The sequence below is a fragment of the Coffea arabica genome, chromosome 5e (genome assembly GCF_036785885.1).
Source record: "Coffea arabica cultivar ET-39 chromosome 5e, Coffea Arabica ET-39 HiFi, whole genome shotgun sequence".
Classification (NCBI taxonomy): Eukaryota; Viridiplantae; Streptophyta; class Magnoliopsida; order Gentianales; family Rubiaceae; genus Coffea; species Coffea arabica.
Window position 1 is genome coordinate 5,892,845 of NC_092318.1, and position 67,096 is coordinate 5,959,940.

General features: G+C 35.0%; 2 protein-coding genes, 1 long non-coding RNA gene and 1 other non-coding gene across 4 annotated transcripts; 1 reads left to right on the forward strand and 3 right to left on the reverse strand.

Moving 5' to 3' along the window:
• Window positions 1-17,741: 17,741 nt before the first annotated feature.
• On the reverse strand, window positions 17,742-20,125 carry LOC113722704 (uncharacterized). The gene is made up of 3 exons (XR_003456795.2): window positions 19,941-20,125; window positions 18,654-18,716; window positions 17,742-17,972 (listed from the first exon to the last, which is right to left on the reverse strand). It is a non-coding gene; the product is annotated as an uncharacterized lncRNA (long non-coding RNA).
• A 21,135-nt stretch (window positions 20,126-41,260) lies between these two features.
• On the reverse strand, window positions 41,261-41,824 carry LOC113722769 (dirigent protein 11-like). Its single transcript, XM_027246007.1, has one exon. It carries the CDS (start codon window positions 41,822-41,824, stop codon window positions 41,261-41,263), a length of 564 nt encoding a protein of 187 aa, XP_027101808.1.
• A 10,056-nt stretch (window positions 41,825-51,880) lies between these two features.
• Window positions 51,881-57,223, forward strand: LOC140006860 (uncharacterized). Its single transcript, XM_072049527.1, has 5 exons — window positions 51,881-52,120; window positions 52,874-53,428; window positions 53,543-55,960; window positions 56,145-56,179; window positions 56,578-57,223. Exons 1-5 carry the CDS (start codon window positions 51,881-51,883, stop codon window positions 57,221-57,223), a joined length of 3,894 nt encoding a protein of 1,297 aa, XP_071905628.1.
• LOC140007130 (small nucleolar RNA R71) lies at window positions 52,418-52,524 on the reverse strand. The gene has a single exon (XR_011814687.1). It is a non-coding gene; the product is annotated as a small nucleolar RNA R71 (small nucleolar RNA).
• Window positions 57,224-67,096: the final 9,873 nt, after the last annotated feature.

A 67,096-nucleotide genomic window follows, 5' to 3' on the forward strand; every position in this document is an offset into this window, starting at 1 on the left:
ACGGCTTCTTTTACATCTTGATTCAAGCCAGTTCTATTAGCATATTGTTTTTCTTAAATCTTTAGAACTTTATCTTTCTGAATAGGATCGGAATAATGGTTTGAAAGTAGGACTTTGAATGAGGAGAGTCAACCCCCTTGCTATCTGGTATATGAGATCGTTCAGTCGCAATTTGGAAACATTTTTGTATCTATTGCATTTACAATATGGTGTGGGACTACGAAGAAAGAAACTTTTACTATTTCAAAGTAGATTTATATAAAGAAAATATTATTGGAGAATAATCAGCACTTTTTTTTTCCTTTTTTTGGAGAAAATCCAAATCAGCAGTTATTGGAGAGATAGTCATATAGTCTGTATCAGCACTTATATTTGTTCACACATTGAAATTGCATGAGAACAAAAGGACAAAACATAATCCTTTTTAACTTTCTCATATTATTTTGTTTTGGTACTCTTTCAAGCAAGATTACAGCTAGAGTTTAATTGCAAAGTGATACAAGTATTGAGGAAGAAAAGACAAAATGAGAGGAGCAAAGAACTAAACTTGATGCTATTCTATTTATAGAGCCAAACCAATGGAGAAATACTTGAAACTAGGAAGTGTAGCCACTAACTACTGGTAAAGTGCTTACACACGCAACTGACTCCACTATGGTCAACTAAAATTAAGTAAATATTTCTAACAATCTCTCCCTTAAATTGAAAGTTTTCAAACATTTAGTTTAACGAGACTTATCAAGTGCATAGACTCCAAGCAGCTTTCTTAGTTTTTGAAACGTAGGCAACTTCAATGGCTTGGTCATTATATTAGCAATCTAATTTTCATTGCAGTGGAGAAAATCAATTCTTTCATCCTTAATCTTTGTAAAAAAGTGTATGCTTATATGGAGATTTTTTAAATCCTTCAAAAAATAAGCATCTATAAGACTATACCAAGGGGCTTGTTTTAGCCCATGCTATTTGAGTTTGTAAATCTTATTTTCACTTTCAAGCTTCATATAACCAGGAGATTGATTGACAAATACATGTTCCTGTAAATCACTATGCAAAAATGCTGATTTTATGTCCAAATGGAAAATAAGCCATTAATGTTGTGCTGCCAATGCAATCGCTAGTCTGATCGTAACATGTCGTTCAACAGGAGCAAAGACTTCTTTATAATCCACCTCAAACTCTTGTTTATAGCCTTTAGCTACTAATCGTGCTTTGTACTTGTCAACTTCTCCATTCTCCTTCAATTTCATTTTATACACCCACTTGACACCAATTGTCTTGTGCCCCTTTGGAAGATTAGTCAACACCCATATGTTGTTTCGTTCAATGGCTAAAATTTCTTCATCCATCACCTTTTGCCATTCTGATTTTTTGATGGCTTCTTCAAAAGCTATAGGATTACAATCAAAAAATAGAGGACAATGTGTAAGTAGGTCCTCAAATTGGTCAATTCTAGTTACTTCATAATCAGTCAACCATGTAGGTCTTCTTCTAACACATTGAGGCCGTCCTTCATTTTCTTTTGGAGTTGGTAAGCTTGGAACAATTGTTGGACCATCTAATGGATTTTGTTCTATCACCTGCTGCCTCTCCTCTTTGTTAACTCCATCAAAGTCAACAAGTATTTGTTGTTCAGTAACATTGTTGTTCCATGGCCAAAAGCTTTCTTCATCAAAACTTACATCATGACTGGTAACAATTTTCTTAGTGAGAGGATTATAAAGCTTATAAGGCTTTGATAGATCATTAACACCAAGAAAAATGCATTTCTCTCCCCTGTTATCTAACTTTGTCCTCTTCTAGTCTGGAATATGAGCATAGGTGACACATCCAAAAATTCTGAAATGATCTACTATCTGTTTTCGTCCGCTCCATACTTCCTCAAGCATCATTTTTTTAACAGCAAGCATGGGACTTCTGTTCAGTAAATGAAATGCTCCAGCTGACAACTTTAGGCAAAAAGCTTTTTGCAATATCACTTCTTGTCAAAATAGTCCTTACCATGTTCAAGATTGTATAGTTCTTCCTTTCCAAAACAATATTTTGCTATGGTGTATAGGCTACTATAAGTTGCTTTCGAATTCCACACTTCTTCCAAAAATTTGTAAATCATTGCGAGTTGTATTCTCCACCACAATCACTGTGAAGAATCTTTGTAGACTTGTATGTTTCTTTTCAACAAGAGCCTTGAAGTTTTTGAAAGTTGAAAAACCTTCAGACGTCTCTTGCAAAAATAAATCCAAGTTTTCTAACTATAATCTCAATGAATGTTATAAAATAATGTTTGCCACCATTAGATGTCAGTTTAATGGGTTTGCATAAATTAGAGTGCTCTTCATATTTTTTCTTTCAAGAAATGGTCTCGATGTTGTTCTCTAACAATACATTCTTCACAAACTTCTGAAGGAATTGAAATTTGGCGAAGATCGATCATCGTTTTTTTCTACTGCTGAGTTTTCAATCCACCAAAGTTTAGATGACTATAATGAAAATGCCATAGCCATGCCACATCTTTCAATTTTGTTGACAAGCATGAATGAATAGTGTTATGCAAATAAAGTGGGAACATACGATTCACTGTCATGTTAACTTGAGCAATTAAACCCATCTTTGCCTCAAAAACTTGACCTACTCCATCTATGATAGAAATCTCATACCCCCTTTCTAGCAACTAACCCATACTTAGGGGTGGCAATTCGGGTCCAAATCAGGTTGGCGGGTCGGGTCAGAATCCGACCCGTCAAAAAATCTGTTGACCCGAACCCGACCCGCCAACCCATGATGGGTCAGGTATGCTGATCCGAACTCGAAAATTTCAGGTTGATGGGTTGGCGGGTCGACCCTAAATGACCCGAAACTTAATTTTAATTTATTAATTTATCACTGTAATTTCTAATAAAATCAATTTCTCACAAAACTAATTACATAATCAAGTAATAAAAATTTAAATAAATAATTCCAAATCAAATCTAAAATAAATTAAACACCGTAAAAGTGTTTTATCCCAAACAAAATATAAAATAAATTAAAACAGTATAAAAGTAAAAAATAATATAATATATTATTTGTCCAAATATAATAATTTCAACTTCACACAAATTAAATAAATTCATTTAGGATTAAGTAATTAATGCCTTTGAAAAAAAGAATAACTTAGTTTAGTTAGATAAAATTATTTTTATGTTTATTAAATTATTTTTAATTCGTAAACGGGTCATATCGGGTCATATCAGGTCACCACGGATTGACCCGAAATCGACTTGTTTTCTTTTCGAGTTCATCGGGTCCAACCCGATTCTGACCCGAATTCCCGAAACCTCAACCCAAACCCATTAATTTCGTGTTAGGTTCGTGTCGTGTTTTCAAGTCGTATCGAAAATTGCCACCCCTACCCATACTTAGCAAGTTGGTCTTTAAATCTAGGACAAAAAATAAACATTAGAGATAGTGTGGTAGAATTTTCTTTAGTCTAGATAGTTATCTTTCTTTTACACATTAGAAAAACTATGGAGTTATTACCAAACTTGACAGTGTTATGGAATGATTTGTCCAACTTAGAAAATGCCTTTTTCTTTCCACACGTGTGGTTATCAAACTAGTATCTAAATACCACATGTTCTATTGTATTTCTTCGTTCGTGAGACACATAATCAAAAGAGACTCATCTTCTTCTTTTTCTGCAAAGTTAGTTCTTTCTCTGTTTTGCCTATTCAAATTAGTTTGACATTCTGACTGATAATGGCCAACCTATGACATTGATAGCATTTAACATTAGACTTGTTTGTTGTCTTTAGCCTATGAGTTGAGTGATGACCTACTCATCCTCTTTCTTTTCCTCGAAATTGATTTTCTTGATGCTAGTGGTGTTGTTGCTGGTCAACACAGTCATTACTTTCTCTACGTCTATTGCATTCTCTATCCTCATTCGATGTCAACTAATTTTCCATTGAGGCCTTCAATGCATGCTCTTTTTTCTCTTACTGGTTAATTTTTTGCTCATGAACTAGCAAAGAGCTCTACAACTCATCAATTGAAAGTGCATCAATATTTTTTCGATTCTTCTATAAAACATACAACAAAATTAAATTTTGGTCTCATCAATCGAAAAATCTTCTTGATAATGGTGACACCCTCCAACTTCTGTCTATGGTTTCTCATCTTGTTGGCAATTGTCATCATTTTTGTGAAGAAATCTATAACTGACTTGCCCGACTTCATGCTTAAAGTCTCAAATTTAGTTTGAAGTCCTTGAAGCTACACTCAGTTTGCCTTTGCATTTCCTTGATGCTTCTTCTTCATGGAGTCCCAAATTTGCTTGAAGATATATTTGTTAAGAATTGTCTCCAAGGTTGCTTGATCAACAGCTTGACAAAGATATTTCTTGGCCTTAAGGTTCTTTAACTTCAATGCTTCCAACTTCTTTTTCTGCATCTCCGACAACACTACCGATAAATATTTTGCTTATATATATTTTTAAGGGTGTTTATTTACTTAGTTTTGGTGTGTTTTAGAGTTTTTAAGGACGGAATTCGCTTCTATTAGCTACTATCTCCATAAGTCCTATTTTTATATTAAAAACTTGCATTTGAGTCATTTAATGTGTAAATTTGTTGCATTTGTAGGTTTTTGGTCAATTCAGATCAAATAAAATTCAAGCAAGACATATGACAGAATTTGAAGATGGTTTGGAAATGACAAATGATGAACAAGAGTAATTTATTTTTGGGGAAAAAACGTGACCTGATATATGAGTATCACCGCATTTTCATCCCTATTTTGGATTGAAGCAGAAAAAGACAAACAAAATGCAGGGGAGCCAAAATGCGGGTTAATATGAGGCTACCACTATTATTGCAATTATGGCTGTGCAACTCGCACAACTACTTGCTTCACTTTCTCATAGGTTTCTAACTCATTTTCATATCGAAGTTTGGCTGCAACTACTCAAGGAAGCTTTGGAGATTGTGAAGAAGTTTATGTCATTTCATTGATGACTTTTGTTCATTCTAACTTCTATATATGCACATTGTATTTCAAGATCAAAAGGGAGGTTAGAAGGAGAAAAAAAAGTTGTGAGAAACGTAGTATAGATAGGAGAAACTTGTGACCTTGGTAGATTGAAGCAAAAATTGTAAGAGGAAGCTTGTTAAGCTTATTTCAATATTTTGAATAAGAATTTCTCATCCTTTGCTCTTTAAATTTTGTTATCAATCATGTCTTGTTTCATGAGTTTATTATGCTTAAACATGCTTAACATTATATCTAGCTAAACTATTTTCTCTTAGGGTGAAAATGAACTTGTTTGCATCGTGATATGAAGTGATTTTCAGTTAATTTGTGATATCTTGTGAACTTGTTAGTTCATGTATCTATGCTTCATATTTGTTGTTACTTGATCAACAACTATGAATCATCTTATCATTTGTTGTGCCTTAAACCTTGCCATGCAAGTGTAGACCAAGATTCATGAAGCCTAAAGATCATGTTCACCAAAGTAGGAGATCTATTTAGGTGGCTTTGATTTTCCTACTTCATAGATCTTAATGAGGTTGTATCAAGTTAACTCATCATGTAAATAGGTGAAAGCTTGTTATGAATATGTTTGGGTAATGGAAAAATAGTATTTAAATAAAATTGGAAGTATATCCTTGGAAAGTAACATGTTTAAGGCATAAATCATTTGGATAATTTCTTAATCTTGAGTAATAAGAGATTCGTAAACCATATGAAGTTCTTCTCCTAAATTCTCCATTGTCAATTTACTTTCTTAAATTAGTATAATTGGTAGTGTATTGCTTTTACTTAATTTCTTGAGTGTTTAGATAATAAAGCAAGTTTTAAAAGCTGGAGTAATTAACCAATTCCCTGTAGGATCGATCCTAATTATTATTATACTCATTTGACCCATTTAATTGAGAAAAATCTTGGCAATTGGACTTAAGTAAAATGGTAATTGGAAATTTATAACTTGAAAGCCTGAGCCATGTCAAGTTTTTTGTGTCGTTGTCGAGGAAGATATGGTTCAATATTAGTGCTAAGAATATTTTTATTAGTTTAGACATTTTTACTTATTTTTTGTTTGTTTATTGTGTCAAGTGTCTTGTTTAATCTCTTATTTTGTGTTTAGTGTCTTGTTTTGTTTGTGTCTTTTAATCTATTTATCTTGATTAATCTTGCTTTTGAGATTTTTGAAAGTATTTTTAGGTTTCAAGAACATTAGATAAAGGGCAGAAAGGCTTGAGAAAAGGAAAATTGGCAATGGACTCTGACTATTATGAATGCTTCTACAATGGAGGTAACCACGAATAACTTGCAGGCATGAAAGGCTTTGGTGTATTAAGAGCTAGAATGGGCATGTTGACATCTATGTATGAATAAAATAAGAATGTTAATGTTTTTAATTCTAATAATGTGATTTGTAACTTGTGTAGAGGATATCATGGTACTTATGAATATATGCAAGCACATAATATGGATTACTAAGGTGAATTAGGACAATGCAATTCTTGCTTTGATCAATGCAACCCTAGTTAAAGTAATTCTTATGACTATAATTGGAATAATCATTATGCATATACTAATTCTTCAAATTTTTATTATTACCAACCCAAATATGTCCAACATGAACCTAAATTATCTTGGAAGTTAGCTATTGAAAAGCTAGCCAATGAGATTTTAAAGCATTTTGAGCAGTATGATGATTAAATTTATAGGGTTGATGCTATAATGGATGAATTCACCTTGTGCCATGGTAGAATACAAAAGCATTTGAGCATTATATGTGAAGTTATTTCATCCAAGAATAGTGAATTCAATCTTAACACAAACGTAGGAATGTGACATGTGAAAATAGAATGTATTTTGATGATAATAAAGCATCTAATGTGAGTTTTAATGAGAAAATGTCTACTTCACATGATAATACCTTTGGAATGGATCTTGAACCTCTAGAGGCAAGCATGAATAATGTATATATAACCTCTCTTGAGGAACGTGCTGAAAGTGTAGGTTTCAAAATCATAATCACCAAAGAAAGTCATGCGGATGTTTCTTTAATGAGTTCTCGATGGTGAAAATATAAAATAATATCTATAAAGCATTTGGAATAGGCAAGTCGATTGCATCTCTCAAATCATATGAAGATAAAGCTCTTAAGATAGAGCCATCATTTGTTGTTCTGTCAAATTCAAAACTGGTGGATTATTTATTGACAAAACTGCCTTACAAGAACACAAGAATAGTCAAGCTAATGACTATAAAGAAACATTTATTACGAGGCAACATAATTCTTTGTTTTAGTTTATTGCATTTTAGTGTGTTTTCATGCTTGTTATATATTTTGAAGTATATTTGTTATGTTTGTTTTATAGGGTTCAAGAAAGAAGGCAAAAATCACCTTTTGAGGTCAATGAGGTAAAGGAAGAACGAAGAACTAAACCCCTCATTTTGCATTGTAGTTATTTTTTATTCGTTATGAAGGGTTGAATTTTATGTTTAGATCATTTTAAACTTGTGGGAAGTGTTAATTAGGTAAAAAAGTGATCTAATGCATGTTGTAGAAAATGAGGAAGTTGCGAGTAAAAAGCACAAAAGTGTAGAATTTCGGCATTTTTGTTGTAGAAACAATAAATACGTGGGCTAAAATACGACCTATGCCTCGCGTATTATGCCTGTAACAAAAATGGTTCATGCTTTCACTTTGAAAAGAACAAAAACAATAGATCAACGTGATGTACCTTGCGAATTCGTCTAATTTACCTTTAAAAAGGCTTTTTGAACTTCTTCTCCTTATTTTTTTCTTTCTCTTCCTCTCACACTCAAACACACTCACACACTTTACTTCTAAAACTCAATTTTCAAACTTTTTTTTTTGTTTTATATCACCATACAAACAACTTAAACACACTTTAGAGCCATTTTTACCTATTAAAATCACCCCAAAACACTTCAACTTTTGGATTAAAACTCTTGAGTCTAGATATTTCAATTTGAATTTCAATTATTTGGGACTAATCTGGGTGAAAGTTTTGAGGAATTTTGCATCATTTGCATCACAAAAGCATTACTCTACCAATTGGAGGTAATATGCTTTAAGTTACTTCATTTTTTTTTAATTTTGCCATTCATGCGTTTCTTGAGTTTCTTTATATATTTCGAATGATGAAAGTTTGATGTGTTGTGTTGATGTTTATGAGTTTATTTATGCTTATTTAACATATCTAGGCATATTTTTATGATCAAATGTGCGAATGTAATGATGTATGCAATGTTTTAATCTTGTTTTTTTCTTTCTCTTCCTCTCACACTCAAACACACTCACACACTTTACTTCTAAAACTCAATTTTCAAACTTTTTTTTTTTTGTTTTATATCACCATACAAACAACTTAAACACACTTTAGAGCCATTTTTACCTATTAAAATCACCCCAAAACACTTCAACTTTTGGATTAAAACTCTTGAGTCTAGATGTTTCAATTTGAATTTCAATTATTTGGGACTAATCTGGGTGAAAGTTTTGAGGAATTTTGCATCATTTGCATCACAAAAGCATTACTCTACCAATTGGAGGTAATATGCTTTAAGTTACTTCATTTTTTTTTAATTTTGCCATTCATGCGTTTCTTGAGTTTCTTGATATATTTCGAATGATGAAAGTTTGATGTGTTGTGTTGATGTTTATGAGTTTATTTATGCTTATTTAACATATCTAGGCATATTTTTATGATCAAATGTGCGAATGTGATGATGTATGCAATGTTTTAATCTTGTGCATATTCCTATATTATGATCAATGTGAAATTGGTTTTGAAATGTTGTTAAGCATAATTAGATAATTCAAATAGCCAAAATATAGCTTGTTTATCATGCCTAGGTGGGTACATTTATTATATGGTGACATTTTAAAAAATTTGAATTTGTAAGCTTGGAAAAGGGATAGTTTTGACTAAAATAAAAATGATACGAACCCGCCCGAGAGTGTGAATTCGTATTCCACTAAACCCTAGATCTAGATGAAGAAAACAAGTTGGAGCGTGGAATTGACAAGTGATTAATTTACGTAATAATTGTCTAATACTTTATATTATTTTTAGTCACTTTGGTTATAATATTGGAAGAAAATGAATCATTTTGGCTATAATTGGTGAATAAATGTTTTTAAGTGATTAAATGGGGTTTTTATCACTTTTTACTTGGATTTTGTGTATTTTGACAGTTTTGACACATTTTCGTATTTCGGCTATAACTTGAGCTACAATGATCGGATTGGGATGATTTTTGAACCCATGTGAAGATAAGAGATAGATCTACAACTTTGGTGAAGACATCTGAATCCAGTTTGAAGGATTTCCAGGTCAAAAGGCTGAAGTACAGAGTCAATTGCTATTGGTCGAAACTGGAACAAGGCATGGAGCAGGCAAGGGTATTTCAGTCATATCTCAGCCTACACAGATCCAAATGAGGTGATTCTTGATGCATTAGAAAGATAACTCAAAAGGCTACAACTTTCGTGTTTTAGACATGAGCTGGTTCAGCTTCTAACATCAAGAAAAGATCAGTTGAAGTTGGGCAAAAAACAGAGCAAGTGATCCACACTCGGATCCACTATTCATCCGAACCCTCGGTTGTTTCTGGGTTAGTGGAACCGAGCTCGGATCCATACGGATCCGAGGTACTGTAGCAGCTCGGATCACTGTAGCAGCTCAGATTTACTGTAGCAATCCGGCCTGAATTTGGCCGGATTTGTGGCCGGATTCCTGGCCGGATTGTGGTCAGAAAAGGCTGCTCTGTACGCGTAAAACTCAATTTCACTCCCACCAACTCACATGTGATGCTATACATGTGAGAAACATTCCCAACTGTAAAAGGGAGATGTAATCCTCATTTCTTGACCACCTTTCATCATTAAAGAGCCAAATTCATTACAAGAAGAAGGAGAGGGGAGTCCATAGCAGAAAAATAGAGAGAGATACGGGAGAAGCTTGAAGTTGCAGAAATGTAGCTCTTTCATCTCCCTAGTGTTAGTTTAGCTTAGTATATAGTAGTGTAGCTTTTCCATTCTTGTTTATTATCTAGATTAGGATGAAGATGGAGGATGAAGAAGGCAAGGAAGAAAGCTCATGTGACAAGGGTTGTATTCCTTCCAAACTCTTTATCTTTTGTATTTGATTCCAAGTTTAGTTAATATACAAGTTCTGGATTTTGTGTTCATTATGTGTTTCTAAAGTTTATACCTTGGGTTTGGTTGAACTTTCTATGATTGTTAGTGTTTATTGTTTGGTTATTTGATTGCTATGATTTGAGCAAGTTATTTAGCACTTTGGCTCTTTAAATCATGATTAATCTGGTACCATTGATTGTGATTATCTAAGGTGTTGTTTCTGCAATGGAAATTGAGATTTAACACTAGTTCAAGAAGTGCTAAACATAGGGAGTACACTCACGAAAGTAGAGGTGCATCTATGTGGTTTTTAGTGATTCATTTCATGTAATTTCATTGAAGAAATGAACTTGTAGCTAATTTCATAACCATGAGAATAGGTATGGATTAGTTATAAGTATAATTGATTCACTACGAAAGTAGGATTCAAATGCATAAGGAAATTACACCATAATTAGCCTAGATGTAGTACTCAATGATCCAAATATAACACTTGCATGAGTAGTTAGGGATACCACAACCTAAGGAGCTTTTATTTGTTATTTTGTATAATTTCAGTAGGTTAAATTTGTTATAATTCATTGATAGTCTAAATAATAGAGAAGCTTTAGTAATACCGGTAATTGTTCACTCTTCCCTGTGGGATCGACCCGATATATACCCTAAACTACTAGTTGATCTGTATACTTGCAGTGAACGGGTGTAATTCGGTTTTTTTAACTTGTATGTATGTAAAATACCCGTCAAGTTTTTGGAGCCGTTGCCGGGGAAGATTTGGCAATATCGGTGTGAAGAGTAACTTTATTAGTTTAGACATATTATTAGTTATACTGTGAATGTTATTTTCTGTGTTTTATATGTGTATGTGTTTTATCACCTATTCTTCTTACTAATTTTGCTCTTAAGTTGTTTAAAAGCAATTTTAGGTGATGAGAAGGGTAGGTCAATTTGGAGGACAATGCTTGAGAAGTGGAAGATTGGCAATGGATGGTTATCAAGTGCAAAGCTCCTTCAACAGAGGTAACCAAGAATTTATTGAATGTATGTCTTTTGAAAATGGTTTAAGGTGCTTAAAGGCAAAATTTGATGTAATTAAGTTACAAGTTCAAATGGACACCATGATGCATGAAATTGAGCAGAGGAGGAATGTTAATGTTTTTAATTCTTATCATGTGATTTGTGACTTGTGTGGAGGTTATCATGCTACTAATACATGTATGCAAGCACAAAATGTGGATTATTATTATGAATTAGAGCATTACAATCCTTGTTTTGATCAATACAGTGCTAATTGGATCAATTCTCCTGTTTATGGTTGGAATAATCAATGTGCATATAGTGATTTTCAAAATTTTTATGATTACCAACTTGAAAGTGTCCAATTCGAATCAAAACCATCTTGGGAGTTGGCAATAGAGAAGTTAGCTAATGCACCTCTACCTTGGGAGTTAGAAAGTGAACCATTAGCTAATGATTCTAATGCATCTTGGGAGCTAGCTGTAGAAAATTTTTCTAATCAATTTGATTTAGCAGTAGAAAAGCTAGCAAATGCAACTTCCGATCGTTTTGATAGGATTGAGGAAAGAATAGATGAATTAGCTTCTCACTTTGGTCGAATACATGAGCAATTGAGTGCATTGTGTGAAGTTATTTCTTCTAATAATTTGCAAAATGATCCTAGCATAAATGGTGGGAATGTTGTATGTGAAAATGGGTTGCATTTTGATGAAAATGATGAATCTCAATTATATTTCAATGAGCAAATATCCATTTCACATAATAATATCTTTGGAACTAACTTTGAACCTCAAGAGGTGAGTTTCAATGACTCATTTTTCACCCCTCTTGAGGAGTGCAGTGAAAGTATAGGTTCTAAAGGTATTCCTGCCCAAGATACTCTTATGACATGTCCTTTGGTAAGTTCTCAAGTGGTGTATATTCAAGGTAATATCTATGGAACACTTGGGATAGGTAAGTCACTTTCATTTCTCACATCATTAGATCATGTGGCTTTGGCTATAAAGTCACCATTTAATGATCCACCACGACCAAAAATGGTGGATTATTCGCTAACAAAGCCTCCTTGAAAAAATGAGGAGAAATAGTCAAGCTATTGACTTTAAAGAAGCGCTTATTGGGAGGCAACCCAATGTTTGTTTAAGTTCATGTTACTTTGGAGTGATTTTATGTTTAAAGTATGAGTTTGAGTTATTTTGTTATTTTTCATTTGTAGGTTTTGGAAAAAGATGCAAAAGTGACCAAATGAGGTGAAAAAGGCGAAGTTTGATCAAAGATCTCAACACCTCAAATTCAGTAATTGTGGTTTTTGTTGCATTAAAGAGGTTTAGAATGCATGTTTAGATCATTTTACATGTGCGTGAACGATTTATTTTGACATAGAAATGATCTAGGGTGTATTTTGGAGAATTGGGGTCAAACTGAAAATTGCAAAAATTCTGCAATAAGTGCAGATTCAATGGATCCGAGCTCGGATCCATATGGATCCAAGGCCTCAGATCCACTTTTGCAAGCAGATTTTTTTTTCCAGCTTACTGGCCAGAATCCGGCCGACAACCCGGCCGTATATCCGGCCGGAAACTGGCCGGTTTCTGGCCAGTTTTGCGCAAAAAGAGGAATCCGCGCACGGATTCTCCATTTTCTTCTTCCTCTCTTCTTCAACTTATACACACACTCACACTTAAAACACACACTACTCACTAAACTCACTCTTTTCACCATCCAATCTTCAAACCAACTATACCAAAACACTCCCTTTTCACTTGAGAGATGATTTCATAGCTAAAAATTCTTCAAAAACAAGTCTAAATTCGGATTTGAGCTTGAGAAGAACAAGGGTTTCAAATTTTTGAACTCTTCATTTGAGGCCGAATTGGAATGAAATTTTTGGGGGTTTCTTCACCATTGGCATCCATAATCATCAACCAACAAGTTTGAGGTAACAAATTTTCACTAAATGTTGTCATTTGAATTTTGCCAAATTTTTTTTTTCTATTTTTGGGCAATTTCAAATTTTTTTTTTCATTTTGTGAAGTTTGGTGCTTTACATTATGCTTATTGAGCTTATTGATGATTATTGGTGATATTTAACTCATGAGTTTGTGATTATTTGGTGAATTTTTGCTAATTTTATGCTTAATTTGGCTTGGTGACCAAGTTGCATATTAAGTGGCCAATGTAGCATTTTAATTAGCTTTGTGGGAGTTTATGATATTCATGTGAGTAATTTAGATTACCTAATGAATGAAAAGGTGCTTGGTTGAATAATTTCTTGAATTCTTAGGTAATTCTAAAAGAAGAGAAAATGGCCTTAATTGATGAAATTCATAAATGCACTTATAATCCTTGTGGTTCAATGGTTTTTAGTATTTCATGAATTCTCAAGAAGGTCATTTATATTTTGGCTTGGTGTGTTTGCCTCCATTTTGAGATTACTTTTGTACTTGAGGGGACTTGATCACTGATGACAAAATGTATAAATGGAACTTACTTTGTTCATAATGGTGGGCTTATTTTGTGAAATTAGCATCCCTTTGCTTTGGATACTAATGCATATATTTGATTAGCAAGGATTAGCTCATTTCATGTTTTTATCCCTTGAACATTGTATGGTTCCACATGCTTGATCATCTTTCCTTTTTCCTTGACTTGCATGTTTTCTTTTTGTTGATTGCAACCTTTTATTTTTAAGAAATTTATTTGTTTTGATTTTGTCTTTTTCAGGGTGCAATAAGTGAACTCTCCATTCTTTCTCAAATACGGTTGGAAATTCATCACTTGGACATGGATTCGGATTGCGCAAGTTCAATTGAGCAGTATTTTCTTTTACTCCTTATTTATTTTCCTTTTCTCACATTGAGGACAATGTGAAGTTTAAGTGTGGGGGAGGAAAGTATTGAACTTGCATTTATTTGCTAGGTGATGATATTTTGTGGATTTAAATGCTTAGAAATGTTGGAATTGTGTTTGAAATGCTTGCCATGTGGATAATTTGCTAGAAAATAGGTTTGTTGGCAGGGAGTTTTCTTCCATTTATAAGGAGAAACTCTGTAAAAATTTTTCTAAAATCTTTTCCAATATTTCACTATGGCCCAAAAGTTCTTCAAATTTTTGCATTTTCATTCAAAAAGGGCAAAGTAGTCCAACCTTAAGTGTTTTATTCTTCCAATTGTTGAAACTTTATGTGTATTTTGGAAGGTTTAGTCCTCATTTAACTTGGAAATAGTTATTATGCAATTAGAATTTTTACATTTTAGAAAGTATATTTGGTAAAGTGAGGAAAATTATGCCTATAATTTTACATGTTTAATGAGATTTCTTCTCTTTATTTAATTTTGCAAGTAAGTGATTGATATAGTCGATAAAGGTTATACTCCTCATTTGATTATTTTTATATATTTTTCTATGAGGGAAAAATAAATAAATAAATAAATAAAAAAAGAAAAAAAAAGAAAAGAAAAGAAAAGAAAGTAAAAAAAAAAAAAAAAAATTATTCTACGCCAATGATTCTCGCACCGAGTAACCGGGGGTTGGCATCTACAAATGTTGACATTCGCGTAAAAAGGTATTTGAATTAAGAGTATGTATAACAACTTGAATAAGTGAAATGTTGAGTAACCGGGGATCTTCACCTAAAAGTGTCGATTTTCGCGTAAAAAGGCATTTTCACTATTTAAGTAAAATTAGTATGAATAAATCCCTCTTAATTGTAAAATTTTGAGAAAAAGATGATTATAGGAGGAGGAAGGCTATAAATCGACTATGTGGGTTGCTTATTTGTGAAATTAGGTTGGGGTAAGAGATTAAGTTTAACTTGTTGAATTAAGGTATAATTATCTTTCCTTTACTTGATATTATGAGTATTTAATGTAATTTGAACAATTGTATAATGATTATTTTCTAGGTCATGAGGAATTAAAATTGACAAAAGTGCATATATTGTTTCACCTCTTAAATCATTGTAATTGATTTTGTGTGGATTGCTTGAGGACAAGCAATGATTTAAGTGTGGAGGAATTTGACAAGTTATTAATTTACGTAATAATTGTCTAATACTTTATATTATTTTTAGTCACTTTGGTTATAATATTGGAAGAAAATGAATCATTTTGGCTATAATTGGTGAATAAATGTTTTTAAGTGATTAAATGGGGTTTTTATCACTTTTTACTTGGATTTTGTGTATTTTGACAGTTTTGACACATTTTCGTATTTCGGCTATAACTTGAGTTACAATGATCGGATTGGGATGATTTTTGAACCCATGTGAAGATAAGAGATAGATCTACAACTTTGGTGAAGACATCTGAATCCAGTTTGAAGGTTTTCCAGGTCAAAAGGCCGAAGTACAGAGTCAATTGCTATTGGTCGAAACTGGAACAAGGCATGGAGCAGGCAAGGGTATTTCCGTCATATCTCAGCCTACACAGATCCAAATGAGGTGATTCTTGATGCATTAGAAAGATAACTCAAAAGGCTACAACTTTCGTGTTTTAGACATGAGCTGGTTCAGCCTCTAACATCAAGAAAAGATCAGTTGAAGTTGGGCAAAAAACAGAGCAAGTGATCCACACTCGGATCCACTATTCATCCGAACCCTCGGTTGTTTCTGGGTTAGTGGAACCGAGCTCGGATCCATACGGATCCGAGGTACTGTAGCAGCTCGGATCACTGTAGCAGCTCAGATTTACTGTAGCAATCCGGCCTGAATTTGGCCGGATTTGTGGCCGGATTCCTGGCCGGATTGTGGTCAGAAAAGGCTGCTCTGTACGTGTAAAACTCAATTTCACTCCCACCAACTCACATGTGATGCTATACATGTGAGAAACATTCCCAGCTGTAAAAGGGAGATGTAATCCTCATTTCTTGACCACCTTTCATCATTAAAGAGCCAAATTCATTACAAGAAGAAGGAGAGGGGAGTCCATAGCAGAAAAATAGAGAGAGATACGGGAGAAGCTTGAAGTTGCAGAAATGTAGCTCTTTCATCTCCCTAGTGTTAGTTTAGCTTAGTATATAGTAGTGTAGCTTTTCCATTCTTGTTTATTATCTAGATTAGGATGAAGATGGAGGATGAAGAAGGCAAGGAAGAAAGCTCATGTGACAAGGGTTGTATTCCTTCCAAACTCTTTATCTTTTGTATTTGATTCCAAGTTTAGTTAATATACAAGTTCTGGATTTTGTGTTCATTATGTGTTTCTAAAGTTTATACCTTGGGTTTGGTTGAACTTTCTATGATTGTTAGTGTTTATTGTTTGGTTATTTGATTGCTATGATTTGAGCAAGTTATTTAGCACTTTGGCTCTTTAAATCATGATTAATCTGGTACCATTGATTGTGATTATCTAAGGTGTTGTTTCTGCAATGGAAATTGAGATTTAACACTAGTTCAAGAAGTGCTAAACATAGGGAGTACACTCACGAAAGTAGAGGTGCATCTATGTGGTTTTTAGTGATTCATTTCATGTAATTTCATTGAAGAAATGAACTTGTAGCTAATTTCATAACCATGAGAATAGGTATGGATTAGTTATAAGTATAATTGATTCACTACGAAAGTAGGATTCAAATGCATAAGGAAATTACACCATAATTAGCCTAGATGTAGTACTCAATGATCCAAATATAACACTTGCATGAGTAGTTAGGGATACCACAACCTAAGGAGCTTTTATTTGCTATTTTATTGCATAATTTCAGTAGGTTTTAATTTGTTATAATTCATTGATAGTCTAAATAATAGAGAAGCTTTAGTAATACCGGTAATTGTTCACTCTTCCCTGTGGGATCGACCCGATATATACCCTAAACTACTAGTTGATCTGTATACTTGCAGTGAACGGGTGTAATTCGGTTTTTTTTAACTTGTATGTATGTAAAATACCCGTCAGGAATCTTGACCCTTCTAGAATCACATAGTTAGGAACTAAGAGATTTTCTCAACCCACAACTAAACAATTCAATGAAGCAAAGTGTAGATAGAAGAATGCCACAACCAAGGTGTATACTTGATTGACAAGTTCTGGTTGAATAACTTAAGAAAACTCTCAAGTATTCAAGAAAATCTCTCTTGGACAATAGAAGTGAATAAAACTTACGAATTTTTTTTGATGTAAATTCTGATCTGCCACAATCGTTTAAGGTTTAGGCTTATTTATAGCCTTACTGTGACAGCCCCACTTTCCCCTAAGGCGAACCAAAGGGGTTAGCGGACTGCCTGCCCAGCTCTCGCCAGGACTACGGTACAGTTTACGTCGATCTATAACGTTCCGGAACATCCCATTGCACGTAAACAAGTCAAAAGAGTCAAAATAAAAAAAAATGAAAAATTTGCCGAAGATGAATAGTGCAGGCCACGTCAGAATCCGGCCGGAATCTGGCCGGATTTCCGGCCGGATTCTCGGCCGGATACTAGGCCGAGAGCAATCCAAAATGTTCTCCAAAACCCTCCGCAATCCGGCCGGCAATCCGGCCAGTTTCTGGCCGGATTCCTGGCCGGATTCAGTCCAGTGACTTTTCGTTCAAAATTTTCCTTTTGCCGTTTGAAATCCAAATCGATTCAAAGTTCAGCCAAACATCAACCAAGCATATATACATTGAAATCCAACATTCCAAGCCAAATCGGCATACCAAAATATCCAACTAATCCATACATGTACAATAACCAATTACAAACCAAACATTGGAGGAAACAAAACACTTAGGGTTTCACCCTCAAGGAGCTATTCAAAATACATGTACATGAGCTCAACTTGTCATTCAACTATTACAATCTTTTCCAAAAGTGTTCATTTTCCTGTAAGGAAAACAAATGGAACGGTGTGAGCTAAAGCTCAGTGAGCAACTATCACAATAGCAGTTAAGATCACATAAGCATAACCATTCAAGTCAAGTATACAATTTCGAAGTAAAGCAATTCAGTGAAAGGATACGGTCGGCTCTCAAGAGCCCATTTCCACGCTTACATTCTTGATCCACACTCATTGACCCTCCGTCAATGTTAAAAGTACCAAACCGTAGACCTCACTTCACTTCCATTCCTTCCACCCAACATACCCCAACCGGGCCCGCACTCCATTCAGTCATTTTGGTAATACTCGAGTTTACCGGAACCAAGGGTCTCATTACCACAAGGTTCCCCAGTACAGTCCCCGTGGCATGATAATTTTCACGACCAAGCCCTCGCCGGCTCGATCCAATTAACTACCATACGGGGTTGAGCTCATAAATGCAGTAAAGCCATTGGATACTCGTCCAACGACACCAAATCAGTTTCCATGAATGGAATGCAGTATCTCATATATCCAGTGCAGTCTTTCAGTAAAACAATTAATAGTCATGAATAAAATCACAAGGGGTGAGGGCGATCAAGTACACCCTCACCTCAATCATTCCCAATAACCAAGTAAGCCTTCAAGGCATCAAATACACATAGCACAAAGCCACATTATAACAAGTAGGTGAGTAGTATACTCACCAAGTGAGAAAATGATGTTTCATGCACCGTCGTTAAACGAACGTCGTGCACCACCGTTTCCTCCTAGAACAAGTGAACAATTACCATAAGACTCGATAACGAGTCACAAAGCCAAGCCAATTATAACCCAATAGGGTTTCATGCATGGAAATTCAAGTGTTAAATACGTAACCTTTACTCAAGTCGAGAATGTAGTTTTCTAAATTTCGAGTAAAAATGCGGGCAGCATGCCCTTTGTGTTTACCAAATTCTCCAGCCATAAGGCTTCATTATTTTTCTTCAATCACAACTCAACAACACACATATAAGCATTTCATGTCAAGAGCCGTTCCATAGCTCACAATATCATAAAACAAGAAACCATACCGAGCCATAAACAACACCAATTCACAACCCCAATAGGGTTTTATAAACATATACTAGCATGAAAGCAAACCAGAAATTAAGAAAGGCTTTAATGTTGGCCTTGATAAGAAAACCGGTTTTGACGTCATAATGCGGTAATGGCACAACTCTCACTACAATTATCGGTTGGGGGTGTAAGACCCACCATTTCGAAGCTATGAAACAGGGCTACAACAATGTAGAAGGCCTCTCAGTCCAAATCCTAGCACAACTAGGTCAAAAGTGCCAAATACCAAACCAGAACCGAAATTGCAGGTTCCCAAATCACACAAAACTGTAATACGTCAATCTCAGCCTACACAGGTCCAAATGCCGAAATTCCAAAGGCATAAGTTAGCTAAGATATCCAGCTACATTTCATCAGAAGACAAAAACTTAAAAATCCAAACCAAATCCAGTCAAAACAGGCAATTACTATCGCAGTTCCGCACATTCTGTTCACCAAAAACAGCAACAGTAAAAACGGCATAACTCTCTCTATACTACTCCAAATGCCCTGAAATTTTGTAGGCACTTCATACTCACCAATACCTACAACTTTTATGTTTTGAGTAAAGTCCAATTCGGCCTCTAGATATGACCTAAAATTTCGGACAGAATTGGGAATAATATGAACCCTAACTTTCCATTTTCCATCCAAATCCAAAATTGATTACATTTTCCTATCCAATACACCTCATAGAGTCATTATCAGCCATTACCATTCATCATACAAGGCCACAACATCCCATTCATATTAAACCAGAAAAATTCCCAATAAAATAAAAACTTCACCAAAACTCTTCAAATCAAGATAAAAACCAGAAATTTCAGCACTCTTATCACTAATAAGCACAACATAAGCATCATTAGGTGTAGTAGGGTGTTTCAAGCTTCACTTACCAAGAACCAAGAGAGAGGAAGATGTTGTGCACCTTAGTCCTTCAAACAAAGTTCACCAAACAACTTACTATCACTAGAAGGAAGAATTTTATGGAGTAGAATCTATTCTAGGTGATTAGTTGTGGAAGATTGAGTGAAATGGAAGCTAAAAGTTGAAGAATTTCCTTCCTTCTTTGAGCTTGAGAGGTTCGGCCATCAAGAGTGAAAAATGGTGCATTTTTGTGATTTTTGAAGATATATAACCAAGTTGGGTCAAAGGTCAAAAATGTGAATAGTATTTCTTAAGGTCAAACCAATACTTATGTGACACTTGTCACCTCATTAAATGCATTCTTATCATTCTTTTCTCTCTCACATCAATCACTTCACACATACTACTTATCTCTTAACACCCGATAAATTTTCCACAGTATCCGAAACTTAACCGTATTGGCCGAATTTTCCCGAACTTTTCGCACTAGTGGGTCCCACGTCCAATATCTAGTCTTAATTTTCTAAAAGCTCTCCAATACTAGAAAAATCATCTAAAAAACTATAACTGCTCATGAAATCCACCAAGAAAATATTCCTAGGCCAGAAAATGCAGAAAACATGAAATTTAAGGGGGGAAAAACCCTAGGAAAATATTAGGGCAAAACGGGTTCTCACACTTACAATGACTTCAAAACCAAACCTAAATTGGACTATATTAACCCCTAACTAATGACCAAAATTTTGGCTCACTTAAAGCTTAACATGGCCAAAATTAATCACTTAATTTAGCAAGGAAATTGGCATTATAGCCCTCGCGTAACAACATTTAACTAAATGACTTCGTAACTTGGACTAATTAGCTAACTAAACCGATTTGCTTGGGCAATCTTCAACTGAGTTGTTTTGAAGCAAGGTGTATATTGTAGACTCTTCACTATCCAGCCTTTCAATGGTCCTTAAATCATCCCCAACTCGTTCTTGAACTGTACAAACAAGAGTTTGAAGTGATTCTCTAAATTTTCTTACACGAGCTCTTGTAATTTTATCATTTGGAATTTGAACAACTTGATTAGCCTTGAATCCTTTTAACCCTTTCATCATCACTCTCCTCCTCTTGGAGGCGATTGATCCTTATTGTTCCTTCCTTAGGAGGTTCCCAACGCTGCTGGATTGGTGTTGCCTTTTCTGGTTCAGAATTTGATCTTGTGTCTGACTCCTTTGCTGCCTCATACTCGATCCATTCCTGTTGTGCCTTGTCAACAATTATCTTTGCATTAGCTATCTCCTGTTGGAAAGTAAACTTGTTCCTTGCTTTCCAGATTTGCCATAAGATGTTTGCTGTAAGTTAGATTCTGCCCACACCTTGAGTCTCTTTTGCTGCCTACAACACCGCTTCCCACCATCTCCACAGGTTGCCTTGAAGTTTAGCTAGCCCTTCCCACCGAACAGGTGCAATCTTCCATGTTACTTGCGCTGTTGGGCAGTTGAAAAAGATATGTTCAATGGTTTCCATGTCCTCCCCACAGCAATGACAAATCTTGTTCCCTATGCCAAACCTTTTGTAGAGAGCTTCCTTAGTAGCCAATCCGTTTTGTAGACATCTCCATAAGAAATGTTTCAATTTCAGCTTAATGGTTAGGCTCCACAAAGTTTTCCAAACTGTATGCTTTCTTATCTCCCAACTGGTTTCCGGATCAGGTGCTGGCCTTGGAATTTGGAAATTCAAACAAAGGTTTCTTGGGTTCGTTTTTGGAAGACTAGGTTGCTGATTTGTGAGGTTGTCACGTGTGCAAGAATTTGGCAAGTCCGAATTTGGTAGTTTGAGTGTGACTAGGAATTGTTTTTAATCCCAAGTCAACTTGAATTCCCAATTTCAGATTGCTTTCTTGTTCCACTTCAAGATTGATTCGAGTGTGTTCTTTCTTTTCTTGCATTTCTCTCTTTTTTTTCATGCAAAACAGATTTGTTTTTCTTTCTTTTCCTTCACTTCAGATCAAAGCTCAAAGAACAAGATTTGGTCTCAAGTTATGCACAAGATCAGCCGCAACTTCCTTTGTTCAAGAAAACAAGAGCTAAGGTTTGTCCAAGGTTCAAGATTTGATCAACTTTGATTTCAAGAATTCAAGAACTCTAGATTGTCAACCCAAGACTTCAAGATTTGTCCAAGAAATTTCAGAAATTCAATCAAGAAACTTCCAGACCTTGGTATACTTCCAAGAAACAAGAGAACCAACCACTTATGATTCAAGAAACAGAAAACACTAGCGCAATTTGTCAAGAAACCCTAGTTTGAGTTTCAGATTTTTTTTTACTCTCAACGACTTTAAGGCTTGACAAACGAAGAAACAAGACACACACAACCAGAAACACGATACCAACGAGAGATAAGGTTCGGACAGCCAAGAAAATATGCGGCAGCAAGAAATAACAACAAAAAACGCTAATGGAACTACTAGATTAAACACGGGCAACAAAGAATGGACTCGATTAGCAAGGAACAAACACAAGAAAACATGACACAAGTTGAAAGTTTAACACAAGACAATATGGAAAAAAACCCTAGCGATCCAACTAGGAGAACACGACCATATTTGAAAACAAGGAAAACTTACTTGACACGAACAAGATATACTTGAATTCGTCAACTGGCTCTGATTACCAAGTTGATACGAACCCGCCTTAGGGTATGAACTCGTATCCCACCAAGCCCCGGATCTCGACGAAGAAAACAAGTTGGAGTGCGGAACCTTGACCCTTCTTGTAGACACCAAATTTTTATTTTTTATTTATTTATTATTTATTATTTTAATTTATTGATAATTATTAGCTATTTTTACTTATTAATCTCATGATTTTATTTTAGACATTTTTTTTAGCATTTTAGATACCAAATCTTTTTAATTTAGCTTTATTTGTTATTATTTTCATTATTATTGATTAAATGTATTTATTATTCATTTCTTGCTTAATTAGTCGCTTAATTTTTATTTTAAGACATTTTTAATATTAAAATTTGTCGGAAAAAAGAAAATTGTTCACAAAAATATGCTTTAAATTTTTCAGATTCAATTTATGAAAATAATTGATTTATTAAAAAAAAAGAAAAAAAAGGAAGTCGCGCGCGTGCATGGCACGCGCTCTACTTCTCTTAAGCTTCGTACTAGCAGAAACAGAAGCAGAATTGCAGTGTTTTTTTTTCCCAGCTCTTTCTCATCGCTTCATCTCATTTTTTAGCTCCGTTCGATTGTTTTAATAAGCCATCTGGCTTAATCTAGAAACCTCAATGGTTTGGGCATCAAGAACCATCAAACGGTTCCTCAAATACCATAGAAAGGTGGCTTCATCTATACCATTACTGAGAGGGTTTAGGTCCTGGTGTGCCATATAAAAGCATAAAGAGGGTTTAAGGGAATCCAGGGGGATGATGGCTGAAGGGAGGTTTTAGAGAGAATCTGGAGTGATGGCAGAGGAAAAAAAAAAGAGCTTTGAGACTGGAGAGAAAACTGGAAAATAAAAGAAAAAGAAAGGTGAGTGTGTGACGGCTGAAAAGAAGGAAACAAGAAACAAGATAGTGTGGCGGCTAGAGAGGAAAAACTAAGAGAATTTGGTGAGTAAAAAAGAGCAGGAGTGAAAGAGACGGAAAACGAGAGAGAGACAGAGTGAAAAGGCAGAAAGCAAGGGAGAGCTAGGGTGAATTCTTAGTTTATGATGGAAAAAAAAAAGAATTCTACAACGAGGGCAGTTCTTGGAGTGTGTTCTGCAAATAGGGGTCTTCGCATTCCGGAAATGCGAGCTCGAATTGGAGCTCGCATTCCCGGAATGCGAGCTCACTGAGAGCTGGGTGAGCGCCAAGACAAGGCTACGTTACAGTCTTCGTCGGCTTGGCGTGGCATAGGTACAGGTGCTGGTGGATGTAGTCGCATTGTCTCTTTGACAATGGCCTGTAGGTAGACTAAATTCTTGATATCAGATTCTTCTACCCATCTCTCTTTACCAACAAAAGAGTCAATCTCTTCCTGGGCTTTTTGCAAAACGTGCCTATGGTTCAGTAGCAGGGAGATAACCCAGCTCAACGCCCTTGATGTGGTACTAGTTCCTGCTACAATAAGCACCTGCAAGCAAAATAATAATAATAATAATAATGAAAAGTAACAAATAGAACTATGCATGTGTACTTTTTCCCCCATTTAAATGTATTATAATAAAATAACGTATTTCTAACTGTACAATTACCAATTTTTTTTATTATAAAAGAATTATGCATGTATAGTAAATTATATTAAGTTTGAATTTCATTTTAAATTTCGTAAATTTCATTTTAAATTTTTTTCCTAACAAGTTTGAATTTAATTTTCTAAAAGTCATACTTATAAATGCGAAATCTAACAAAAAAGTTAACTACAATTTTTGGAGGACAAATTTATCAAATGCGAGCTATTTGCAAAATTTTAAATATTTGCAAAATTTTAAAAAAAAAACATCTAGGAGCTCGCATTTAGCTCTTACTATTTTCTGGAAAAAATTCTCTAGCTCGGACATCCATTCATGATAGTCAGCTTCGTTTCTTTGCTTTGCCTGCCCGCTATTTCTGAAAGAAATAGAGTCAAGTGTAATTTTTTTTTTCTTTTTGGAAGATTTGCAGTTCAAGAAAACTAACATTGAAGTCTCTGATGCCTCCAGTGCGGGCCCCCTAACGCTTTTGGTGCTAACAGGAGCCTAGCCATCTTCTGAGCTAGCCTTTCCAGTTCATGACGATTGGTGCTAATCAGGGAAGTGGAATTCATTCTCTGACCCAGGAGCTCCTTTCTTTTTTTACGAATATAGAGGCTGCTAGAGAGCTCTGGGGGAGCTAGTAAAAAAAATTAAATTAGAGATCGTATTTGCGGAATGCGAACTCAATAACCTCGCATTCGTGAGCTCGCATTTCACGAATGCGAAGACCCCCGGACGGAATCCATTACTAAAATCACCCCTTTTGTAGAATTTTTTTAAAATTTATCACAAAATTAGAAATTTCTCGGGAGAGCTAGAGGGAAGAAACCAAGGGTTTCGACAAGAAAAGGGGGTTTTTGGGCAGAGGAAAGAAAGAACTTGGGACTAAGGGAAATCAAGCAACAAAGCAACGGAGCAAGAGGAGGAGAACCAAGAAGGAGCCACGGCTGAGCAAGATCTTTGAGGGTTCAAGTCAAACCAAAAGAAGGAGAGGAGCTACTACGGGAGTCCCTTTTCCATCGCTGCTAGAAAATCCCACCAAAATAGCGCTGTAAGGTTCTTATCAGCCCCTTCCTATAGATAATCTCTGTTAATACGTGATGTCTTTTGATTATTTCTTTTGGCTTTGAGCCCCTTAGTATGGCAAAAAGGAGTTGCAGTAGCTGTTTTCCTTGTCATTGTAGCCTAAAGCTGTAACCTTTTTGCTGGCATTTTGCATGACAAGTATGTTAGGGTTCCAAATTTGTTTGGTGTTGTTATTTTATTCCCAAGCTGAAGTTTAGGAGCAAAGATGTTAACTTTGAAAAGAAAAAATGACATTTACATGGCCAGTTTATTCGAAAATGCATCTGAAGTCATATGTTGGGTAAGTTGTAGAAGGTTCCCAGTTTGTGCGTGTTTTCTGTTCTGATTTTTATGCTGAAAAATCAAGGTTTTACATTGGCAAAAGTATGAAGAACCTGAGTTTTGGATTGCATGCGGCTGAGATTGGTACCTTAAGAATCTACTGCAACAAGCTCACAGTTCTCGGCTTGTTGCAGCAGTACGGGCAAATCAGTTTTTTTTCTTTGGTTGCTCGTTCGATGTTCTTGTTTTTTGCTGTTTGACTGGGATGTTGTGAACATGTTTTCTATCAAAGCATGATTTAGACCCTTCTTAGGGACAAAAGCCTTTAGTGTTCTTCCATGCGCGAAGCAAGAGGGATGAGAATCATGAGTTTTGAGTTTATTGTCTGGTGCATTTTTCTGATGCGGTCTTTGATTGTTCTATGAAATTTTTGGGTAAAAGTTTAGCTAGTGTTCAGGTCACTTTGTTACATTTGGTGTCCGAAAGCTTGTTGGATGTCTCCCCTCTCCCTTGTTTCATGTTCTCGTGTTTTAGTTGCATTGAGTCGTTTTCTGGTTACTGGTATGAGGAATCACAGGTTGCTGCAACAAGCTCGAAACTCTCAGTTTTATTGCAGCAATGTGTACAGAACTTCTTCTTTTCTTGTTTGCTTTGTTTTTCTGGTCGAGCCTTAATAAGATCTTCAAGTCACATTTGCTGCGTTTTGTGTCTGGAAGTTGTTAAAGTCTCCTCTCCCCCTGTCCCAAGTTTCCTGCATTCATGTGTATAAATAAGTTTAGGACATGCATTGAGTTTTTTTTTTCTTCTGTTTAAAGGTATTAGCTTCGGTATGAGCAACTAAAAATTGTTGTAACAAGGTTGGAATTACTTGCTTGTTATAGCAATGTTGATAGCTCTCGATTAATTGTAGCAAAGTGAAACTCGACCAGGCTGCATTTTTGTTTTGTTGGACTGTCAAGACCATTGCTTGGTAGTTTAGGAAAGGTTCAGTCATAGTTTTTTGGAAAAGGGAGTTTCCTGGCTTGTTGCAGCAACAAAGGTAGATATATTTTTTTTTTTGCAAATGAGTGAAACCTTCGCTGCTCCAAGTTCATTTTCTTTTGCTGATTTTGTGTTCAGCCCCCTTGTTTGATTTCAGTGGGGAAAACAATGGCATTTGGTTGATGTTAACAACATGGAATTGAGGTCATTGCATTTGTGTTTGGTTTGGTTTGAGTTGTTTCATCAATGTGTTTCGGTTAGAATGAGGAAAGTTGCAGCTAACTTAGAATTGCAGAAAGCTTCATTACCTGTCGAAATTTTTTTAGTAGAAAGCTTTGTTCGTTTGGTTTTGCATGGAGTTTGCATGAAAAACCTCCTCATTTTGGTTCTGCCATTCCCTTGCATGCATGATAAGTTGGAATGATAATTTGAGGATTGGGTTGCAGTTTGAGAAGTTTGTGAAATCATGTCCCGCATGATTGCTGAAGCCTAAAAGTATAGAAAGTAGTTGCAGAAGCTTGTTTCATTCGTAGTGTTTGCATGCTTTGCATGAAAACAGTTTCCAAAATTGCAAACCATCCCCTTAAGTCTCCCACTTGAGATCCTCGGTGACATGTTTTCTATGCCAATTCAATGCCACCTATAGTATTGCGCCAAGTGTCCTGTTATTATTTGCACTTGGGTTAAACCAAACCAAGTTGAATTATTAGAAAATTAAAGTGTAAATAATAACAGAACACTTGGTGCAATACTATAAGTGATATTGGGTTGGCATAGAAAACATGTCACCGAGAATCTCAAGTTAATTCCTAAAACCCCAAAACAAAAAAAGAGACAAAATAGGAGAGTATTCAATATATCACAAAAAGGAAGATTTTCCAAAGGAGCTCTCGTGTCTTGGAATTGTGGTGTCCCAAAATAAGAAAGAGACTGAACAAGAAAACTCAACACTACGCAAAAGGGAGAGAATTCCCTAAATGAGTTTACGTCTCTGGTGATAGAAGTGCCACACCAACTGCCATGCGCGCCAAACCCTCTATTTATAGGAGAAATTCTTCCATGTGAAAGCCTTCGAACGAATAGTATTTGAATGGAAATGGCTGCTACGAATTTGACTAATAAAACATACAACTCAATAGTTGGGGTATATGCTAGGACGCTAAATAGGTAAAAAAAAAAATGTCCATGTAGCTCTCAAAATTTGACAGCACCATAAATGATTTCACATGGATGTCAAAGACATATTTTAACACTTTTATTATTTATTTTTTCCCATCCTCCCGGATGGAGTTCTTATTAAGATAGTCGAATGAACCAGAAGTACATAAAGAAACAGAGACCACCACGTACGTATATGGTCTGAAATAAAACTAAATATCTGTTATTGGCTTTCTTAATTATTGGTTTTCACTTTATTATTCAAACTTCCCATCCTCCTCAGCATCGCCTTATGGTAATATTGGCCATTGTAACCGTATAATTCCTTGCTGGTATTTGTCGAACTGCCAGAAAGGTTGCATATCCACGAACATACCTAAATATTTTGGTGCCAGAAAGTACTGAAAATTCAGTCACCGAAGTATTTTGTATGCTATATCCTAGTCCTTGGAATTCCAAAGTGCTACCGTTGTATTGTCCGTCGGTGAACATGAAGGAAAATGGGTCAAATGAGTAAAGTCCATCACGGGATGAAGCTACATAAAGGCCTTGGCTTCGACCAACAGTTGGAGAATTGATGCTGATGCTTTCTGTAAAGGGAGAATCATTAACATAAATGGTTCCAAATTCGGTGGGAGTTCTCGGCCTACCAGGGGCGCCGGCAACTGCGACAGTGGTGGCATTTGGTCCGCCTGAAAACAGTTGAAGGTACACAGTAATCTTTGTTTCCTTTCCACCGCAGCAATAATCACGGTCACGATGATTAGCTTCTGAACAAACAAAGATTGCTACTAATAGCAAAAGGGAAATTTGGATGGATGTTAAAGCTGAACCTTTTGCCATTTTGTATGTTGAAAGGCTTGCTGAAAAACAAAGAAGGAAGAAACAAATTAGTTAGATGGTGAAGATAATTTGTTCAATGACCATATTTATAGGATGGAGTCAAGGAGTTAGGTATAGCACAAAAAGTTTTAAAAGACAATTAAACATCAATGGGTGGCCATCTATCACAATAGGTTTGTGTAGAATGGTGTGGTGTAATCAGCATATATACATTCATAGTTCATAGCCAAGAATTTCTTTTCATATATAATGGGATAATGGAAAACCTTGTTAACATGAAACACATTTACCTAACAAAAATGAAACACATTTAATAAGGTTCTGGAAAAGGATTAACTCCACTTTGCATTTTCAAACTTGTACCACTTTAACAAGGTTCCGAACTTGTGCTTAGCAGATAAATCAATGTCGACTTTTGATTTTTCTGCATATAAATGGTTTAAATGAAATGAGATTACATTTCTGAGAGTTAGGTAGAGCATAAAAAGTTTTAAGAGAGAATTAAAAATCAATGGGTGGCCACCTATCACAATAGGTTTGAGTAGAATGGTGCGATATACTCAGTAGATATATCATTCAAAGTTGATAGCCAAGAATTTCTTTTAGGGATGGCAACTAGGTCGGATGATCACGGGCTAATGGGCCGGGGAGGGGATTTTTTCCGCCGTTAAAAAATGGGGCAGGGGGCAAGGGAGTAAACCCCCGCCTCACCACCCATTAAAAAAATTAAATCTATATATGTATATATTCATATATAATATTTAATTTAATTTGTTACAAATATATAATAATGATATTATTAGTTATAAATATTATATAATGCATATTAGTATTTGTAATATAAATGATTAGTATTTGTAATATAGTTGATATTATCAAATACTAATAATAGTACATGTCTACTAATAGAAATTATTAATTAGTTATATTAAATCTACTAATACAATTATACTAAATTCGTAATTACACTTAACACAATAACACTTTTTTCTCAGAAAAAAAAAACACAATAATGACTTAATGATTGTAGTTTTCTCAAAAGCGAAAACTTGACTATTTTAGTTATATTTGTTTCATCATGTTGGATTGTATTCAAATAACTTTTGTTTAATTGTTTTTTATGGGTTTCAATTATGAAATTACAATGGATAATGACTTGGTCATATGTTGGCATTTAAGTATTTGATTCTTTGCTCAAATTTGACTACAATGAAATTATATAACAAATTTTTATTAGCCCGACGGGTGCTTCCGTGGGGGTAGCGGGGACGGGTAGGAGGACTGAGGGGCAAGGGAAATTCCCCCCGCCCTACTGCCATTCCTAATTTCTTTTGCTATATAGTGTAATACTGGAAAACCTTGAAAACCTGAAACACATTTACCCCAAAAAAATGAAATACAGTTTACAAGGTTCTGGAAAATGATTAACTCAACTTTGCATCTTTGAATTTGTACCACTTTAACAGGATTCCAAACTTATACTCAGCAGATAAATCGAACTTGACTTTTGATTTTTCTATAGATGAATGGTTTAAATGAAATAGGATTGCATTTCAAAGAGTCAGGTAGAGATTAAAAGGTTTTAAAAGAGAATTAAACCTCAATGGGTGGCCACTTATCACAGTAGGTTTGTGTAGAATGGTGTGGTATATGTGACAGCCCCACTTTCCCCTAAGGCGAACCAAAGGGGTTAGCGGGCTGCCTGCCTAGCTCTCGCCAGGACTAACGGTGCAGTTTAAAGCGATCTATTGCGTTCCGGAACTTATAACGCGCGTAAACAAGTCAAAATGCCCAAAATAACCCAAAGTAAAAAAATGAAATCCGGAGTCGGCCATGAATAGTAACCGACCCGTCAGAACCCAGTCAAACATCAAAATACATATACAACATAACATTTAGTATTTACAAGCCAAAATGGCATACAAAAGTGATACAAAAGTTACTACATGTATGGTTTGCCAAAATCCAAAGTGAAACGGCCCTAAAGGTACATTTAGGGTTTCGATTCATAAGCTATACAAAAGAGACATTCATTTAGCTCATTCGGCAACCAACTAGCAAGAATCATTCCAAAAGTAGTCATATGCCTGTAAGGAAAACAAAAGGAACGGTGTGAGCTAATTGCCCAGTAAGATACTATCACTTAAGCAACCAAGATCACATAAGCATAACCTTCATTCCAATTACTTTATTAAGAAGTAAAACAAATCGGTAAAAGGATACGGACGGCTCTCAAGAGCCCATTTCCACGCTTACATTCTTGATCGAACCTCATTGACCCTCCGTCAATGTTTAAGAATAACCAACCGTAGACTTCACTTCACTTCCATTCTTTCCACCCAACATACCCCTACCGGGCCCGCACTCCAAACAGTAGCCATTTGGTAATACTCGAGTATACCGGAATCGAGAGTCTCACTACTACAAGATTCCATATAACAGTCCCCATGGCTCGTCAATTTTCACGACCAAGCCCTCGCTGGCTCGATTCAATTGACTACCAACGGGGTTGAGCTCAGTAGTAACAGTAAGGCCGTTGGATACTCGTCCAAACGACACCAAATCAGTTTTCCATGAATGGAATTTAGTATTTCATGTATCATTCAGTCATTACAGTGAAACAGTAGACAATCCTCAACAATATCAAAGGATGTGAGGGCGATCAAGTACACCCTCACTTTAATCAGTTTCAACAGTGCAAATAAGCCTTCAAGGCGTTAATTTCAATATAATAAAGCCACATTGTAAACAAACAAGTGAGTAGTATACTCACATAGCAAGCAAGTGGAATATCGTGAACTTCTGCCCAAAAGGCGTCTTTAATTACCGTCACGCCCTAAAACATGCAAACAAGTACAATGAGACTCGATAACGAGTCATAAACCAATGCCAAATACTCCCAAAATAGGGTTCCATACGCATACATAAGCATTAGAGGAAATCAGAAAAATCCGGAAATGCAATTGGACTTCAATTAAAAAAACAGTTTTTGACGTCATTATGCGGTTTTAGCACCAACGGCACTACAATTATCGGATGGGGGTGTAAGACCCACCGTTTCGAAGCTAAGAGACAGGGATACAATGTTTCAGAAGGCAATTTTGTCCAGTTTTGAGTGTAACAAGGTCAAAAATGCAAGATACTATACCAGAACCGGAAAAACAGATTCACAAAACGCATTCTGCTGCAAACAGCATAACTCAGCCTAATTAAGCCCAAATCCAGAAATTCCAAAACCATCTGAAAGCTAAGAAACAGGGATAAATTTCATCATAAGGCCTCAACAACCAATTAGGAAGCAATTCCAGCCAAAACAACCAATTACAGGCGCAATTCTTACATTCGGGTAAAACCAGAACAGCAATAGTAATTTCGACTTTTCTCATTCTACACTACTCCGATTGACCTGAAATTTTGTAGGCACCTCTAAAATGTCATTCCCTACAACTTTCATGTTTTAAACCAAGGCCAATTCGGCCTCTAACTAGGAGCTAAAAATTCGGGCAGAATGCTCCCTCAAGAACCCTAATTTTCTGAAATTTCTTCCAAACCAGAAATTGGTTGCAATTAATCATTTTTTCCACCTCCTAGAGTCATTATATACCATTTCTAATCATCATAGATAGCCACACAATCATGCTCATATTAAAACAGAAAAAAATCTCCAAAAATAATAAAACTTCATCACTTCAACCACAAATCAAGAAATAACCCATAAACTTGCATCTCATACTACCACTAAGCATGATTTAAGCATCAATTAAGGGAGGAGGGTGGTTCTTCACAACTTACCTTAAAACAAGAGAGAGAGAGCTATTGGACACCTTAACTTTTCAAATAACTTCACACAACAACTCACCAACACCTCCTTAAGTGGTTTTATGGAGCAAAATCAAGGTTGGATGGTTGGTTTTGATGATTTGGAACAAACTTGAAGAGTTTTCTTCCTTGTGCTTAGAGTAAGAGAGAGAGAAAGAGAGAATGAGAGGGCCGGCCACCATGGAGGATTTTTTGATGATTTTTGGGTAATTTTTAAGCTATTTTAACCAAATTGGTAAAAGGGTGAATAGTGTTCAAAAAGGTCAAACCACTCCTATGGTGACACTTGTCACCTTTTAATAAATACTTACCTACCTTGTCTCTCTTATACCAATCCACTTAGCACCCTCTACTTATCTCTTAACACCCGGTAAATTAATTCCAATATTCAAAACTTAACCTAGTTGGCCGAAATTTTCCGAACTTTTCGCACTAGTGGGTCCCACGTCCGGTATACACTCTTAATTTTCCAAAACCTATTCGATACTAGAAAAATCATCCAAAAACTATATCTGCTCATTAAAAATATCTAGAAAATTTCCCTACTAAAGAAAAAGCAGAAAACAAGCCATTAAATAAATAAAACCCTAGAAAAAAAAATGAGAAAATTTCGGGTTCTCACAGTATACACGGTAGATATATCATTCAAAGTTCATAGTCAAGAATTTCTTTTGTTATATAGTGGAATAATGAAAAACCTTGAAGTCTTGAAACACTTTTGCCTAAAAAGAAATAAAAAGCAATGAAACACGTTTGACAAGGTTCTGAAAAAAAGAATTAAATCCACTTTGCACCTTTGAACTTCTATCACTTTAATAAGGTTAACTTACACTTAATAGCTAAATCAATCTTGGCTTTTGATTTTTGTGCGTATAAATGGTTTGAATGAAATAGGATTACATTTCTAAGAGTTAGGTAGAGCATAAAAAGTTTTAAGAGAGAATTAAATGCCAATGGGTGGTCACCTATCAAAATAGGTTTGTATAGAATGGTATACTCAGCAAATATATCATTCAAAGTTGATAGTCAAGAATTTCATCTACTGTAAAAATAATAAAAAGCTCAAACGTTGACTTTCCTGATAATATGATGCTCCATCCAATCCACATATGTTTATCTACGATTCAGCAGTAAATTTGATGAAGAGCTCAAAAGTTGACTTTCCTGATAACATGGTACTCCATTCTTCCCGTTTTATAAGGACTTAACTAACCATTCTGTGGCCAAACCATTATCCATCTTGACCATCTAAATGGCGAATTGCACTTTTAGTTTAATGCTCAATAAAACAGAAGTTCTTAACCATGTTAAGAAAAAATAGATGAAAAGGGCTTTTGTCACCTTTTATTAGTTGTGGTGGTTAAATAGGAGAAGGATTACATTTTCTTAAACTAAGTAAAAGATTATTTTACATAAAGCAAGTTGGATGCACATCATATGTAAAATAAAAATATGAAAAATAAAGACTACCGTACATTTAGACTTGGTAGCATATCAAAAAAAAATTTTTTAATGACAGTGTATAATGATTTATGTATGCAACAAAATGAAACTTCTCATTTTCAGACCAGAAATATTTCTTTTGAAGTAATCTCAGTCGGACAAGGACGTACCAAGCGGGGCCGAGAAAGAAAAGCCCCTCCACACCTAAAAAAATTGTTATGAAAATTAAGTAGGACAATAATCTTTTAACAATAATTGTTACTTTACCACCAACATATATAACTTACTTAGTTCCTGACCCCTTCAATTACATTTAGACAAATCTTCCATGACAAATCAACTTTTACCTCTTTCTGCTAGTATAGAGTTTCGTTGCATTTGTGTACGATATATATGACTTAAAATTACAATTAAGTAAACACTATACCAAAAGGAAACAGAGGACCACCAAAAGAAAGTTTCAACCAATATTAGATACTATTTATACTATATTGGCCTGAATAAAAAAATAGAGTATTAGTCAAAAATGAACACCGAAAATCACAATTTTTTTATTCGTAGATGTGTAGCCTTTACATTTTATTCTTTCCAGAGTGATTGGTAATGATGAATTACAAGAATAGTGGAAGAATGATTATAAAGATACAAGATGCATATATGATAGAGTCAAAGCAAGGTAAATGATAAGTGCTTGATTTGCATATTTGTAAGTGGTTATTTATGTGCATTTTAGTGTATTTTCATTTAAGTTGAAGTTGAATAACTAGATTTTTAGTTAAGTTTTGCATTTTGTGGTTAAGTGAGAAAACTCACATTTCTATGGACTTAAGTGCGGAAATTTCATGTTTTTTTTATAGGTTTTGATAATTCAATCATCAATTGAAGGGAAGTGAGGAGATGCTTGCATGATTGCTGATGATTTAATGTGGAAATCATGTGACATGAAGGACCAAAGGAAGAAATACACTCAAGAAATACACTCAGTTGATTGAGTTAGACCACAAGATTGATCATGGAGTATCCAGTTGGTGAAGATTGGGCTACAATATTGGTTTAAGAGAATTTTCAGATTGATTATGGGTGGAAAAACAGAGATTGCAGAATCCTGTCCGTTGAGTTGTGATTATTAAAATCACAAAGTGCATTGTTAATAGGTTGATATCAAATTGTGCGATGAGAACAGTCTATCCGGAAACATGGATTATTTTAATGAGTCAAAATAAATCGAGCGATCAGATAAATTTGTCTAGGAGTGTGGAGTATTGCAGCAAAAAAAACCTTTGAAGATGAAGAATTCAAATTGATGTTAACAAAATTTACAAAGGAGATTGTTGTTCGTGATTGCAATGAACGTAATTCAATAGAGAGCTTGATTTAAGGAAAGCAATATTGGCATACTAAATCAAGCCTAAAAAAATATAAGTTTCTATATTGTTATTTGGTAGTGTTTTAGTCAAATCAAGTTTTTAGTAATTTTGTTGAAGTCAAGTTATAGTAGTTTGCAGTTGTAAAACTTGTTTACCAAATCATCTAATCTATAAATAAAGAGTCCTACTATTATGATTAGTTGAAAAGAGTAAAATTTAAGAGTCTAGTTATTATGTGTAACAAGTTATCTAGTCTATAAATAAGAAGTCCTATTATTATGGTTAGTTGAAAAGAGTGAAATTTGAGAGTCTTGTTATTATATATAATTAACGATATATTGTTGATATTTATTCCTCTTTCTCCTACACATACTTGTATGTGTGTAAGTTATCTCCCCATATATATATATATATATATATATATATATATATATATATATGAGTTTTTATCAAATATATATCGTATAATTTTTTGGTTAATTTTTTACTTCTACAAAATTCAACGTGTTAAAGCAAAGTAGCCAACATCTTGAATCTATCAAGTCAATTACCAAATTATGCAGAAACAAAGGATAATTAAACTGCAAATAGAACATTTTAATTTTTGTATCTAATGCAAAACGGTATGCCTCTATTGACAAATTATGTTTGATATGAATTTAAAATTAAGGGAGAATTGTTCAAAACGTCCCTCACATTTTGCAAAATAACTTTTTTCGTCCCTCACTTTTAAAAATATAATTTTACGTCCGTTACAAATTCATATTGGTCAAATTTGGTCCCTACTTAGGTTTCCGACTAGTTTTTGGTCGGAATTCACCACGTGCCTTGCACGTGATCATATTTTAAGGGCAAAATTGTCAAATGAAATTTTATATAATTTGATTCATAATCTCTCACATTTCATAAAATAAAAATTTTCCCTTACATTTCACAAAATGAATTTTTTCATCATTCACATTTTTTAAAATGAATTTTTTCATCTTTTATTGATCATGTGTGTGCAAAATTTTTCTTAAATCCATGTATATATCTATTTGATTTCACTTGAACAGTACGAATAGCAGATGAAATCAAATAGAGATATATTACATACTATTCGTACTGCTCAAGTGAAATCAAATAGATATATACATGTGTTTAAAAAAAATGTTAGTTTTTCACTTATATTCATTTTCTTTTACTCGAAATTTGAAAATAAAGATGACATTTAATCCTAAATATTATCGAGTGTTTATATCGAATTAAATTTGGATAGAAAAAGTAAACAAAAGAAAAGCATGACAAAAAGAAATAAGTGATTGGCACTTTCAAATTAAGACAATCACAAGGCAAGTAATTCAACTGTTGGTCTTAAAAATGTCGAGTAGAAATTTCAGATTTAAACTGAAATTTGTTAGCACAATTATAGAATTCGAGTTAGAACCTATTAATTAGATGACCTTATTATACAACTCAATAAATAAATTATCACCAAAAGAGAAAGGTCACAAATATTGAATAGGTTCAAATGATGAAATCATATAAATATATACGTGGGTTTCAAACAAAATTATTAGTTTTAAACCCCTATATACATCTATTGAATAGCATGTGTATAGCTATAATTAGCATGTTTAGATGAAATCCAATAGAAATAAATTACATGTTATTCATACTGTTCAGGTAAAATCAAATAGACATATACGTGGGTTTATAGAAAAAAGCTATTCGTACACATGATCAATGAGGGATGAAAAAAATTCATTTTGAAAAATGTGAGGGATGGAAAAATTCATTTTTTGAAATATGAGGAACGAAACAATTCATTTTGTAAAATGTTAGGGACGAAAAAATTCATTTTGTGAAATGTGAGAGACAATGAATCAAATTATGGAAAAATTTGATTTAAAATTTTGCCCTCAAAAAATGATCACATGCAAGTCATGTGGTGGATTCTGGCCAAAAACTAGTCGGAAACCTACGTAGAGATCAAATTTGGTCAATGTGAATTTGGAAGGGATATAAAATTATACTTTTAAAAGTGAGGGACAAAAAAAGTCATTTTGTAAAATGTAAAGGACGTTTTGAACGATTTTCTCTAAAATTAACCTAACAAGTTCAGATTTCAAGAATTAGAGGTCTTGGATTTTAATTCTCATACCTTTTCCCCGCTTCTTACGTTCCACCCCTTCCTCTGATGGGGCAAAAAAAAAAACCGATAGTTAAGGTTCAAAAGGTTCTAGTCTCGTCTTCCTTTTCATTTAAAAAACTAGGGCAGATGTCAATGAGAGGCAAAATTACATATCTGCCAAAGGCAAGAGTTGCTATTAATTACTACGTGCTATAACCCTTATTCAATGGTGAAATTTTGAGAGTTTAAGATTATATGAATAAAAAAATTTTACTATCTTGCTTAAGACGTTCAAAATTTTCTAACACGCTTTTATTTCTACAGCACTTGGTATAACAGATAATGCTCTTTGTGCCCTTATTCGCCCCAAATAAACATTTGCAGGTCCACTCAAATTTTTGTTTGAATAGGAAGTTATTTGAAATATTTATTTGAAAAAATTAATATAGCATTTTTTGTGATGTGATGTATGTGAGATAGGTATTGGAAATTGTGTGTATGATGCAAACAAAGCAAAAATTGAAATTTTTATCTAAAATTTTTATTTGAAAATTACTACAGCATTATTGTGTTCTTATGCACTCGTTAGACAGATTCATAGTTAAAGCGGAGTTTTTTAATCTTTATTATTATTAAGCTAAGTTGACTAAACACATGGAATTGGTAGTTGTTCACAAGGAAAACTAAGAAATAAGAATTGATAGGAAAGGACGTTGAGAAGACTAATGACATCTTGGTCAAATTGATGGAAAAGGTTGAGATGGAAGTCTGAAAAGCTAAAAGGCTGAAGATCGACTAAAAAGCTTTTGAATCCCACATCGGTCTTGGGGGGATGGGTTTGGATAGATAAGTCCTCTGGACGTCTTCAAAAGTTGCCGACTTTTGAAGATTGCTCGGGAATTTAGATTTATTTGCCGAATTTTTACTTTCGTAAGAAAATGTCAGAAGACTAAAAAGCTTCGAAGTTGAGATGGGAGACTAAAAAGCTGAAGTCTTCCCACTGTGTTTTAGGTGCGGGGCTCCTTGCCTATTCTAATATTCGATTGAGTCAATAATGCAGTTTAAATTGGACTTTTCGAAATCATGTCCGCAAATGACATCCAATGAATAATGTAGGTAACAAACGTTAAATAAAAAGGTATCAATTTTGAGGAGAAATGCCATTCCTAGTGCTAATAAATACAACCAATCACTTCGGTTTTGGCAGACAATATCAATTTCAGCTATCTAGGTTTTCATTTTTTAGATATCAAAAGCCAAAAGAAGCAAGAAAGAGAATTATATTTAGTATTGATTTCTAAATCAAGCAACCATTGGTACCTGAAAGAGTCAATTTACTCTCTGGTTGTTAGTTCAGAGCGATTAATTTAGCAAATAAGCGAAAATCTTGAACCGGTCAAACCATTATTAAATTGACAAAAAAGAAAAATGAATATTTTTTTCCTGGTTATTAAAATTGTTCATAAGTGCTATCTTCTCTGTATTTTTTCCTATGTTTCAACTAATTACATGGAGATTATTGATAGTCATGCTAGTAGTTGTACTATGGTACTTCAAAATTTTTCTTCTGCCATTTTCATTTTCATTATGAGCCTAACTAGGGAAACCAGTAAATTAGCAGTTTTAATCGGCAATTATCTTAGAAAAGCGTGGTACTTCTAATTGATCAGATTCTAAGAGTGTGTTTGATAAAACTGAAGGCTGAAAACTAAAAATTGAGAACCAAAGTTTGAATCCATTAAGTTACTGAATTATTAAGTATTAAATTTGATACATTTGAATATATATCATAATAAGTGATAAGTAAATAGTTTATCATCTATTTTTGGAAGCAAGTTTTGTTTAATATTAATTAATTCAGATGTTCAATTTTTAGTTATTAAGTGCATTTAAATATGTTAAAATCTGAATCTATTAAATTTAAATGTTGAATTGGGTTATCAAACAGGGCGTAAGTACAAAAACTTTATCAAATTCAACCTCCGGAATCTAATCCTAGTAGTTAGTAACTAACACCATAAGCAAAAGTAAAGCTTGATTTTTTCACCAATCAGCTACACCCCATATCCTACCTTTTAAAATCAATTCTTTACTTCAGTAATTTCTTCATGCTAAATCTCTATTTAACTTGAGAATGAATATAAAATATTGTATCATTAGATAAAATTTCTTTTTTGTTATTGTGGTTTGTCCTAAATGTTATCCACTATTTGTCCTAAATGTTAGGCTAAATCCTTATTTGATTCGATAATGAAAAAACAAATTATTTTCTATTATTTGAACTTTGATTTTCTAATGGGTGCCTAGTAGTAACTCGTTAGTATATTTAAATTACACATAACTTATTATATGAATACATATATTTACCGTTACTACAATCCTAGCATTTCGAGGCTTTCCCGAATTAATTATAGTCTTGTAAAAATATAAACACTTATAACGAGAGTATGTAACCGTTAGTCAAATCCTTTGGACTTTGCAGTTGATTAATTAGTACGTCACCGTCTTCAACTCCGCAAACCTTTAAAGGTGAGGATTACGAGAAGAAAGAAAGGATGAATTGTTAAATATTACTTTGAACAATCAACACTGATCAATACGTGAACGACTCAACACTGATATCTTGAAGACTGCCTGATTGAGGACTTTGTACTTCATTGGTACAATATAACTTTCACTATCCAAGTTTCTAGATGCTGATCCGAGAACAAATGATGTAAAAGAGAATATTTAAAGGAACCAAGCAACAATTAAGAACAGAAAGGTCAAAGCCATGCTTTTAAAATCAAAACGCAGCCAGAAAGAATTATATGATCTCTTAATGTATGCGTAAATGATTAATGTTTTAAAGCAAATAGACTTGAAGCAATAATTTATATTGCTAGTTGACTTTCAATATAATTTCTACTAGTCTGAGGCTGCGCTACGCACAGGGTGAGCATATGTGACCCGTGTTAATAGTATGTTTGTCTGAAAATATTTTGTAAAGTTTGCTTTGTAAGTATTGATGTTGGAAATAATTTTATAATATGTAAAATAATTGTGAGCTAGTTATTTTTTATTAAATTAGGATAATTGGAGAGAATTGTTGGTAGGTTACTGTATAAAATGTAGTTTAATGTTAATAAAAATATAGCATATATGTGCTGAAGTAGCAGAATATGAGTATAGTATTGAACAGTAAAAGTGTAATTTTTATGGTTATTATTTTATCTTGCAAGAACTTTTACAAGTTCATCATAAAAAATGTGCATCCGATATTCGTTCATTCATAAATGAGAAATTATGAGAATATAGCATGGACTAATAACATGGTATCGTAGCATTTTTTTCCAACCAAAGCTTCGAAAATTATCTTCAACTTTAATGTCCCAGCTTGTGTGTTGGCAATGAAAGATGATTATGCTGTTTTTGTTTGGCAATACATGAGCAGCATCATTGGGTTAGAGTTCCGCAGAATAAAATAGATGATTAAAGTAAACTTGTGTGATTTTTTTTTTCATATCAAAATCCAAACAAAACTAGGGTTGTTTGAAAGGACAATCAGCATTTAATGCTAGAGGAAAAGCAACAGTGTGAATGGAAAACAAAAAAACGCAAACTCAAAATGAGAAGAGGTTAGACGTAAAAAGAAGTGCCACACCAACTGCCTTGCCAAACCCTCTATTCATAGGAGAAATTCTTCCATGTGAAAGCCTTCGAACGAATAGTATTTGAATGGAAATGGCTGCTACGAATTTGACTAATAAAACATACAACTCAATAGTTGGGCTATATGCTAGGATGCTCAAGAGGTAAAAAAAAAAATGTCCATGTAGCTCTCAAAATTTGACAGCACCATAAATGATTTCACATGGATGTCAAAGACATATTTTAACACTTTTATTATTTATTTTTTCCCATCCTCCCGGATGGAGTTCTTATTAAGATAGTCGAATGAACCAGAAGTACATAAAGAAACAGAGACCACCACGTACGTATATGGTCTGAAATAAAACTAAATATCTGTTATTGGCTTTCTTAATTATTGGTTTTCACTTTATTATTCAAACTTCCCATCCTCCTCAGCATCGCCTTATGGTAATATTGGCCATTGTAACCGTATAATTCCTTGCTGGTATTTGTCGAACTGCCAGAAAGGTTGCATATCCACGAACATACCTAAATATTTTGGTGCCAGAAAGTACTGAAAATTCAGTCACCGAAGTATTTTGTATGCTATATCCTAGTCCTTGGAATTCCAAAGTGCTACCGTTGTATTGTCCGTCGGTGAACATGAAGGAAAATGGGTCAAATGAGTAAAGTCCATCACGGGATGAAGCTACATAAAGGCCTTGGCTTCGACCAACAGTTGGAGAATTGATGCTGATGCTTTCTGTAAAGGGAGAATCATTAACATAAATGGTTCCAAATTCGGTGGGAGTTCTCGGCCTACCAGGGGCGCCGGCAACTGCGACAGTGGTGGCATTTGGTCCGCCTGAAAACAGTTGAAGGTACACAGTAATCTTTGTTTCCTTTCCACCGCAGCAATAATCACGGTCACGATGATTAGCTTCTGAACAAACAAAGATTGCTACTAATAGCAAAAGGGAAATTTGGATGGATGTTAAAGCTGAACCTTTTGCCATTTTGTATGTTGAAAGGCTTGCTGAAAAACAAAGAAGGAAGAAACAAATTAGTTAGATGGTGAAGATAATTTGTTCAATGACCATATTTATAGGATGGAGTCAAGGAGTTAGGTATAGCACAAAAAGTTTTAAAAGACAATTAAACATCAATGGGTGGCCATCTATCACAATAGGTTTGTGTAGAATGGTGTGGTGTAATCAGCATATATACATTCATAGTTCATAGCCAAGAATTTCTTTTCATATATAATGGGATAATGGAAAACCTTGTTAACATGAAACACATTTACCTAACAAAAATGAAACACATTTAATAAGGTTCTGGAAAAGGATTAACTCCACTTTGCATTTTCAAACTTGTACCACTTTAACAAGGTTCCGAACTTGTGCTTAGCAGATAAATCAATGTCGACTTTTGATTTTTCTGCATATAAATGGTTTAAATGAAATGAGATTACATTTCTGAGAGTTAGGTAGAGCATAAAAAGTTTTAAGAGAGAATTAAAAATCAATGGGTGGCCACCTATCACAATAGGTTTGAGTAGAATGGTGCGATATACTCAGTAGATATATCATTCAAAGTTGATAGCCAAGAATTTCTTTTAGGGATGGCAACTAGGTCGGATGATCACGGGCTAATGGGCCGGGGAGGGGATTTTTTCCGCCGTTAAAAAATGGGGCAGGGGGCAAGGGAGTAAACCCCCGCCTCACCACCCATTAAAAAAATTAAATCTATATATGTATATATTCATATATAATATTTAATTTAATTTGTTACAAATATATAATAATGATATTATTAGTTATAAATATTATATAATGCATATTAGTATTTGTAATATAAATGATTAGTATTTGTAATATAGTTGATATTATCAAATACTAATAATAGTACATGTCTACTAATAGAAATTATTAATTAGTTATATTAAATCTACTAATACAATTATACTAAATTCGTAATTACACTTAACACAATAACACTTTTTTCTCAGAAAAAAAAACACAATAATGACTTAATGATTGTAGTTTTCTCAAAAGCGAAAACTTGACTATTTTAGTTATATTTGTTTCATCATGTTGGATTGTATTCAAATAACTTTTGTTTAATTGTTTTTTATGGGTTTCAATTATGAAATTACAATGGATAATGACTTGGTCATGTGTTGGCATTTAAGTATTTGATTCTTTGCTCAAATTTGACTACAATGAAATTATATAACAAATTTTTATTGGCCCGACGGGTGCTTCCGTGGGGGTAGCGGGGACGGGTAGGAGGACTGAGGGGCAAGGGAAATTCCCCCCGCCCTACTGCCATTCCTAATTTCTTTTGCTATATAGTGTAATAATGGAAAACCTTGAAAACCTGAAACACATTTACCCCAAAAAAAATGAAATACAGTTTACAAGGTTCTGGAAAATGATTAACTCAACTTTGCATCTTTGAATTTGTACCACTTTAACAGGATTCCAAACTTATACTCAGCAGATAAATCGAACTTGACTTTTGATTTTTCTATAGAAGAATGGTTTAAATGAAATAGGATTGCATTTCAAAGAGTCAGGTAGAGATTAAAAGGTTTTAAAAGAGAATTAAACCTCAATGGGTGGCCACTTATCACAGTAGGTTTGTGTAGAATGGTGTGGTATACACGGTAGATATATCAGTCAAAGTTCATAGTCAAGAATTTCTTTTGTTATATAGTGGAATAATGAAAAACCTTGAAGTCTTGAAACACTTTTGCCTAAAAAGAAATAAAAAGCAATGAAACACATTTGACAAGGTTCTGAAAAAAAGAATTAAATCCACTTTGCACCTTTGAACTTCAATCACTTTAATAAGGTTAACTTACACTTAATAGCTAAATCAATCTTGGCTTTTGATTTTTGTGCGTATAAATGGTTTGAATGAAATAGGATTACATTTCTAAGAGTTAGGTAGAGCATAAAAAGTTTTAAGAGAGAATTAAATGCCAATGGGTGGTCACCTATCAAAATAGGTTTGTATAGAATGGTATACTCAGCAAATATATCATTCAAAGTTGATAGTCAAGAATTTCATCTACTGTAAAAATAATAAAAAGCTCAAACGTTGACTTTCCTGATAATATGATGCTCCATCCAATCCACATATGTTTATCTACGATTCACCAGTAAATTTGATGAAGAGCTCAAAAGTTGACTTTCCTGATAACATGGTACTCCATTCTTCCCGTTTTATAAGGACTTAACTAACCATTCTGTGGCCAAACCATTATCCATCTTGACCATCTAAATGGCGAATTGCACTTTTAGTTTAATGCTCAATAAAACAGAAGTTCTTAACCATGTTAAGAAAAAATAGATGAAAAGGGCTTTTGTCACCTTTTATTAGTTGTGGTGGTTAAATAGGAGAAGGATTACATTTTCTTAAACTAAGTAAAAGATTATTTTACATAAAGCAAGTTGGATGCACATCATATGTAAAATAAAAATATGAAAAATAAAGACTACCGTACATTTAGACTTGGTAGCATATCAAAAAATTTTTTTTTAATGACAGTGTATAATGATTTATGTATGCAACAAAATGAAACTTCTCATTTTCAGACCAGAAATATTTCTTTTGAAGTAATCTCAGTCGGACAAGGACGTACCAAGCGGGGCCGAGAAAGAAAAGCCCCTCCACACCTAAAAAAATTGTTATGAAAATTATGTAGGACAATAATCTTTTAACAATAATTGTTACTTTACCACCAACATATATAACTTACTTAGTTCCTGACCCCTTCAATTACATTTAGACAAATCTTCCATGACAAATCAACTTTTACCTCTTTCTGCTAGTATAGAGTTTCGTTGCATTTGTGTACGATATATATGACTTAAAATTACAATTAAGTAAACACTATACCAAAAGGAAACAGAGGACCACCAAAAGAAAGTTTCAACCAATATTAGATACTATTTATACTATATTGGCCTGAATAAAAAAATAGAGTATTAGTCAAAAATGAACACCGAAAATCACAATTTTTTTATTCGTAGATGTGTAGCCTTTACATTTTATTCTTTCCAGAGTGATTGGTAATGATGAATTACAAGAATAGTGGAAGAATGATTATAAAGATACAAGATGCATATATGATAGAGTCAAAGCAAGGTAAATGATAAGTGCTTGATTTGCATATTTGTAAGTGGTTATTTATGTGCATTTTAGTGTATTTTCATTTAAGTTGAAGTTGAATAACTAGATTTTAAGTTAAGTTTTGCATTTTGTGGTTAAGTGAGAAAACTCACATTTCTATGGACTTAAGTGCGGAAATTTCATGTTTTTTTTATAGGTTTTTGACGGGTATTTTACATACGTACAAGTTAAAAAAAAACCGAATTACACCCGTTCACTGCAAGTATACAGATCAACTAGTAGTTTAGGGTATATATCGGGTCGATCCCACAGGGAAGAGTGAACAATTACCGGTATTACTAAAGCTTCTCTATTATTTAGACTATTAATGAATTATAACAAATTAAAACCTACTGAAATTATGCAATAAAATAGCAAATGAAAGCTCCTTAGGTTGTGGTATCCCTAACTACTCATGCAAGTGCTATATTTGGATCATTAAGTACTACATCTAGGCTAGTTATGGTGTAATTTCCTTAAACATGTGAAACCTACTTTCGTTGTGAATCAACTATACTCATAACTAATCCATACCTATTTTCATGGTTATGAAATTAGCTACAAGTTCATTTCTTCAATGAAATTACATGAAATGAATCACTAAAAATCACATAAGTGCACCTCTACTTTCGTGAGTGTACTCCCTATGTTTAGCACTTCTTGAACTAGTGTTAAATCTCAATTTCCATTGCAGAAACAACACCTTAGATAATCACAATCAATGGTACCAGATTAATCATGATTTAAAGAGCCAAAGTGCTAAATAACTTGCTCAAATCATAGCAGTCAAATAACCAAATAATAAACACTAACAATTATAGAAAGTTCAACCAAACCCAAGGTATAAACTTTAGAAACACATAATGAACACAAAATCCAGAACTTGTATATTAACTAAAATTGGAATCAAATACAAAAGATAAAGAATTTGGAAGGAATACAACCCTTGTCACCTGAGCTTTCTTCCTTGCCTTCTTCATCCTCCATCCTCATCCTAATCTAGATAATAAACAAGAATGGAAAAGCTACACTACTCTATACTAAGCTAAACTAACACTAGAGAGATGAAAGAACTACATTTCTGCAGCTTCAAGCTTTCTCCCGTAGCTCACTCTCTATATTTTGCTATGGACTCCCATCCCCCTCTCATTGCAATGAATTTTGCTTTTTAATGATGAAAGTTGGTCAAGGAATGAAGCTTTACACTTTCTCCTTACAGCTGGTAATGTCTCTCACATGTCTAGCATCACATGTGAGTTGGTGGAGGTGAAATTGAGTTTTACGCGTCCAGAGCAGCCTTTTCTGACCACAATCCGGCCAGGAATCCGGCCACAAATCCGGCCAAATTCAGGCCGTATTGCTACAGTAAATCTGGGCTGCTACAGTGATCCGAGCTGCTACAGTACCTAGGATCCGTATGGATCCGAGCTTGGTTCCACTAACCCAGAAACAACCGAGGGTTCGGATGAATAGTGGATCCGAGTGTGGATCACTTGCTCTGTTTTTGGCCCAACTTCAACTGATCGTTTCTTGATGTTAGAGGCTGAACCAGCTCATGTCTAAAACACGAAAGTTGTAGCCTTTTGAGTTATCTTTCTAATGCATCAAGAATCACCTCATTTGGATCTGTGTAGGCTGAGATATGACTGAAATACCCTTGCCTGCTCCATGCCTTGTTCCAGTTTCGACCAATAGCAATTGACTCTGTACTTCGGCCTTTTGACCTGGAAAACCTTCAAACTGGATTCAGATGTCTTCCACAAAGTTGTAGATCTATCTCTTATCTTCAAATGGGTTCAAGAATCATCTCAATCCGATCATTGTAGCTCAAGTTATAGCCGAAATACGAAAATGTGTCAAAACTGTCAAAATACACAAAATTCAAGTAAAAAGTAATAAAAACCTCATTTAATCACTTAAAAACATTTATTCACCAATTATAGCCAAAATGATTCATTTTCTTCCAATAATATAACTAAAGTGACTAAAAATAATATAAAATATCATACAATTATTACGTAAATTAGTCACTTATCAAACTCCCCCACACTTAAATCATTGCTTATCCTCAAGCAATCCACACATAATCAACTACAATGATTTAAGAGGTGAAACAATATATGCACTTTTGTCAAATTTAATTCCTCATGACCTGAAAAATAATCATTATACAATTGTTCAAATTACATTAAATACTCATAATATCAAGTAAAGGAAAGATAATTATACCTTAATTCAACAAGTTAAACGTAATCTCTTACCCTAACCTAATTTCACAAATAAGCAAATCACATAGTCGATTTATAGCCTTCCTCCTCCTATAATCATCTTTTTCTCAAAATTTTACATCGAAGAGGGATTTATTCATACTAATTTTACTTAATTAGTGAGAATGCCTTTTTACGCGAAAATCGACACTTTTAGGTGAAGATTCCCGGTTACTCAACATTTCACTTATTCAAGTTGCAATGCATACTCTTAATTCAAGTACCTTTTTACGCGAAAATCGACATTTGTAGATGCCAACCCCCGGTTACTCGGTACAAAAATCATTGGAGTAGAATAATTTTTTTCTTTCTTTTCTTCTCTTTTCTTTTTTCTCTTTTTTTTCTACTTTTTTTTTCTTTTTCAGAAATAAAGGACAATAAATAGATATTCCCTCTTAGAAAATATATAAGACTAATCAAAGGAGGAGTATAACCTTTTATCAACTATATCAATCACTTACTTATAAAATTAAGTAAAGAGAAGAAATTTCATTAAACATGTAAAATTATAGGCATAATTTTCCTCACTTTATCCAATATACTTTCTAAAATGCAAAAATCCTAATTGCATAATAACCATTTTCAAGTTAAATGAGGACTAAACCTTCCAAAATACATATAACATTTCAACAATTGGAAGAATTAGACACTGAAAGCTGGAACAAATTAACCCTTTTTGAATGAAAATACAAAAATTTGAAGAACTTTTGGGCTATAGTGAAATATTGAAAAAGATTTTAGAAAACTTTTTACAGAGTTTCTCCTTATAAATGGAAGAAAACTTCCTGCCAACAAACCCAATTTCAAGCAAATTATCCACATGGCAATATATCCAAGCACAATTCCAACATTTCTAAGCATTTAAATCTACAAAATATCATCACATAGAAAGTATTTGCAAGTTCAAATATTTCCTCCCCCACACTTAAACTTCACATTGTCCTCAATGTGAGAAAAGGAAAATAAATAAGGAGTAAAAGAAAATACTGCTCAATTGAACTTGCGCAATCCGAATCCATGTCCAAGTGATGAATTTCCAACCGTATTTGAGAAAGAATGGAAGTTCACTTATTGCACCCTGAAAAAGACAAAATCAAAACAAATAAATTTCTTAAAAATAAAAGGTTGCAATCAACAAAATCATGCAATTCAAGGAAAAAGGAAAAATGATCAAGCATGTGGAACCATACAATGTTCAAGGGATAAAAACATGAAATGAGCTAATCTTTGCTAATCAAATATATGCATTAGTATCCAAAGCAAAGGGAAGCTAATTTCACACAAAAAACCCACAATCATGAACAAAATAAGTTCCATTTATACATTTTGTCATCAATGATCAAATCCCCGCAAGTACAAAAGTAATCTCAAAATGGAGGCAAACACACCAAACCAAAATATAAATGACCTTCGTGAAAATTCATGAAATACTAAAAACTATTGAACCACAAAAATTGTAAGTGCATTTATGAATTTCATCAATTAAGGTCATCTTCAATTCACCTCTTCTTTTAGAATTACCTAAGAATTCACAAAATCATTCAATCAAGCACATTTTCATTCATTAGATAATCTAAATTACTCACATAAATATAAAAAACTCCCACTAAGCTAATTAAAATGCTACATTTGGCTACTTAATATGCAACTTCGTCATCAAGCCAAATTAAGCATAAAACTAGCAAGAATTCACCAAATAAGTACAATAAATGCAAATCACAAAATATAGTTATCACTAACAATCACCAATAGCATCAATAAGCTGAAATAAATGCACCTAACTTCACATATTAAAAATTGCCTAAAAATAGAAAATATTCAATCATGGCAAAATTCAAATAACAAAGTTAGGTGAAGAATTGTTACCTCAAGGTGGTTTGGTGATGTTTAGAGATCAATATGATGTGAAAACCCTCAAAAAACTTACTCCAATTTGACCTCAATTGAGTGATTTCAAGAAGGTAGAACCCTAACTAATGGTAAGCTTGAAACCACTTTAGAGTTGTTTTTGAAAAAATATGAACTATGAAATTCACTCTAGAGGATAGGAGAAAGTGATTTGGTGAAGGTTATTTGAAGATTAAATGGTGAAAAGTGGTGTTTTAGTGAGTGGTGTGTGTTTGAGGTGTTAGTGTGTGAGTTGGGTTGAAGAAGAAGGGAGAGAAATTGTGAGGAATCCGTGAAACGGATTCATCTTACGCTGGTTACTGTTCACAATCCGGCCAGAAATTGGAGGGATTCGCGGAGGGATTGCTCGAGGGATTCTGGGCAGAAATTTTTTTTTTTTTTTTTTTTTTTTTGCATATCCGGCCACTGTTGCATATCCGGCCAGTTTCTGGCCGGATTTCCGGCCGGATTCTGTCCAGAATGCTCGAAAAAATTTTCTTTTCTCCCCTGACTATCCGGCCTTCAATCCGGCCAACATTTGGCCGGATTTATGGCCGGATTTGCTGCAGAAAAAGCTGTTTTCTGCAGTTTTTCCTCCAAATTTGCTTGGCCAACCTTCCACATTCAACCTACTTCATGTTCTTTGAATAAAATTCAAATTTAACATGATCATGCATGAATATAACTTAAACATGAAACACTTTAAATGCATGAAATGCAGCAATTGAACATGAAAACTCCCTTTTTGCCTTAATATAAACACCTTTGCAATTGAGATCATTTGCATGAACTCTTGCCATTGCCACCTACAAAACACACAAAAACATTAATCGAACAACTAAAACTTACTAAAAACAAGCCAACATGAAGAAAAGTAGAGTTGAAAAGTGATCCAAGCCTTCGTTTTTAAAAGGATCCGAGGTCGTTTTTGAAAGGATCCGAGGTCGGATCATTGTGAGTGAGCTCGGATGAAGAAGTTCGAATTTTTTTCTGATTGCAGAAGTGGATCCGAGGCCTCGGATCCATATGGATCCGAGCTCGGATCCGATAAATGAGTGATTAATGCGTAATTTTGTGAAATTGTGAAGGTAATTGATGTATGAAATTCATGCACAAGTTGAAAGAAATGTCAGGGTCATCCAGAGGACAAAGTACACAAGAAAGTGGGAGCAAAAATGTAGAAAAAGGGAAGAAGTGAAAAACTGGAAAAATGTTCAACACGGATCCGAGCTCGGATCCGTGTGTACAAGAGGGATCCGACCCCTCGTCTGTACTTCTGGCGGAGTATATCCGAGGTCAGGACGATCCGACCTCGGATCCATCATGGGAAGGCCTCGGATCCTATAATCCGAGCTCGGATCCATTATCACTCCTCGGATCCGAGGCTCGGATCTGTCTCTCTCCTCAGCAAGTGGCACAGCCGTTTTTCTTTACCTTTCTCACAACTTTTACAGCTATTTTGAGGGACAGAAATCGGTGGCACATGCTTCTGCAATAAAAGAGAAGACCAAATGAGTGTGGACAAAAGGAACATCATATCTTTGACTTCTTTTTACAAAATCTAAGTGGAGGAAATTATGAAGTGAGAGGAATGGAATTTCTACCACCTTTTATGCAGAAACACAAGGGAGAAGCAAGGATAACCATACGTAGCTAGTTTTCCTTCTTGCAACAAGTTTTCTCTCTAGTTAGGAGTACTTGGAGAAGCATTTTTTGGAGAGTTTTCACTTGTAATCATATTGTGCAAGAACATAGCAGGAATTGGAGAGCTTCACCTTCAATTGGCTAAGCTTTCTTTTATCTTTCTTATACTTGTACTTTATGATGTTTTGTATTAATAAACTTGTGAATTTGATTGTTAAATCATTCATGAGTAGCTAAACTCCTTCATCTAGGGAGTAGATGAAACTTATGGCTAAATAATACTAATTGAATGTGATTTACACTTGTTATATCTTGAGTTAACTTGTCTACTTGTGTAGCTGTGATTTCTTGTTATTGTTTGATCACCAATAACTTGTTTACAGTTGTTATTGTTCAATGAGAATTGGTAATAACAATGGAAACACATGAGTAGAGCTTGAGTTGTATGTTCATGAAAATAGAAATACACTTAAGTGGATTACTTAGTATTTCATGAACTAAAACAGAGTTGTAGTAGTATTTCACCATGGAAATAGGGAAATCTATATTGCTCTAAGCCATTTCATCATGGAAATGAGACTTGGTAATCTTGGAAATAAATCTCTGGTTAAGCAAGAATAATAGCAATAAGTAAATCCATTTATTTGTGTAGTTTATGCCATAAGTGGAATCTACATCCCTAGAATCTTCATTAAGTGAAATTTCTCTATTTGCATTCAGCATTTGTTAAACTAGATTTGTACATCAGATTTGTAGATTACAGCATTAGATTTTCTCTGCTCAAAATTAATGGTAAGTCTAAATAATAGAGAGAACAGGGGCTTAGTAATTGTTTAAATTGCTCCTCGTGGGATCGACCCGATACACATCTTGTACTAAAATTTCGACCTGTATACTTGCAGTCCAACGGGTGTAAAATCGGAATTAAACTTGCATTGATACAATAAGAACCCGTCAAGTTTTTGGCGCCGTTGCCGGGGAGCGGCAATATTAGGGCCTAGTCATCTCTATTAATTTAGACATTTTCATTTGTTTTTATCCAAGTTGTTGAATTAAAACTACAAAAATTTCTCTTATTTTTATTTGTAGTGCATGCACCGATCAAATAGAGAAGTTGCACATTTTGATCCTGAAATTGAAAGAACATTGCGGAGACAAAGGAGGAATACACTGCATCAAGAGGAACAAGAGGTTTGGCAGCCAATAGAAGATATCTTGATAGAATTACCATTTGAAGAAGAAATGGCGGAAAATGACCTAAATAGGCGAGTTCTGCGAGATTTTACTATACCGGGAACACAAGGTTCACAAACGAGCATAGCAAGGCCTGCGGTAAATGCTAACAACTTTGAGATTAAACCTTCACTTATCCAAATGGTTCAACAATCTCAATTTGGAGGTAATGCAGTAGAAGATCCTAATACACACTTAGCTACATTCTTGGAAATTTGTGATACAATTAAAATGAATGGAGTTAGTGATGATGCTATAAGGCTAAGATTGTTCCCATTTTCATTGAGAGATAAGGCCAAACTTTGGCTACACTCTCATGCTCCCAATACTTTCACTGGATGGGATGAATTATCAAGAGCATTCTTAAATAAGTACTTTCCACCAGGTAAGACTGCTAAGCTTAGAATGGATATCACTAGTTTTAGCCAATTAGAAGGTGAATCATTATATGAGGCATGGGAAAGGTTTAGAGATCTGCTTCGGAAATGTCCACATCATGGACTGCCGGAGTGGTTAATCATACAAACCTTCTATAATGGTTTAGTTTTTTCTACTAAAACTATGATCGATGCAGCTGCAGGTGGAGCTTTAATGGGTAAAACACCCCAAGAAGCTCATAATTTGATAGAAGAAATGGCAGCAAATAACTACCAATGGGCCAATGAGAGAGGTAATGCAAGACGTCACGCAGGTATGATAGAAATGGACACTCTTAATATGCTGAGTGCTCAAATGAATAATGTGATGAAATTGCTAAGTAGACAAGGTCCAAGCTCATCTAATGCACATGTAGCATGCTGTTCTGTATGTGGAGGTGAACATGATACTAATGAGTGTGTTGATTCTGAACAGGTACAATTCGTCAATAATTACAATCGTAATGCTCAAAATAACCCCTACTCGAATACTTACAATCCGGGGTGGAGAAATCATCCAAACTTTGGATGGAAGGATCAAGGAAATCAACCAAGGCCAACCAATCCACCGGGATTTCAATCAAGGCAACAACAAGCTGAAACTAAATCTGGTTGGGAGATGGCAGTGGAAAAGCTTGCAAAAGTTACCTCGGACAGATTTGAGCGAGTAGAAGGAAGGTTGGACCAACTCACTACAATGTACAGGAATGTAGAGGTCCAAATTGGTCAAATTGCTAGTTCTTTGAATAATCGAAATCAAGGAGAATTACCTAGCAAAACAGAGGTCAATCCTAAGGAGCATGTGAAAGCCATTACTCTTCGTAGTGGTAGACAATTAGAAGATCCTCCAGTGAAGGAAGTTGAGAAGGATGAGAATGAAAAACAAGAAGAAAAGCAGTGGAACCAAGAGGCGATTGTGGAGGAAAATAGTCGGGAGAATCCAAGAGAAAAGCAACCATCATCTTCCACTACCATTCCAATACCCCCTGCGGTTCCATTCCCACAAAGATTAAAGCAAAATAAGTTTGATAAAGATTTTGAAAAATTTGTTAAACTTTTCAAACAATTGCACATTAACATTCCTTTTGCCGATGCTATTTTGCAGATTCCGTCTTATGCGAAATTTCTCAAGGAAATCATGACTAGAAAAAGAAAGTTGGAAGACTGCGAAACAATAGCATTAACGGAGGAATGTAGTGCAATTATTCAAAATAAGCTACCACCGAAGTTGAAGGATCCAGGGAGTTTTTCTATACCTTGCACCATAGGTAACGTTGATTTTTCTAAAGCATTGTGTGATCTTGGTGCTAGTGTATCATTAATACCTTTAACGGTGGCTAGACAATTGGGTTTGCATGAGCTTAAACGCACAAATATTACTTTGCAACTAGCGGATCGGTCTATTAGATATCCAGTGGGAGTGTTGGAGAATGTATTGATAAAAGTTCAAAAATTTATCATTCCAGTGGATTTTGTGGTATTAGATATGGAAGAAGATATATCTATGCCAATTATTCTAGGTAGACCATTTCTAGCTACTGCAGGTACTATTATTGATGTAAAAAATGGCAAGCTTAAGTTTCAAGTAGGTGAAGAAGAAGTAGAATTTAATTTGAATGAAATGGAAAAATACCCTTCTTTTACCGATCATGCTTATTCTATTGGCACAATTGATAAACTAACCCAAGAGATGAGTCAAGTCAACCTTGACTTAGATCCTCTTGAGCATTGTTTAATGAGTTTAGGTAAGCAAGAAGATGTTTGTGAAGAAATTGAAGAATTGGCCAAGTACTTGGATTTTCAAGCACCTTATAAAAGGGGTAATTTGTATGAAAGTCTTGGCCAAGGAAAAGGGTTTTCACAACCTTCAGAAATTGAACCTCCAAGGTTAGAGCTCAAGCCACTTCCGACTCATCTAAGGTATGAATTTCTTGGAGAAAATAAAACTTTACCTGTAATTGTTAGTGCTGACCTTGATGATGAACAGTGTGCAAAGTTGCTAAGAGTTCTAAGAAGGTGTAAGAAGGCAATTGGATGGACAATTTCAGACATTAAAGGTATAAGTCCTTCTATATGCATGCATCGAATTTTATTGGAGGACAATTGCAAACCAGTGGTGGAAACACAAAGAAGACTCAATCCAAACATGAAAGAGGTGGTAAGAAATGAAATTCTTAAATGGCTTGACGCAGGTATAGTTTTTCCTATCTCCGATAGTGTTTGGATTAGTCCAATTCATGTGGTACCAAAGAAGGGTGGAATGACTACAATCGTGGGTAAAAATGATGAATTAATTCCATCTAGACTTGTGGTAGGGTGGAGAGTGTGTATTGATTATCGTAAGTTAAATACGGTAACAAGAAAAGATCATTTTCCCCTACCATTTCTTGATCAATTATTGGAGCGAATAGCTGGATATGAATTTTACTGTTTTCTTGATGGTTTTTCAGGATATAATCAAATAGCTATAGCTCCAGAGGATCAAGAAAAGACCACATTTACATGTCCTTATGGCACTTTTGCCTTTAGAAGAATGCCATTTGGTTTATGCAATGCTCCTGCAACTTTTCAACGATGCATGATGGCTATTTTTTCTGATTATATTGAGAAAATTATGGAGATATTTATGGATGATTTTTCTGTGTATGGTTCATCTTTTGATCAGTGTCTTCATAATTTGGAATTAATTTTGCAGAGATGCGAGGAAACAAATCTTGTACTGAATTGGGAGAAATGTCATTTTATGGTAAAAGAAGGAATTGTCTTAGGACACAAGATTTCCTCCAAGGGAATTGAGGTGGATCAAGCCAAAATAGAAGTCATCGAAAAATTGCCACCCCCAAGCAATGTCAAGGGGATAAGGAGTTTTTTAGGACATGCTGGCTTTTATAGACGTTTTATTAAAGATTTTTCTAAAATAGTAAAGCCATTATGTGATTTATTATGTAAAGATTCTCCTTTTCAATTTGATGACAATTGTTTGGTTGCATTTGAAAGGTTGAAGAAGGAATTGATTTCTGCCCCAATTATAACTTCACCAGATTGGTCAATACCATTTGAATTGATGTGTGATGCAAGTGATTATGCAGTTGGAGCAGTTTTGGGACAAAAGAAAGAAGGACGATTGCACGTCATTTACTATGCTAGCAAGTTGCTAAATGAGGCTCAACTCAATTATGCAACGACAGAAAAAGAGCTATTGGCAGTGATATTTGCTTTGGACAAATTTAGATCCTATTTAGTAGGATCTAAAGTCATTATATATACGGACCATTCAGCTCTTAAATATTTGCTGCATAAGAAGGATGCAAAACCTAGACTAATTCGGTGGATTCTTTTATTGCAGGAATTTGATGTGGAGATAAAAGACAAAAAGGGATCGGAGAATCTAGTTGCAGATCATTTATCACGTTTGGAATATATCCCAATCAAAGATCAGGTTCCAATTCAAGAGAATTTTCCGGATGAGTTTGTCCTAGCACTTAGAAATTCTCCATGGTATGCAGATTTTGCTAACTACTTGGTCAGTGGAGAGATTCAAAAGGGATTTAATTATCATCAAAAGAAGAAATTCTTACATGACGTAAAAAGTTACTTTTGGGAGGAACCATTGCTATACAGACATTGTGCCGATGGTATGATACGTAGATGTATTCCTGAAGATGAGGTACATAATGTTTTATATCATTGTCATAACCTTGAAACAGGTGGTCATTTCAGTACTTCAAAGACTGTGGCAAAGGTATGGCAATCAGGATTTTATTGGCCAACTATGTACCAAGATGCTAGGGAATATGTTAAAAATTGTGATGCATGCCAAAGAACTGGAAATATATCTCGAAAGAATGAAATGCCCCTGACTACGTTCTTGGAAGTTGAGTTATTTGATGTATGGGGTATTGATTTTATGGGACCATTTCCTAGTTCTTTTAATAATAAGTACATCTTAGTAGCAGTGGATTATGTTTCTAAATGGGTTGAAGCAATCGCTTCACCTACTAATGACTCTAAAATTGTACTTAGATTCCTTAAAAAGAATATTTTCAGTAGATTTGGTATACCCAAGGCCATAGTAAGTGATGAAGGGAAACATTTTTGTAACAGACAATTGGATTCCTTATTGTTTAAATATGGTTGTAGGCACAAGACATCACTTCCATATCATCCTCAAGCCAATGGACAAGCAGAGCTAGCTAATAGAGAGATAAAGCTCATTTTGGAGAAAACTGTGAATAAATCACGCAAGAATTGGGCTACAAAGCTAGATGATACACTATGGGCTTACCGAACGGCATTTAAGACACCCCTAGGGATGTCACCGTATCGTTTAGTCTATGGGAAAGCTTGTCACCTACCTGTGGAGATTGAGCACAAAGCTTATTGGGCAATTAAATCTATTAACATGGATTGTAATTTTGCAGGAGAAAAGCGATTACTTGAGCTAAGTGAATTGGAGGAACACCGACTACATGCATATGAAAATGCCAAAATTTATAAAGAAAAGATCAAATATTGGCATGACAAGCATATTATTCCTAAAAAATTTCTGGTAGGGCAAAAGGTACTCTTGTTCAATTCACGCCTGAGGTTATTTCCAGGAAAATTGAAGTCAAGGTGGTCGGGACCATTTGAAGTAACTCAAGTATTTCCTTATGGAGCAGTGGAAATAAAAGGAGAAAATGGTTCTCCATTTAAAGTAAATGGGCAAAGATTGAAGCCCTATTTGGCCGGAGAAAAGGTTCCTAAAGGAGTAAATTACTCCTTAGGAAATGCAATGGAGAATTAAAGAAGTTATAGGAAAGTCGAGCCAACGACTATAAACAAAAGCGCTTGTTGGGAGGCAACCTAATAATAATAATGTATTTGTGTGTTTTTATGTGTTTCTTACATTTTGGTGTAAGTTAATTGACTAATTAGATGTATTTCACTTGTTTATAGGAGATACGGGAGTTTTATCATCCATCTTGGAGGTGCACTTGAAGATCATGTTGGCAGGGAGTTTTCTTACCAAATTGTGTTTTAAGTGTTTAAAATTTCTATGCCTATACATACATTGTGCATTTCAAGTGAGTTTTGGTGATATCATGGTTATAAAGGTTCATGGATTCATTTGATGTGTATTTAATGCTCAGAAATGCCATTTTGATGTAAAAATGCAAAAATGATCAAAGAACCTCACCCCTCGATTTTCAATGTAAATGTGTTTGTTGTGTTTTGAGAGGATGGATATTGTGTTTAAGGTATATTGCATGTGCGTGGGAGGTTAGAATTGATAAAAGTTTGTCCAATGTGTGTTTTGGAATTGGCCGGAAAAGGGAGAAAAAGTTTGAAAAATTGCAGTTTCTGCAATTAGTGCAGAGAAGTCAGGATCCGAGCTCGGATCCTAAAATCCCAGACAGATCCGACCGCGGATCCATAGATCCGAGCTCGGATCTTTTCCAACCCAGATAAATCCGAGGGCTCGTCTGTGTTTCTGTTGAGGCTGATCCGAGCCATGTAGGATCCGAGGCCTTCCAGAAAGGATCCGACCTCGGATCTCTTCGCGATAAGAAAGGAAACGAGGCCTCGGTTCCTCATTTTTTCCAGATTTCTCTTCTCTCTCTCTTCGAAACCCTATCCCCTTTCCTCCAATCTTCCATTTCATCCATAAAATTCCCAATTTTTCACAATAAAACCTTCCCTAACCTCTTGAGAGCATTAACCCTCAACAATTTAGAATCAAAAACATCAAATTGAGGGGTTTTGATCTTCAAGACGCAAAATAGGGCCAAACTGAAATCTAGCAATTTGAGGTCGAATTTGGGCTTGTTTCTATTCCATTTTTGCATCATTATCATCCTCCATCATCACTCCATCTATTTGAGGTAACAAATTTCGAATTTCTGTGACATTTTATATCTCTCATTTTTGTATATTTTTAGTTTTTCAATACATTTTGCTTAATTGTTGCAAATTCGTGATATAATTGTGCTACATTGTGCTCAAATCAGCTGTAATAATTATTTTCATGCTTATTTGTGTAAAAATTATGAATTTGGTGATAGTTTTGAGATTTCCTTCTCAATTTTTGGGCTTGAGCATTTTAGTGGTTTAAATTTGTGAATTTTGCTTTCAGTGAATATATGAACTGTTCCGAGAAGTATAAATCAATGTTATAATTGAAAATGATATGCTATCATTAGAGCAATAGCCCATTGGGTAAAAGTGTGTGTTCCCGATCAAGTTAAGCACATTGAACCACTTTTACTTGAAATAATTAATATTAGGATAACTTGGGAGTCATGTGTAGTTAACTTGAGTGTTAACGAGTGTTATGAATTGGATTGATGATATTCTCAAGTGTTTGAATGTTTATTTTTGCAAATAGATATAATTTAAAATTGTTTGCACTTAATATGCATGAAATAATTTCTTTACTGCTAATATCCTTTCTAAGTGTAGGAATTGGATTTGAGAAGTGTTAGGAAGCTTATTTGTTTAAATTTGGGGACATTTTGGCAGGGAGTTTAGCCCTTTTTCAAAGGGAAACTCTGCCGAAATTTTCTTAAATTCCTATTTTAATATGAATGAGCGAGTTTCTATCTTTTCTAATACATACTCATCTTGTTTATAGGTGCTATGGCTCGTACAAGGAGGGCTCGTATTCGTACTCCTACACCATCGTCAAGTGAAGAACATACACCTTCTGTGCATGAGGAGTCGCCTGAGGAAGAATCTCCTTCGCCTGAGTCACCACCTCGATCTCGCCGGAAGACTGCATCCACTAGCCGTGATGAGCCACCGCCAGATTACGATACCACACGATTCACATCGCTCGAAAACCAAGAGTGGTATGAAGCCGGCCTAGCCAAGGAGATCATCATTGAGAAACACTTGGCTCCAGAGGTGGATGCGCACTACCATATTTCGACAGCATTCAAGCGACTTGGATGGGAGAACATCCTTCAATTGCCCAAGTACTACTACCCCAACTTGGTCCGGGAGTTCTACGCCAATGTGGAGAACAAGCAGAGCCACAGTGGCAACCTCATCGTCTCGTGGGTTCGAGGCAGGAAAGTGGTTCTCAATCGAGAGGCACTGCGACGTTTCGTTCAACTCATAGACGAAGGCGAAGATGTCAAACTGACTAAGGAATTCAAGGCTCGAGACCCTTGGCAAGTGGGAGAAGCCGTGGAGCGTCTAAAGGGTCAGTACCGTGAGCGAGGAACTTCGAAAAAACTCACGGTATATGCCGACTCCTTTGAGCATCGATACCACCTGATCTTCTATCTTTTTGCATTTAATGTGGTGCCGAAAAAGAGTGGTAAACGGGAGATCCGAAATAGCGATCTCTATTTTCTGGATAAGATGATACATGGATTGGGTAGGCAGTTGACTGGCATTCCTCTACCCAGCATTATCATCAGCTATATGCGGACCACAGCTCGCATGAGGGCCGGCGAGACTTGCTTCGGATTCCCTCGACTGCTATCCCTCGTGTTTGAGAAGCTCAAGGTTCCTCGTGGAACCGAGAGAGCGGTGGTAACTAGGTCTGTCGAGGAGGTAAATGCTTCTATACTCAACGCTTTGGGTATTTCTACTGATTTTGGAGCTGCTTTGGTCCGGGACACAGGAGAAGCATCGACTTCCACTCAGCCTCCGCCTCACACTGAACCACAAGCGGCAACCCAAGAGACGGAGGCACAGCAGACTCTTCCTCCTCCGATTCCGCGACCACCTCCTCAACCGCGCTCCAAGTGGCAAGAGCTTCTCAATGCTATTTGTTGTATGGAGACGCGAGTCGTCGAGCGCATTGACCAGACGGAGCGGATGATGACTGAGCGCCTCGACCGACATGATCGCCGCCTTCGTGCGATCGAGGATCATTTTCATATCCGACGGTCTCCTACTCCGACACCTCATCAGGAGGAGGGCCATATTGGTACTTCACAGGGTTATCATGGAGCCGAGGAGGCAGTAGACCCTCGTTCCGAGCAACCATGATACTTTTTAGCGGATTAGATCTTTTATTTCTTTATTTTTCTTTTCTTTTGTTAAAACAAACTTTGTGATTTCAGTTTTCTTTTATTTGAATCATCTTGTGCTACTTATGGTGTTTGGTACCCTTGTTGTCTCAATTTGGGCAGAATTTGGATGATCGTGATGATTAAGGGTTTCAAATTGCATCACCACCTATTTGAGGGAAGTTTCAGTTCTTTTACCTTCCTCTACAATGAGGACATTGTAGATTTTAAGTGTGGGGGAGGGATCACTTTATCGTATGGGTGATTGTGTCTTGAAATGCATGACTTTAGTTGTTTAGAGCTTAAAAATGTTGGAATTATATTTGGAGATATTGTCATGAGGATAATTTTTTGTGAAAATGAGGTTGTTGGCAGGGAGTTTCATCCATTTTTATGGGGAAATTCTGTCAAAATTTTTCTAAAATATCTTCCATTTGGATAACAAGCTATGTGTATTTTGGAAAAGTTTAATTCTTATTTGGCTTGAAATGAATTATTATGCAAGTAATATTTTTACATTTTAGAAAGTATATATTTGCTTAAATAAGAAAGGTTATGCTTAGAGTTTTGCAAGATTAATGATATTTATCATTTTTACTTAATTTTATAAGTAAGTGATTGATATAGTCAAAGAAAGGCCAAATTCTTCCTTTAATTATACTTAGAGAAAAAAAGAAATTGAATTTGATTGTTAAAAAAAAAAAAAAAAAAAAAAAAAAGAGAAAAATATTATTAGTAATTTTCTACTCCAATGATTCACATACTGAGTAACCGGGGGTTGGCATTTACAAATGTCGACATTCGCGTAAAAAAGTATTGGAATTAAGAGTATGATTGGCAATTTAAATGAGTGAAATGTTGAGTAACCGGGAATTTTCACCTAAAAGTGTTGATTTTCGCGTAAAAAGACGTTTTCACTATTTAAATAAAATGAATTGTGAATAAATCCCTCTAAATTGTTAAGTTTTGGGATGAGGAAGGCCATAAAATTGACTATGTGATTTACTTATTTGTGGAATTAGGATAGAATGAGAGAATTGATTTGAATTTGTCAAAATTTAGGCATAATTATTTTTATTTAATTGAATATTATGAGTATTTAGTGTAATCTGAGAAATGGCATAATAATTGGTTTCTAGGTTTTTGAGGAATTAAATTTGACAAGAGTACGCATACTGTTTTCTCTATTGAATATTTGAAGTAAGTTTTGTGTAAAATTGCTTGAGGACAAGCAATGATTCAAGTATGGGGGAATTTGATAAGTGAATATTTAACGTACATTTTGTATGAATTTGGCATGAATTTTTGGTATGTTTTGAGAAGATTAAAGCCATATTTAAACTCTTTTGGTGATAATTGCTTAAATATTGTTTAAGAGTTAAGAAATTGATAAATGAGTGATTAATGCGTAATTTTGTGAAATTGTGAAGGTAATTGATGTATGAAATTCATGCACAAGTTGAAAGAAATGTCAGGGTCATCCAGAGGACAAAGTACACAAGAAAGTGGGAGCAAAAATGTAGAAAAAGGGAAGAAGTGAAAAACTGGAAAAATGTTCAACACGGATCCGAGCTCGGATCCGTGTGTACAAGAGGGATCCGACCCCTCGTCTGTACTTCTGGCGGAGTATATCCGAGGTCAGGACGATCCGACCTCGGATCCATCATGGGAAGGCCTCGGATCCTATAATCCGAGCTCGGATCCATTATCACTCCTCGGATCCGAGGCTCGGATCTGTCTCTCTCCTCAGCAAGTGGCACAGCCGTTTTTCTTTACCTTTCTCACAACTTTTACAGCTATTTTGAGGGACAGAAATCGGTGGCACATGCTTCTGCAATAAAAGAGAAGACCAAATGAGTGTGGACAAAAGGAACATCATATCTTTGACTTCTTTTTACAAAATCTAAGTGGAGGAAATTATGAAGTGAGAGGAATGGAATTTCTACCACCTTTTATGCAGAAACACAAGGGAGAAGCAAGGATAACCATACGTAGCTAGTTTTCCTTCTTGCAACAAGTTTTCTCTCTAGTTAGGAGTACTTGGAGAAGCATTTTTTGGAGAGTTTTCACTTGTAATCATATTGTGCAAGAACATAGCAGGAATTGGAGAGCTTCACCTTCAATTGGCTAAGCTTTCTTTTATCTTTCTTATACTTGTACTTTATGATGTTTTGTATTAATAAACTTGTGAATTTGATTGTTAAATCATTCATGAGTAGCTAAACTCCTTCATCTAGGGAGTAGATGAAACTTATGGCTAAATAATACTAATTGAATGTGATTTACACTTGTTATATCTTGAGTTAACTTGTCTACTTGTGTAGCTGTGATTTCTTGTTATTGTTTGATCACCAATAACTTGTTTACAGTTGTTATTGTTCAATGAGAATTGGTAATAACAATGGAAACACATGAGTAGAGCTTGAGTTGTATGTTCATGAAAATAGAAATACACTTAAGTGGATTACTTAGTATTTCATGAACTAAAACAGAGTTGTAGTAGTATTTCACCATGGAAATAGGGAAATCTATATTGCTCTAAGCCATTTCATCATGGAAATGAGACTTGGTAATCTTGGAAATAAATCTCTGGTTAAGCAAGAATAATAGCAATAAGTAAATCCATTTATTTGTGTAGTTTATGCCATAAGTGGAATCTACATCCCTAGAATCTTCATTAAGTGAAATTTCTCTATTTGCATTCAGCATTTGTTAAACTAGATTTGTACATCAGATTTGTAGATTACAGCATTAGATTTTCTCTGCTCAAAATTAATGGTAAGTCTAAATAATAGAGAGAACAGGGGCTTAGTAATTGTTTAAATTGCTCCTCGTGGGATCGACCCGATACACATCTTGTACTAAAATTTCGACCTGTATACTTGCAGTCCAACGGGTGTAAAATCGGAATTAAACTTGCATTGATACAATAAGAACCCGTCAGTGCTCACAAGCCTCGGATTGTTATTATTGTTATTTTCGATCATTTCTTTCTTTCTGGGTTGTATTTATTCTTCTCTATTGTGTATCAGCCTATATCTTTTATTATTAATCTAACAGTCTTAAAACAGAATCGGTCTCAATGGCTGACAATACAGGAAGAGACACCAATATTTCTACTTCTGATGCCGCTGCCTCTGGCTCAATTGTGAAACAACCTGAAGGAAAGATTACTCCTATGGTGTCTACCAACCATAGTGAGAAACCTGAGAAGTTCCATGGCTCGAACTTCAAGACATGGCAACAAAAGATGTTGTTCTATTTGACAACATTGAATCTCTCGAGATTCTTAAGTGAGGATGCTCCAAAGCTGCCTGAAGGCTTAACTGATGCACAAGCTGTCAATGCTATTGATGCTTGGAAGCACTCCGACTTCCTTTGTCGAAATTATGTCATGAACTGCTTGCATGACTCGCTATATAACGTGTATCAAGTACACAAAACGGCGAAGGCATTATGGGAATCCTTAGATCGGAAATATAAAACCGAAGATGCCGGAGCAAAGAAATTTGTCGTTGGAAAATTTCTAGACTATAAAATGGTGGATTCCAAAACTGTTATCAGTCAAGTGCAAGAAATTCAGATTATCTTGCATGAGATTCTAGCTGAAGGCATGATTTTGAGTGAAACCTTTCAAGTAGCTGCTGCTATTGAGAAGCTACCTCCTGGGTGGAAGGATTTCAAGAACTATCTCAAGCACAAGCGCAAAGAGATGAGTATGGAGGACCTTATCGTTAGACTTCGAATTGAAGAAGACAACAGGGGTTCTGATTGCAAGGTAACAACTTCTGTTGATGCTAAAGCAAATATTGTGGAGTATAAGCAAGGGCAAAACTCCAAAGGCAAAAAGCCAACTCAAAATCTTGGGGCAAAAGGGAAAATCTCTAAGCAGAAATTCCAAGGAAAGTGCTTCAACTGTGACAAAAAAGGTCACAAGTCCACTGAATGTAAGCTTCCAAAGAAGAAGAAACATGAAGCAAACTTGCTTGATAGAATCGAGGGAGACATGGAAACCATGAACCTGACTGCTATGGTCTCTGAAGTAAATATGATAGGGTCAAATCCGAAAGAATGGTGGATTGACACTGGAGCTACAAGACATGTTTGCACAAACAAAGACCTGTTCACTACCTTCGGAAAAATTGAAGGAGAAAAAATGTTCATGGGGAACTCTGCCTCATCTGCTATTGAAGGTCAAGGGAAGGTGTTACTAAAGATGACTTCTGGCAAAACATTGACTTTGAACGATGTTTTGTATGTGCCAGAAATCCGCAAGAACCTTGTTTCTGGATCGTTGCTGAACAAGCATGGCTTTCGCATGGTTTTTGAATCGGATAAAGTTATATTATCCAAATCTGGGATGTATGTAGGGAAAGGATATACAACCGATGGGTTGTTCAAATTGAATGTAATGACTATTGTGAATAATAAGAATAAGTCTTCTGCTTATTTGCTTGAGTCTTCCAATTTGTGGCATGGTAGACTAGGTCATGTTAATTATGATACTTTGCGTAGACTAATTAACTTGGATCATATTCCTTCCTTTCACATCAATTCAAACCATAAATGCGAGATTTGCGTAGAAGCAAAATTAACAAGGTCATCCTTTCAAACAATTGAAAGAAACACCGAACCCCTTGAATTGATTCACACAGATGTCTGTGATTTGAAATTTGTTCAAACAAGAGGTGGTAATAAATATTTTATCACTTTCATTGATGAATGCGATGTTACTAAGTTCAGGATTGCCTCAAAATATGTGGGGTGAAGCTATTTTGTCAAGCAATTACCTTTTAAATAGGGTACCCCGGAAAAAACAAGATAAAACTCCTTATGAGTTATGGAAAGGTAGGAGACCATCCTACAAATACTTGAAAGTGTGGGGGTGTCTTGCAAAAGTGGCTATTCCAGCACCAAAGAGAATAAAGATAGGTCCTAGAACTGTGGACTGTATCTTTATAGGCTATGCACACAATAGTGCTGCTTATCGGTTTCTTGTGTATAATTCAGAAATTTCGAATATACACAAAAATACGATAATGGAATCAAGGAATGCTTCATTCTTTGAAGATGTGTTTCCTTGTAAATCGAATGGTGCATCAAGTTCATCAAAACGAACACATGAAATTATGAATCAAGAAAATCATGATCATGACTTGATTCAACAAGATGAACCGAGACGTAGCAAAAGGGCTAGAGTGGAAAAATCATTTGGAGATGATTTTACAACTTTTCTATTAGAAAAGGAACCACAAACCTATACAGAAGCTGTAAGTTCTTCTGAAGGATTTTTGTGGAAAGAAGCAATAAAAAGTGAGGTTGATTCTATTTTACAGAATCATACATGGGAGTTAGTGGATCTTCCTCCTGGCTGTAGACCTTTAGGGTCCAAATGGATCTTTAAAAGAAAAATGAAACCTGATGGCTCTGTCGATAAGTACAAAGCCAGACTTGTAATCAAAGGATACAAGCAACAAGAAGGTTTGGATTATTTTGATACCTATTCTCCTGTTACGAGAATAAATTCTATCAGAATGATTCTTGCTATCGCTGCATTGAGAAATCTGGAGATACATCAAATGGATGTAAAGACGGCTTTCTTAAATGGTGATTTAGATGAAGAAATCTACATGGAGCAACCTGAGGGTTTCATAACTCCGGGAAAAGGAAATAAAGTTTGTAAATTAGTAAAATCATTGTATGGACTAAAACAAGCGCCAAAGAAATGGCATGAAAAGTTCGACAATGCAATGATGACTAATGGATACAGAATAAATGAGTGTGACAAATGTGTCTACACTAAAGAAACAGACAATGGCTATGTCATCTTATGTCTTTATGTAGATGACATACTTATTGTTGGTAGTAATGACAAAATGGTCAAGTCTACCAAGGACATGTTGAATTCAAAATTTGACATGAAAGATATGGGGCTTGCTGATGTAATTTTAGGAGTTAAAATTACAAGAATATCAGACGGGTTGGTCTTGAGTCAAACTCATTATGTGGACAAGATTCTAGAAAAATTCAATAAGGATGATTCTGGAATTGCAAGAACTCCATTAGACAATAGTTTCCATCTATCTAAAAATAGAGGAGAGAGTATTTCTCAAGTAGAATACTCAAGAATCATTGGCAGTCTAATGTATTTAATGAGTTGTACTAGACCTGACATTGCATATGCAGTAAGCAAATTGAGCAGATTTACAAGCAATCCGAGTGCTGATCATTGGAAAGCAATTTTAAGGGTACTTAAATACCTACGGTACACTCGGAACTATGGACTGCATTACACTAGATACCCTGCTGTTTTAGAAGGGTACGCTGATGCAAATTGGATATCTGATATAAAGGATTCAAAATCCACAAGTGGATATGTGTTCACACTTGCCAGTGGAGCAGTATCTTGGAAGTCTTCTAAACAAACTATTGTAGCTAGATCTACAATGGAATCTGAGTTCATTGCCTTGGACAAATGTGGAGAAGAAGCTGAATGGCTCCACCATTTCCTTGAAGACATTCCAAAATGGGAAAAACCTGTGCCACCAATATGTATTCACTGTGATAGTCAATCAGCAATTGGAAGAGCACAGAATAACATATATAATGGTAAGTCTAGACATATACGTCGTAGGCATAATACCATTAGACAACTA

What these genes read in the sequence shown, in the direction of transcription:
- LOC113722769 (XM_027246007.1), bottom strand. Translation starts at nt 41,824, where the DNA reads ATGGCAAAAGGTTCAGCTTTAACATCCATCCAAATTTCCCTTTTGCTA.
- LOC140006860 (XM_072049527.1), top strand. Translation starts at nt 51,881, where the DNA reads ATGCACCGATCAAATAGAGAAGTTGCACATTTTGATCCTGAAATTGAA. An exon ending in CCATTCCAATACCCCCTGCG is followed by an intron (nt 53,429 to 53,542) that starts GTTCCATTCCCA and finishes GCTATTTTGCAG; the next exon opens with ATTCCGTCTTATGCGAAATT. An exon ending in CAGATTTTGCTAACTACTTG is followed by an intron (nt 55,961 to 56,144) that starts GTCAGTGGAGAG and finishes ACCTTGAAACAG; the next exon opens with GTGGTCATTTCAGTACTTCA.